Source organism: Natrix helvetica (assembly GCF_964273705.1).
Source record: "Natrix helvetica genome assembly, chromosome: 2".
Lineage (NCBI taxonomy): Eukaryota > Metazoa > Chordata > Lepidosauria > Squamata > Natricidae > Natrix > Natrix helvetica.
Window position 1 is genome coordinate 126,991,476 of NC_138552.1, and position 72,089 is coordinate 127,063,564.

General features: G+C 38.7%; 2 protein-coding genes across 2 annotated transcripts; one reads left to right on the forward strand and one right to left on the reverse strand.

Annotated features, from left to right (window-relative positions):
* Window positions 1–395: 395 nt before the first annotated feature.
* On the forward strand, window positions 396–17,170 carry LOC309388196 (uncharacterized protein). Its single transcript, XM_081945308.1, has 9 exons — window positions 396–898; window positions 1,196–1,235; window positions 7,189–8,718; window positions 10,508–10,567; window positions 11,133–11,233; window positions 12,914–13,002; window positions 13,347–13,492; window positions 13,604–13,756; window positions 16,514–17,170. The coding sequence occupies exons 1-9, from the start codon at window positions 788–790 to the stop codon at window positions 16,846–16,848; spliced, it is 2,565 nt and encodes an 854-aa protein (XP_081801434.1). The 5' UTR covers window positions 396–787; the 3' UTR covers window positions 16,849–17,170.
* A 25,891-nt stretch (window positions 17,171–43,061) lies between these two features.
* Window positions 43,062–50,268, reverse strand: TMEM17 (transmembrane protein 17). The gene is made up of 4 exons (XM_081944276.1): window positions 50,058–50,268; window positions 48,995–49,098; window positions 48,597–48,710; window positions 43,062–46,281 (listed from the first exon to the last, which is right to left on the reverse strand). The coding sequence occupies exons 1-4, from the start codon at window positions 50,164–50,166 to the stop codon at window positions 45,928–45,930; spliced, it is 681 nt and encodes a 226-aa protein (XP_081800402.1). The 5' UTR covers window positions 50,167–50,268; the 3' UTR covers window positions 43,062–45,927.
* Between the last annotated feature and the right edge of the window lie 21,821 nt (window positions 50,269–72,089).

A 72,089-nucleotide genomic window follows, 5' to 3' on the forward strand; every position in this document is an offset into this window, starting at 1 on the left:
TGCAAAACAACTTTTGTTTGTATGAGTTGTATGTATCATATTAAAAATTCAAATGGACAAATTCACTGCCACTTGACACAATTGTTTGATGGGATTTTAATATTGATTAAACATAAGATGACAAAAACTTCGATTTCATGGATTCCTAAGACAGTATTGGGCCATCCCCCAGGTGTACTTGGACCATGCTTTGAGAAACACTGCTTTCAAGTTATGTATGTGAATATTCTGAACTTTATTATTTATTGAGCAAACTTTACTAAGCATATGGTTTTCATCTTTGAGAAGACACGCAGAGAATCTAGTTCTGTTGTAAATCTTTTTCCTAAACTTAATCACCATTAATGGATTATATTCCAAATCACACTGGAGTTCCTTATGCTCACTAACCTATTAGTTGGGCCTAATTAACCATTAAAACCATAAAACTCCTGAGTAAATCTGCAAACACTTCTCCGTTTCAAGACCTTCCCCAGTAAAGAGGCCTTTACTTGTTAATTGGGGCTATTTGGCACCTTTAAATCTGATGAGATAATAGGGGACATCTGAGCAGAGGACATGCTCAAAGAGAAAGACATGCTCAAAAAGAACAGTCTTTAAAGTTTCCTTTTTCTACCTAGAGCAAGAGGCTAGGAAAGAAACGAAGTTAAGTGCTCTAAATTTAAGAAGCAGAATATTTCATGAATGCTCTAGAAGGGAAACTGCATGAGTTTATATATGTACTCGTGCATTCATTCTATCATATATAGCATCTATCTTCAATGAAGGTGCTTGGCAAATTATTGCAATGCTTTTTCTTCTGTTATTTTTTGCTTTTTTGTTGGGAAATAGTGCTACCACTCAAGTTCCAAGGGTTTTACAGACTCCAAATGCTGATGGAGTAAAAGACAAGGAACTGGTAAGTAGAGCTATTGCACTAAATGTAAGAACAAAGCACATTTTTGTATGAATTTATGATGAACATGCCAAATATCTAGGAGACCCTTATCTCAAGTATCACTACAGGCTAAGTAAATGCATCAGTTTGTTGGCAAACTTGGTCTAACCTGACTTTGAACTTTGCAGTCAGAATGAGTTGAAATATTGCTGTGACTGGAATCAAGGAAGAATGTTTAGATCTTGTCTATATTATACAAGCCCCTGAATGCATGCCTAGATAAGAATATGATTTAATTCTGGGGTTTTATTTACACAGACGAAGGTTTCTCTTGAAGTACCCCAGCAAGTCCAACCAGGTAAGCTTTAACATCTCTATCAATAAAGAATAAAGTGGTTGTTTTTATGTTAATTTTATGTGAATTAGCTTAAACTTGAAGTTCAACTCAAAAGTTTAAGAAAAAAACCTATGAACTCGAGCAAAGCTGTTCCTAAACTACTTGGATTCAGATAGCAGGATCAACTATTTCTTCTGATTTGTGCTAGAGTAGTTCTTTCCTAAGCAAATCATCAGCTTGGCCTCTTTTGAAATAAGTATACTATACTTGCAGGAGAATTACAGGAGGAGCTTCCAATCCAAATATATAGGGAAGAAGGAGGGTCTATGTTCTGTATTTATCACCATTCACCTGAACCTCCAGCACAGCAATGCTGTCAGAACAATTATTTCACCCAATCTTTCCAAAATCTCATGCTGCTTTCATGTTACAAAGCCATTCGCCCTTATCCTACAATCTCTGGCCCTTCTTTCTGAATGTTATGGTCTTTGGGTTTTTCAAATTGTACTAATTCCTCACCAGTTTCCTATATTCATTTTCCTTAAACGGATTAGAAGAAAATATAGAACAGTGATGGCTAATCCTTTCGGTGCCGAGTGCCGAAAGCACATGCACAGGTGCCTGCACGCCCATAATGCAATGCAAGTGTGCACCCCCCACATGCCGCACCCCATGCGCATGCATGCATGACCCCACCACATGCACCCCACCCCCACATGACCCCCAAACAACCCCCATGCATGCAGGCACAAATCCCATGTGCACTCCCCCTCACATATTAGTATACTTCACCCCCCTGCACATGCACTGCAGAGACTCAAAAATCAGTAGGCCAGTGGGAGGCACACATGCATGTGTGGTGGAACTGAGCTGGGGCGATGGCTCACATGCCCACAGAGAGGGCTCTGCATGCCACCTGTGACACGCTTGCCATAGGTTGACCATTATGGATATAGAATAACTGAGTTGGAAGAGATCTTGGAGGTCTTGTAGTCCAACCCCCTGCTTAGGCAGGAAATCCTACACCACTTCAGACAAATGGATTCTGTAGAATAAGCCAAGGAGATCTAACTTGGCAGGACACTTAGGCAAATGATAGGAACTGTGGATATGGAATCAGTATCCTGAAGAACTGACATAATAAAAGCCTGTCAAAATGAATCTGCATGCTTTGTAACTGAGGCAGGCTCTTTTTGTAGATGGCTTTATTTTCAACAGTTGTTCTTGAAGTTTTGGAATTACTCGTATGTATATCTCGGCCATGGTGAGTTAAGCAATATTGTGACCTCCCTCTCGAGGTGCCTGGAGGCTGGTAAGAGCCGAATGAGGAACAAGAGATTGAAACTGCACCAGATGGAATGGTTCTGGGTTTCGTATTCTTTTGTTCATAGAGAATTGCCATCTTTGGTCTTGGATGGGGTTGCCCCTAGACACAACTGGTACAACTTGCAACTCCTGCTCATTGAGGTAGCAATCAAAGGAAGGCTATTGCACAACAGCAGATTATGCATCAGTTGTGCTCCTTCCTGGTCCAACAGTTCCTGCTCACAGTCACCCATATCCTAGTCACCTTTCATTTTGGTTATTGTAGTACTCTCTACATGGAGCTGTCCTTGAAAAATATCCAAAAGCTTTAGTTGATTAAAAATGTAATGGCCCACATGGTTTTGTGTAAGTTTAGATTTGCGATGAGTCACCCCTCTTATGGGAGTTTCATTAGTTGCAAATTTGTTTTCGGATCCAATTCAAGGTGCTGGTTATCATCTTTAAAGCCCTACACAGCTTCGGGCCAGGTTACATGAATTGCTGTCTCTTCCAAATTACGTGTATCTACCTGACCCACCAGATTGGGAGGCAGGGGATGGTATGTTTTCCCTCCATTTAGATGGTCCATCTAGTGGGACAAAAACAAAGGGCCTTTTCCGTGATGGCTTCCTCCCTATGGAACATCATCCATGCACAGGTAAGATTTGGCCCCTACCTGAATACTCTTTTCAAAGGTCCTGAAGACAGAGCTTTGTCAACAGACCAAGGGATCCCAAGCTGATTCACAGCCCATCAAGTGTTTTGTTTGAATATTGTCCCTAGAAAGGGTAATGTCCGGTGCAAAGAACCAGGTTCACACATGAAGGTTTAAAGCCTATGCACAGGAATCTTCTCAACTAGGTCACCACCTGGTTAGAATTAGATAAGGGTCAATAGTATTTAAGGGGAGTTGGACTTAGTTTGCTTGTTGGCTACATACGGATTCTAGGCCGATCCAACTTTTCACTCCGCCCCCAGGTTCTGCCATTCTTCTCTTACAGGTGGGAATGTACTGAGTTTTATATTTGGGGTTTTTTGTAAGTTATCTGGAGTTGGACAGCTTAAAAAGATAAGAGTCAGTCGGGTGGCTATATAACTCTCTTTAATAATAAATAATAAATTTAACCTAGAAATATCAATTGCCTGTTTTGACAACATTCATTTTTGTGTTGTCACAGCAGTATTGCTTAAAGAAACTAGGACTCAAAATGTAAACCATAATTTTTTTTGTTTATGTGGCACATTAGTCAATATTAACATGCTAATATACACTTGTCAAAAATACTCATGCAACAATAATAAAATGAACATTATACACCTCCAGATGCTTCCCCCCCCAAAAAAACACATATCTGCAATAATATTGAAAAAACAAAATAATTATATAGTATAGTGTAGAATCAAAAGCAAAAAGGCAGACACAGATACACAACACAACACAAATACACATACTGTATATACAAATATAGGTAGAATTATCTGTATATTAAAACATTTGGTTGCTTATAAATTGATTTTAGTAGTTTGGGAGTCCCAATGTGGATGCCAAAGATTAGAAAGGCTTTATTATCATAGCAAACTTTAATTACACAGGCATTTCTTCAGTGGGGTGGAAAGAGTAAAATTCATCAGTTTTTGGCAATCCTAGCAGTAATCTGTAGATTTTCATAACTTCTTTACCTATAAGTGTATTCTGTAACTAGGATGTGTTCCTCTGATTCATGTTACCTAGCACCTCTAATATCATATTTATTCACAAGTATACCTCTGGGTACAGAAAAGTAAAATGGCAGGAAGTTGTAACTCAGTTCTTGAGCTGGAAATGTGTTCCTCTGTCCAGGAGAAAGGTTACAGTGAATCTTGCAAAGCCCATCATTGGCTGAGGGCGCTATTTATATTTATTCTGATAGAATAGAATAGAATTCTTTATTGGACAAGTGTGATTGGACACACAAGGAATTTGTCTTTGGTACATATACTTTCAGTGTACATAAGAAGAATAAAATACATTCATCAAGAATCATAAGATACAACATAGTGATACAACACAGTCAAGGCTACTAAGAAGCTATCAAATTGTATGTCAGGCCTGACATTGTACTAGGAGACAAATAAAAACAATATAAATTGAAAGATGTGAGCAACATGGTTATAGTCATAAGTGAGAAGAGATAGATACTAGGAAGAAAGAGAAGAATAATAGTAATACAGTCTTAGTAATAATAGTAACGTAACATTATCAACCCTAATCAAGTCTCGCAATGCCACAGGAGAAATGGAATTTTCAAGTCAAATTATAAATTCCAGTTTGGAATTATCATAATCACTTTATTATGAACCACCTGTGGACAAGTAGCAAATTGACACAATTGGATTGTCTTACTTTGGTTGCACATTCTCTATCTCCCCTGACAGGAAGGAATAAAATGATTAGCTCTCAGAGATTTGAACCAGAAGGGCTGAGAAGTTCCCCCCAAAATGTTCTATTTCATGAAACAATGAGCAGAGAAATTGGCTTGAATCTTGCTACCAATCATAGAAAAAAATTGCGGAGTTATAAAATTGCAGTTTTTCTTGTATGAAAATGACTTACTTCTCTCTTTGGAGAGACATAAAAAGTGAGCTGATATAGGTCAGCTGTGTAGAACTGTGCCAGTTTTCAGTGATGCCAAATCTGCTACTGAATGGAAAATTGGAATTGCACTCATCCTTGATGATGAAGCCACTCTAATGTTGGATAATGTTGGAACTATTGTAAAAAGCTTTGTGGAAGCAGCCAATCATCTAAAACTCATTTCATCTCTAATACTGCCAAAAAATAATCTGAAAGCATTGCATTCCAGCATCCCAGGATTTTAATTACCAAGAATCCTCTAGAATTGATATTCCTCATATTTAGCTTCCAAAATGACACATGAATCAAACAAGTTTAGGTCAGAAGTGAAAAGGAGTTTCCTTTGGAATTTAGTTACCAAACCCAAACCATATCTTAACCTTAGCAAAACCACAGCTGCTCCTTTAGTTACAGAATTAGAAAGTTCCCATTTTATTTCTTTAAGGTTGGAAAGCCCTTGTTTTTTCCTAGCTGATGGACAAGAACCTCAACTTTCTCATGACACAACCGGATCAGCTCTTCTGCTTGCTATTCCCAATCTAGAAGATGGCATCTTGGCATCAATGACATACATGTAGTACATGTATACATGTATACATATGTTGTATTATTCAGCTGCTTATTATAATTCTTTACTGGTCTTCAAATGCTTAGCACTCACCTAAAAGCAATAGGAATGAAAAAGGTAGAACAGAATTAGCCCAGGGCTCTGTCTATACTGCACATTGTCAGTAAATTTATGTTTAGAATAGAAAGTCCAGGCACAATGTGAAGCCACTGCAGTTATGTGAAATCAATTCAGTGCACAAAGGTGATTCAATTGATGCCACTTAAAAAGATAAGGTGATTGAATTGAGGGCAGTTCCATGGTACTATATTTAAGAGTTAAGGATAATCAAACCAGTAGTGGCCCATCCTCTTGAGAGTTGGTAAAACAGAGAACTGTGTTGCTTGCAGAAGTATTGGCTTCAAGAATGGACACACTGATCCACAAAGACAATCCAGTTCAAATTCAAGGATATGATTGAGTTGAGGTTAATGGTGCAGATGTGGCTCAGATTGGGGGCCTCCCCTCTAATTTGAGACTAACCAAGGGATTAAGCCCCAATGAACACAGTTGGAAAATACATTTGACTAAATACATACAGCATTGCTGTGGTGTTGAAATAGGTTAGGCTGGAAATGAACCTTCTTCTTGTTTGTTTGAAATATTTGTCCTACTAGTTTTCAGTAACAGAATTTTCTATTGATGTCTGTCTGTATACCTTCTGAGGATTCATTCTTTCCATATTTCCTACATTTTGATTATTGATGTACTGCTGTGTTGTGCCTAGTATCTAGCTGCATTGTAGTTTAAGACACAGGGATTGTCACCTTTCTGCCACCGAGTTTAAAACATTGCTTTACCATTATTCCTTCCAAAATGTTGCTGGCAAAGTTGAAAAAATTAGGTAGATTTCAGCTTTTTATAACCACTCTTTGCAAATAGCCCCCAAATTGAGAAGAATCCAACAGTTACGGGGCAATTCACAAAGAAAATGGAAAAAATAAGAGATTGTAAAGTATTAGTCTAGCCCTTTTTCTACCAGTTTGTATCCTCTTAAAAACTGCCTGGATAACTTGTTCTATCTAAAAGAAGTTGTCAGATCATTATTTTCCAGATAACATGCACCTTTTTCACCCTGAGTTTAAAGGTTGTGTCTTGTCTTAAATGTTATGGTTGTGCCTGACGTTTGCCTTATTTTTAACAAGGGAACTTCTACTCAAATGAAGAAAGGGGTGGGGTGTATATACAATCACTTTAGGTTCCTAGAGGAAAGCCAAAGCATTTTATCTAAATGTCAATGAGAGTCTGACTAATTTATTTCTCTAGTTCTAACAATCATGGGGAAATAATATTTGCAAAATGAAATGAGATAAATTCAATAACCGTTGTCAAGGTTGCTACTCCTAGGTGTGAAATATTCCAACAATACTAGCCTATATCTACTAGTATAAACCAGACTTGATCAATAAAACGATGGTAATATTATGTCTTTATGTTTCCTACCACAGAACTGGGAATTCCTTGGTTGTCGGTGTATCTTCCTGTAAAAGGTTGCCATGTTATTTTGAAAGATAAAACTGGGACTTTTTCTCCTCCATCATTAAACAGGTCTGAAACCAATAACTGGTGCAACTGGACCATATGGGCTGGTCCTCACAAGCATATCCTGATTTACATAGAAGGGTTTGAAGGAAAGTCAAACTGTAATGACAATCAGGATAGGATCTTATTCCAAGGAGTTTTGTCAAGTATTGAAAACAAAGTAGTTTATGCTTGCAGAAACCACGGTACTCTGATTTTTGCTACTCAAGCAGTAGCAGTCTATGTAGTATTTTTGTCAGAAGTTTCTTCTCAGAACCAAAGTCATAATAAGCACTTTAAAGGACGGTATTATATATTTGAAGATTATGTAAATTCTACAAGTGGTGAAAAATCAGTTTTGAAATCTAACAGCAGTTGTGGACCTAAGTCATATGTATTGCATACAAGACACAGTTTGAACTCTACAGCGACTACCCCAACGCTTGGCAAAGAGAATTGGCTGTCTGAGACAAATGAAAAGACTATTACAACAGGGACAAAAACATTTTTAAAACCAGCTGTTGGCAAGCATATGCATGTTTCTCTCTTGAAATCAACAAAAACAGTTACCTTGAATCCATTTGATTTGAAGAGAAGGCAAGTTACAAAACCATCTGTTGACAATGGTAGGACTTTGAACGAAAGCCCTACACTAGTATCAGAATCAAATGATGCAGAGAATGAGGAAGAAGCTTTTGCACATAGGCCAGATGTTTATTCAACTTCTCCACCCATGACTCATAATCCTCAAATGATGACAACATCATTGGAAGCAACAAAAAATCATGCAGCTACGACTGATTTTGATGGTCCTCAGAGTGATGGTTCTACAACCACACGATGGATGACAACACACGTGAGAAGTACTGAAGGGGAAATCACGAATGCTATTACTTTTCTGTTGGAAGAACAGAGAATTCCAGTCCAATCGCTTAAAAGTATCCCACCAAAGATGCAGAAACAAATGCTGCTTCCTAATTCTGAGGTTTCCAAGAAAAAGGAAGATCTAACGGAACCTCCACAACACTTGGGACAGACCAAATTATATAAACAAGAGAAGATGGACAATCAAGTGTCTACTGCGGAGAATGGCAACACTGCTGTGCAAATAACTGTATCTGAAGGAATTAAGGCAAGCCCCCTCAAGTCTACCATGGAAACCAAGTCCCATCATACCCTGATTTTAGCCTCTACTGATAGGCACCCTACTCCTTCTTTGAAGTTATTTAACGATTACTTGATGAGTACTTCCACAACTGTGAATCCCAAAGTGATGCCTTCAAATTGGCTGATGAGAACTCAGATAAACACAGCTTTTACTACACAATACAAGAAGTCAGTAAACAGGAATAGAGAGCATTTGCAAAAGAAGTGGACCAAAACAACTCTTTTGCATTCCCCTTCTGGTTGGTTGCCAACCAGTAGCATTCTCTTGAAAGGAAGAAATAAATCCTATGGTAAGTCCTGTTTTTTAAACTGTTTAACTCCATGCTGGATCTGATAAACGCCTTGTGCAGCTGAACTCTCTTGGAAGAGAGAGATACAGAAATAATACCAGAACAACTTTGAGTTGTTTATTTAAGAAAACATTGCTTAATTACACTGAAGTTGGAATTCTCCAATCACAATAAATGTGGTACATGTTTTGGAAAAATATATTTTAAAAAGTATTATCAAGAAAACTGAGCTGCTTCATAGAAGAATTAGGGGTGACATGATAGCAGTATTCCAGTACCACAAAGAAGAGGGGGTCAAATTATTCTCCAAAGCACCAGAGGGCAGGACAAGAAACAATGGTTGGAAATTAATCGTGGGTGGCCCATCACTGGATGTTTTTAAGAAGAGTCTAGACCAGTGGTGGGATTCAACTTTTTTTACTACCGGTACTGTGGGCGTAGCTTGGTGGGTATGGCTTGGTGGGCGTGGATGGGGAAGGATATTGCAAAATCCGCATTTCCTCCCTGATCAGCTGGGACTCGGGAGGCAGAGAATAGATGGGAGTGGGGCCAGCCAGAGTTGGTATTTACCGGTTCTCCGAGCTACTCAAAAGTTCCGCTACCAGTTCTCCAGAACCTGCTGAATACCACCTCTGGTCTAGACAGTCACTTATCTGAAATAGTATGAGGTTCTCCTGCTTAAGCAGGGGGCTGGACTAGAAGACCTTCAAGGTCCCTTCCAGCTCATTCATTCTAACCCAGCAATTTGTTAAGGCTGACTAATGATTACAAAAGGGAGATATCAAGAGCCTTGAAAGAAACATTGGTCTGGCTCTTCTTAAGAGGCCTGGATCCTAGAATACAGATAATCCTCGATTTATGACCACAATTGAGCCCAACATTTTTGTTGCTAAGTGTGACATTTGTTAAGTGAATTTTGCCCCTTTTTATGACCTTTCTTGCCACAGTTGTTAAGGGAATCATTACAGTTGTTAAATAAGGAATATGGTTCTTTAGTGAATGTGGCTTCTTCATTGACTTTCCTTGTCAGAAGTTCGCAAAAGTTGATTACATGACCCCAGGACACTGCAACTGTCATAAGTACGAGTCAGTTGCCAAGCATTTGAAATTTGATCAAGTGACCATGGGGATGCTACAACAGTCATAAGTGTGAAAAACGGTCATAAGTCACTTTTTTCATTGCTGTTGTAATTTCAAACAGTCACTAAATGAACTGTTGTAAGTCGAGGACTACCTGTACTGGACAAATATTTTTCTATCTCCAACTTCCCCTTTCTGGAAACCACTAAAGCAACGGGTGACTACTGCAAAGAGTCATTATTAAAGCTGTAGTCAGATTTCAATCCTGGGGATGGATCTGAATCTACATTAGTTGCCTCCATGAATGATCTGCGGTGGGACTTGGATGGGAACAGTGGTCCATTTATCTTAGCTACTGGAGTGATCAGACATTGTTTGAGTTGAGGTAACATCAGTCCAGTTTGTCTTTCATCAGCCATGGAGACTTAATTAAACATTTTGGCTAGTTGCCAAGTTAGTCCAGCTTATTTCACAGGGTAGTTGGTGTGAGGGAAAATATAAAGAGGAACTATTATGCACGCCATTTAGAGTTCTCAGGAAAGAGTTGGGATATGAATGAATAAATTTGCCACAAGGTTCTTGCTAACTAAGATTTTTGATAGAATTGGAATTATTTCTGAGTGGCAAATTACTGTATTTTAAGATGCTGGGGAAAAACAATCCTGTCCAAATGCTAGATTGATATCTTGTTATTGATCTTCTTCCATAGAGACAGATCCCGGATTCAATGAAAATTATTTTGCATTGAACTCTCAGCACAATCCTGGAGGTGAGGAATCTATGTCTTTTCTCTCTCTCCAATTCCCTTCGCTTCTCTTCTCTCTCTCCCACTCCCTCCCTCTCTCCTTACTATGTCTTCTTAAACTTTGCTTTCTCCTTTGTACAATGCTCTTAAATGGCTTAGCAATTGGCTTGTTATTAGCAAAAGCTACTTATCTTTAAAGTAAATTAGTCTGAATAGGAGATTCTGATTTTTGTAAAAAAAAATGGCAAAAAAAATTGGCATTTAAAACATTTATTATCTCAAAGTAGGTCTATACAAAAATAGCCTCTGTTAGATGGGATCAGCTTTTCTGTCAGCTGTAACATTAAATTAGTAGGTAAAAAAGTCTTCCTTATTAAATATCGGAGCAGCCATAAGCAACGTTACTTTAGTCTCTTACTCTTACTATCTCCTAGAGTACCTATGCCACATATGGCTAGAATATCCCATCCTCTGTGTAGAAAAGCTCTACTAGGCTGCTTCTTTATAGGCCTTTTTTTAAAAAAATGGTGTACAACATACATGCATTATCTGTCTTATTGTGTTTTGGCAAATTTGGTTTCTTCCACAGATCTTCTATTTGAAACAGTTTTTGAAATAGAACAGAAAGGACAACCCCTGTCTGTTAGAAGCACTCTGGAAAAAGCTTTCATTGATTCCATTAAGCACCAGGTAAGAAAATTCATGATGCAGAATTTATTTTAAAACTGGATTTGGGAGACTGTGTGTGTATATATATGTATGAATACACACACACACTATATATATATATATATATATATATATATATATATATATATATATATATATATATATATATATATATATATATATATATATATATATATATATATATATATATATATATATATATATATATATATATATATATATATATTCGTAGATTTTCACGGGTGTAGGTACGCTGGTTTTGTTGTATTCGGGTCTTTTCCCGTGTAAGGTTGAGATTGTCTTTGCAACGTTTCCGCAGGATCTCACCTGCTATCTTCAAGCGTGGGCTTAAAATGGGAACGGAGGTGCCGTCTTTCTGTAAGTCTTGGTGGGAGGGGATGGGGTGCGGGCTTTGTTTCAGTAAGTGGAATGATTGGTTGTGTGGTTGTATCATGATTGGTAGATTGGTGCTGATTGGTGCAGGCTGTGTGTGCATTGTTGTTTTGTATTGTAATGGCTTGGGTGGTGGGTGGTGTTCGTTTGTTGGCTAGGGCTGGTTTCCAGATGTTTGGTAGGCGGGAGGTATCATCACGTTTGTTCATGCTGTGGGGGTGTTTCTCTATTTCAATGGCTTCCATGATTATTCTCTTGTGGAGGTGTTCTGTTTTGGAGATTAACCTGGCTCCTTCAAAGTTGATTTCATGTCCTGTAACCTGGAATCCAGCTAGAAAACCAAGGAGTCTACAAAATACCATGCAAAATCTGCCCAGCAATATACATAGGACAAACAAACAGGAGGATAAATGCACGCATCACAGAACACAAGAACGCAGTAAGAAAAAAAGAAAAAACTTCTTCCCTTTTCCAGCACCTTAAAGCTACAGGACATGAAATCAACTTTGAAGGAGCCAGGTTAATCTCCAAAACAGAACACCTCCACAAGAGAATAATCATGGAAGCCATCGAAATAGAGAAACACCCCCACAGCATGAACAAACGTGATGATACCTCCCGCCTACCAAACATCTGGAAACCAGCCCTAGCCAACAAACGAACACCACCCACCACCCAAGCCGTTACAATACAAAACAACAATGCACACACAGCCTGCACCAATCAGCACCAATCTACCAATCATGATACAACCACACAACCAATCATTCCACTTACTGAAACAAAGCCCGCACCCCATCCCCTCCCACCAAGACTTACAGAAAGACGGCAGCTCCGTTCCCATTTTAAGCTCACGCTTGAAGATAGCAGGTGAGATCCTGCAGAAACGTTGCAAAGACAATCTCAACCTTACACGGGAAAAGACCCGAATACAACAAAACCAGCATATATACATACACATACACATACACATACACACACACACACACACACACACTTGCTTCATTTGAAGGTGAGGAGAAAAGCATTTGGTCTTGGCAAATCAAGGGGATGTTAGTAACAAAAATTCAGTTGGTGGGCTGGATGGTCAAGTTTCATATCTAATGAAATAATGGAAGACAAAGATAACATTTAGAATAATTAAGGGCACTTTGTAGTCTTCAGTTTGTATCCTACTGGCTAGATAAAAAGATGCTGACATCTCTTAAAAGATGATGCTCCAGGGACACTATGTTTATTGTTTAAAAAACATTTTAAAAGAATTAAACTCTTTGGTTTTTTTTCCAGGTACAAGAAAGAATGAAACTCTTCTCTAACAAAATCAAAGAATTCAAATTAAAGGAAATTATGCGAAAAGAAGAAACTGAAATGCACAGGTATGACAACTGAACATAGGTTGCCCTGTGGTGTTAGCAAACATGTCCTTCATATACCTCAAAATCAAGTGTTATTTTCTGTCAGTTGTATTTTTGTGTGGGAGGAGGAATTTGCAACAATATTCTTTTAGGTTTTTGTTGATTGTTTCCCTCCTATCTGAAATAAAATTAAAATCTGCTCTTTATTATTCTCTTATAATTCTTAAAGTAGAACACTTTATATGCAATTTTCGTCTTTCAGATTTGATTTTTTCAATACTGCTGGTAGAGTACTGCTCTAAGATTTAGGGGAGTGATAGCTAACTTTTTGGTTGAAAATAAGATGCTTCCATGTTTCTATGTAGACACAATGGCTCAAACCTCATAGTCACATTCTGGTTGCATTTAACATCGGAAGAAAAGAACATATCTCACTCACTGCATTTTCAACTGGAAGATCTTAAAGGTGTATTTGTGGGAGCTGGTAAGGTCCAAACTGTTTTGGTGAGAGGTAGGTGCGCAATTATTTTATCAGTTAGGGAATATCAAATAAAATAGCAAGTCCTGTCTTTGGAAGCTTAATTGCCTATTAATGGAAAACTGCTTTGTCCATGCATGATAGATGTGAATGAATGCAACTCTGAAATTGATTTATGTGGCAATGAGGCCATTTGTCTCAACGAATATGGAACATACTCCTGCCAGTGTAAAGAAGATTACGAGGACCGTTCTCTGACAAAATCGGGCACTCTCTGTGTTCACAATCCACGATCAGGTGGGTCCTTACGATACTCTATCCCCACCTCTTTGGGGGATTTGGACACTAAAAGGTTCTATCAGATGCTCGGTGATGGTTTGCTGTTTATTTGCTAAGGGATAAAAGAATTGCCCTTAGCATGCTGCTTTAAAAACAAAATAACAAAACAAAACATGTTAGAGTTTGCAGCAATCCAACCAGCACACAAGTAAATAATTCAGCAGGATTCATTTATATAAGAAACTTCTTTATATACCAGTGATGGCAAACCTATGGCACGTGGAGCCATTTGTCAGGGCACGCGAGGCGCTGCCCTGTCAGCTGGCCAACCAGTGGCGTAGCGTAGGGGGTGCAGGGGGGGCCGGCCGCACCGGGCGCAACATCTGGGGGGGCGCCCTGACTCGCCCTGCGCCGCCCTTTGCCGGACTGTGGCCGTCTCTTTCCTCCTGAGGAGGAGCTCGAAGGGCAGCGGGAAAAGGCTCGACTGAAGGGAAGCAGGTGCCGCGGGGGTGGGAGGCGCACCGGGGGCTTCGGGAAGGCGCCGGCTTCCTGGGGCGCTCCAGGAGGAGCCGAAGGAGAGCGGCGCTGCGCTGCGCTCCGTCTGCCCGCCGCTGCAACGCCACTGCGTCCTCCCGCTCCGCCTGGAGCGCCCCGGGAAGCCGGCGCCTTCCCGAAGCCCCCGGTGCGCCTCCCACCCCCGCGGCACCTGCTTCCCTTCAGTCGAGCCTTTTCCCGCTGCCCTTCGAGCTCCTCCTCGGGAGGAAGGCAGGAGGCCAGCATGGAGAGCCTCACTTGACTGATGCCGACCCAGGGGCAGCTGCAGTCGGGCCGCCCTCGCTTTAGTGGGCACAAATTACTTTCCTTGCCCCAGGTGCTGACAACCCACGCTACGCCACTGTGGCCAACGCACATGCACGCGCTGGCCAGCTGAGTTCACTGTTTTTAAAAGCCATTTTTCGCCCTCCCCAGGCTCCAGAGGCTTTATAGGAGCCTGGAGAGGACGAAAAGGACCTCCTGCCCCCTCCGGAGGCCCTCCGGAGGCTTCAGGGAGCATCCAGAGGCTTCCCTGAAGCCTTCGGAGTGCTCAAAACGACCCTCCGAGCAAACCGGAAATGACATATATATATGTATTGCACAAAAGCAAAAACATCATGTGATACAGCTGCATTCATTCGAGTTCATAGTGAATGTGAGGCTATTAGCAGGAGCCTAAGGTGATGCAATCTGTTGATTCTTCCCTTTCTTCATGTGGCTGCCCATCCCAAGGAAACGCTCAGACTGTGAAATATGTTTCTGTCTGATAATACTTCTCATGATTCACCCTGTGATTCAGTCCTTTTATGCAAAAGACTTTGCTAGCATGGGCTTCACAAGGTAGAGACAAGCCACAAGCTGCACCGCCTGCTTGCCACGGACGCCTCTTTGGATTTGAAATTCCCTTCTCAGCACAAAAGTTTATGGGGGCAGCAGTTGGTTTTTCTGAGAAAAAAGTGCACTTTATAGGAAAGTTAAACAGCAAGCAAGTCAGGAAGAGAGTTTATCTTGACAACATTGCTATGCATTGGCAGTTCAACTTGGCAACTTCCCGTGGCAGCTTCTGAGGCTGGTGGAGGAAGATTAGGCCATTGTAGTCCCAATGAAACTCCAGAGAGGCTTTGATGTAGTTATACTTCGGCTCATATCATCTGAGAATGTAATGATGAAGCCGGACATGCTTTTTAAAGCACTCCTTCCTTGCTGTAGTGTAACACTTTTGAAATTTGACAAACGTGTGTGTGTGTGCGCTCATGCACCAATATTATATATGTGCATGCTAATTCAGCTGTCAGTGTAATGTTCCATTCCTGTTTCAGGTTGGCTTTCCTTATGTGTAGGGTATCAAACCTTATTGAGGCCTTTTATAGTTTCTCTTCCTGGATGAACGAATCAAAATATTTTAATGATAGTTACAAAATTGCTCCAGATAGTTTACTAACAAATGGTGGACAGTAAAGCAATTGTTTTCACTGAAAAATTTTCAATGAAAATGTTCCAGCTGTGAACTGTACCACAAAAAGCTGCTTGTTCTTTAGAAACTGTTGTTGTTTTAGTTGCAAAATCATGTCTGACCCTTCGCAAACCCATGAACAATGTTCCTCCAGGCCTTCCTGTCCTCTATCATCCTCTGGAGTCCATTTAAGCACACGCCTATTGCTTCGGTGACTCTATCCATCCACCTCATTCTCCGTCGTCCCCTTCTTCTTTTGCCTTCAAACTTTCCCAGCATGAGGCTCTTCTCCAGGGAGTTCTTCCTTCTCATTAGGTGGCCAAAGTATTTGAGTTTCATCTTCACAATCTGGCCTTCTAAACAGCAGTCAGGGTTGATCTCCTCTAGGACTGACCGGTTTGATCGCCTTGCAGTCCAAGGGACTCGCAGGAGTCTCCTCCAGCACCATAGTTCAAAGGCCTCAATTCTTTGGCGCTCAGCCTTTCTTATGGTCCAACTTTCACAGCCATACATTGCTGTTAGAACTTACAGTGGAGGAAATAAATTGGACAGCTATAGTGAATGTAGCAAACTGATGTTATCTGACTTAACTATAAATCTGCTTTGTCTGACATTACTCGAAGATGCTTGGCCTCATGCTGAAAGGCGTGAGACCTAAACAGAGAAGATTCAGATGCTTGGCGTTCTAGAATTCCTAACCTGTGCTTTAATCTGTTGGCCAACATATTTGTATGGGGGAGCCATTTCCATGATTGAGTTGAACAAAACAGTCTTTTTTTCATCTGCAGGTTTGGACTTCTTCTACAGCTACACCGAGTTTATTGTCGGAATCACTATTTTTTGCATCACTCTGCTCATTGTAGTGATCACTGTGCTGTGTACTATCATAAAGAAAAGATGCATTAGAAGAGAGATGCGGTTCCGAGAGACTGTTTCACCTGGGACGCCAGCAGAGCCCCAGCTGCAACCAACAACTTTTGATCCTAATAACATCCGTCAACTCCTTACTCTGGACCCTGCCCAGCTAAAGGTCAGAGCCAAACCACCAGAACTGCCCCTGCAATTGAGGGCTGGCCCCAGTGAAACATACAGAGTATCTCTTGAGCAGTCCGAACGTTTGTGAAAAAGAAAAAGGGGGGAAATGCAATATAAATTGCAATGAAACCCCCCCTTCCTCCCTATTTCATATTAAACTTTTCTTTGTTGTGGTTAAGCAGATGCAACTTTTTGTTTTTTGATTGATCTGACGTAAATTGTTACACCTTTCTCCCTGTATCCATTTCTTCTTAAGTTTAACGGAAATATAATGCTGGGGGGAAAAATATCTTTAGGTTTTTGAATACTAAATTGTCTGTCTGTCTTCATACGATAGATAGAAATGAATGTAATTACTGAATGTAACTACTGTTTTATTAACAATTGTTAATAAAATTTGCATCTTGCTCTTCACGCAACTCTGCACTATGATTAATATTTTGGAAACTTGCATAAGGATGGGAAAGAGTTCTTTACAGATTAACTAGATGCAAATCAAACTACTATGGCTCATAGAAAAAATATGGTCGATTATCACATATGAAAGCAGACTGTGTTTCACCAGAAGTATCTGATAGGAAGCATAAGGTACGATGTGGTTATCAGCATTTTGCTATGGCCTCAGTATTATATCTCACTGAGGAGAGCTGTGCATTTTTTAAACCCTGGTTATAATTTCATGTGCTGGCTTTAGTGAATATTGCAAAATAAATCAGAAGACACCATTCTTGCTGACATCCCTGAAACAACTGATTTGTTCTTTAATAGTTAAATTGTTGGCTTGATCAGCTCAGATGCCTATATTTCTTCGTGTAGATGGCTGCATTATTTTCACTGGCCACTGTTCCACCGAGCCAAGTGCAAGCAGGTCATGTACAACTCATTCAGACAGCTGCTTTGTGAGCTACACTTTGCTCTGCCTTGATAGACAACATCTTCTATTTCCCCTCAATAATGACGCTGGCAAGTGGAACTGCCCTGGGCATTTTAATGAGGTCCAGGTCAAAAGCTGTGATTGGTTGATGCCTTTCCTCTCCCAGCAGCATCACTCCACCTCCCCTGAATTGAAAAACCCATCACAGATCCCTCTCCTACGCACTGCGGTGAGCCTTTTTGGGATGATGAGAAACTGGAAGTCTAAAAGCTGGCATTCTTCCTCCACCAGAAGCTATTATGACCATGCTGACAGTTTAATAATCGTGTTGAAAACAAAATAAATGCCCTGTGCCCATCTTTCAAGTTGCCCTAATGGCAGTACATCAGCCCAGAAGTGCTGTCATTTCAACTCATTCTGAACTCACATCCTGTGTTATTTCAGGAGAGGAGCAGACATGTGCCCAAAATTGACAAATCAGAGGTACAGTATGAGGGAGACACCGGCCGAGTGCTGTCCTCTTTCACTGTCTCCTCAAGACCCCCCCCCCTCTTTTTCTTTTTTTTTTGCCTGATGGCTTTGAAGATTGACATCCACCACTGCTTTTAAAGGCAACAGTAGTGGAGAGTACTTTGTTGATAATCATGCTGTTACTGCTCCTCTTATTCCTGTTTCTAAAAAGATCTTTAAAATGGGAAGGAAGAAATCTCCAGTGCTTTCTCACAAGGGCAGAGTTAAGGAAGGAACCCATGCAAAACCTGACTTTGGAAAACGTCAGGCATGCGTTATGCAGACAGATGTCTGGAGAATCCAGCTGTCATGTCATTCCACCAGCATGAACCACAATGGTCATGGAGAGCAGTGCCCAGCCATCAGGGGGCAGGGAGAAGAAGCACCAAAACTCACGCCTGCAGCAAAGCTTGTGCCAGAAGACAAATGGAAAGCATTGTTCTAACATTGGATCCATTAAGTACAAGGTTAGGCAGCCTCAGCTATAGACAGGAGATGAGGACAGGTCCTTAAAGAACAAGTACTCTGGCATGTTCAAGATTGATGTCTATTGGGGAATATATATGGATCAGTCCACAGAACTGGTGTGTGTGTGTGTGTTTCAGAGCTAATCTACTCTCCAATTAGAGCTAATTAGTGACTGCTAGAGGCTCCTATACACAGGGCTGCTTCAAATCTTTCACCTTTGCTTTCATACACTTCCTAGTAGAATTTTCTATTTGTTTAAATTGATTTGCTGTCTTCAACAAAATCTCAAACAGCATAGTCCGTAAATAAAAGAATAAATACTTTTTCTGTTCCCTGGCCGAGTTCTTTATCTTTTTGCTGGGATCATGAGAACTAGAAATGTGTACTTTAAAACTACTATCTACTGCATTGTTGCTTAATTAAGCCACAGAGGCACACAGTCATTTGCTTAACACTTAGATGGCATCAGTTTAATGATGCTGTTAAGGCCTAGTGAACAGGGAGAGTGCATCATCTAAAATGGTATAAAATTGTTAATATGGATACTACATTGAAAACAGCAAGCACTTCACTTTCTGAAGGGTCATTTAAATTGTCGGTTTCCAAAAGAAAAGTGTGGGTTACAGCACGCTTATAGCACTGCTCTTATTTTCTGTTTGTTCCTTTTTAAGCTTGGCTTCTGTTATCTTCATCCCCATCATTTCAGTTCATTGAACTCAGTTTTTTTCAGAGTAAGCAAGTCCAAGTGCAAGATCCCAAGGTTTTGTCTTGAACAGGTTTTAAAAGAGCTTAATTTTCAGGGCAAGCTTTGTCCACAAGAGGGCAGTGTCACCTGCAGAATGAAACTTTCAGCTTTATTACAAGTTGTACTAGTGCTGTATAAAGCATGCATTTCAGGTAACTCTGCGTTAAATATCCTCAGGTCTCCTATTCTGCATTCTTAAAGTGAATATTTTTATACTCTGGAGCAAGCTAAGACATCAAAGGAAGTGATAGTCTAGACCTAATCTCTGCTTAGGGTGTCTGCTCGCCTAAAAATAAATCTTCATTAAGGGGAGGGTACTCTGTGAGTTAGAACCCGATTCTGATTTTATTTACGTTTGTGTAGCTATTTATTCCCTTTCAATATCTTTTAAAAAAAAACAAAAACAATAGATGAAAATAATACAGGTGATTCTAAATATCCCTAAGAACTTCAACACTGGCTTCACACCCCATGCCATGCCAGAATTAAATAGTATTCTCTGATAGAGGTATTCTGTCAAAATATTCTGGGACTTTTTTCTGTACATAATAAAGAATGCATATTTTTTAATACCCCCTTTTCTCTATTTTCCACTGATTTTTTATATCAAAACTCTCTGGAATATGTTTGAACTTTGTTGTTCTATATGGGGATTGCGATAATTTCTTCAGGCCCTTGTGGTTTGAAACAAATACAGGTATAGTCCTCAACTTACAACCACAATTGAGCCCAACATTTCTGTTGCTAAGCAAGGTAGTTATGGATAAAACTGATCCATAGCACACAATTGATTCACTTAACAACTGGAGCATTTGTTTAATGACCACCACAAAAAAAGGTTGCAAAGTCAGATCAGTCAAATGAATGACCTGTTATTAAACAGGTTAAAACCATCACGACTTGCAACCATAATGTGCAGACTCCATTATGGTCATATGTCAAGGATTATCTGGGGAAATTTTTTGAATGGGCATTGTAGAAAGAACAATTTAAATGGAGAATAGAGAATCTACTCTCCAAGTTCTGGGAAAAGAGACAGAACACTGGAATTTATCCAATTAGTCTATTCTTTTAAATATTCCATATATGAATACAGGTATAATGATATATCTATGTTGGATTTTGAAATTAACAATAAGCTAACTTTCAGAATCTTTATGCAAAAACAAATACTTTTAAAATATGTGTTAAGATTCCACAATTATGAACTTCAATAGAGATAGCAACTTATAAATCTTTCCATTAACCTAGGGTGAATAATCATGGAAAATCAACATTTCCTGCCATTTCTGGCCATTAGCAAATCTAATTGAAAATGTATAATGAAAGTTAAAGGGGGTTAAAAATAAAAGGAAAAAAAATCTCCTTTTTTGTCAGGTAATGTCAGGCATATAAATCTGAGATACTATATTGGAGACAAGTGGAAAAAAGGCTTAAGGACTTCTATTTTTACTTCAGGTTGGAATCAAAATATTTATTATTACATGTTTAAGGGAGAGTTACAAGGCTGCCCATATTCCCACTTGGATATATTTAGATTCATCCTACTTTAGTGAATAAATGATTCACTTGAACAAAGCGTTCTGAAGGTACTTCCATCTCCCTAATATTGTCACCCTTCGCAGTTACACTAATTAAAATAATACCATTTAATCTGCTCTTTTCTTTGGACTTTACTGATTACTTTAAAAAAACACCACAGTTGCTATAATAGGGGAAGGTTAACAAGCCACCACAACTGTATTTCTCTCACTCAGTGCAAAAGTCATGCTCAAAAGACTGGCAAAATTCTGGTGGCAAAGGCTAAGAAGTCAGAAAGCAGGCATGCTCACACAACTGGAAAAAATTCCCACAGAGTTCCCACACAGAAGGCTGAACCTTACTTTTTGCAGTTTCTGCTCTACCACAATCAAGCTAGAAGTATAATGGTTCAAGTGCCTGCCAGTGACAGTGGGGTGGGATCACAAGGACAGACTGTCTGAGGACAGACATCCATTTTTCATGTGGAAATGTTTTTGGAGCAGAACTGAAGCCTATCCAAGCACACACCATCCATCAAGAGCTGTGGTGGCACAGTGGTTAGAATGCAATACGGCAGGCTACTTCACAGTGGTTAGAATGCAATACGGCAGGCTACTTCACAGTGGTTAGAATGCAATACTGCAGGCTACTTCTGCTGACTGCCGGCTGCTAACTGCCAGCAGTTTGGCATTTTCGATCTCACTGGCTCAAGGTTGACTCAGCCTTCCATCCTTCCAAGGTGGCTAAAATGAGGATCCAGATTGTTGGGGGCAATGTATTGACTCTGTAAACCCCTGAGAGAGTGCTGTAAAGCACTATAAAGTAGTATATAAATACTATATATCTAAATGCTATTGCTATCACAGATAGAGGGAGCCATCACATGAGACCTGCCTCACCTTTCTGCCATAAGAATCAGGCAAAGGAGTTCATCCTTTAACTGATAAATTGCTCGATTATTATTTCTGGTCAAGTTTTCTTTAAACTAGCATACAATGTTCCAGTTCAAACTTCTTATTCAGATAACCACCACCAACCAAAATAACTCCTCTCATAGGCATCAAGAGTCCCCCTGTTTATGCCTTCTAGTGTCCAGGAAATTATCGTGCAAAAATCACAGGCTCTTATGCATCCTCTTATGTCCTCCATTGACCTGTAAGAGTTGATAATGTACATAATCTACAGAAATTGAATTAATGCAGGGGACGTAACATGGCGCACTGCAGATGGGTAGGATTACAACTCCTATTAGCTATGAACTGAAAGGCACCATATAAAGCCAGTTAGCTGCCAGGACTAAGTTCAAGCCGTACTTTACTGGGATATGAAGCTCTAAACAGCTTAATATTTGAATATGTTCCTGCCTGGGTATTAAACTCCAATGGGTGGGTTCCTCATTTTTCAGGGATATATGCTATGCAGCCATCAAGAAAAGACATTCTCCATACTAATATCCCAATTGTGATATTATTTCAAATTTTCAGAAATTAAATATATGTTTCATTGTAAATTAAATAACCCATGACCCTTCAAGATATTTACTTATCACTCACACATCCTACCTACCTCTCACCATACTTCCCTCACACCCTCATGCACCTGTTTGCATCCATCCTAACCAACCTGCACCACATCCCCACAAATGTTCCCCAACCATTGCCATACCTTCCTTGCACCCTCACACCTGCATTTGCACATCTGAGTACCCCTGTGCAACCGTAATTCCACTTGTGCCCTTTCATGCACCCTCCCTGACTCCCTGGTAAGGACATCTCTTGTGCACCATCCCTTACCTGTGCAATGCCTCCCCCACATCCCTATACATCCCCTCGCTCCCCTCACCGGCAGAATTCTTGTGGGAATCATCTTTGTGCAAAGCTGGCTGGGAACATTGACAAGGAAGATCACAGTTGACTGTGGCAGAGTGGTACTACAGCCATGAGGCACTGAAGCAGACACAACTTTGTCATGTTTCAAGGAAGTCAGATGTAAAAAACCATGTGAGGTCCTTGCTTAATGTGATTTGCTGGCATGGCTATCACTAAGTGGCATCATCATGTGACATCATACATTATGACCACATCACTCAGTGACAGAAATTCTGGTCCCGATTACCATAATAAACCAAGGACAATCTGTAGTCCTTACCACAGTCTTTTCAATTTTGGCAACTTTAAGATGGGTGAACTTGCTGGCTAAGGAATTCTGGGAGTTGAAGTCTATATACATATCTTAATTTGCCAAAATGGAAAAACATGGAAGTTATCTGATTGGGAATGGTTATACTGGGGAGAACTTGGTGCAGTCATTTTATCATTTGACCCTCTTATTATCCATCAGCCCGAATATATCAAGGCCTATGGTTGGTCCAGGCAGAAATGTTTACTATGAATCTTCAGATAGGAGAAATCTTTAGTCGGGATGAATACCCTCCTCCCCACAAGGATTTTTCTTCAGAATTCTATTTTTTTTACTCTTTGGTTTGGTTTGTTATTGCTTAAAGGAGATTCTCTATTGCTCCTTGAAATATAACCCTGGCATTTTATCTACATTTTTCTCACTTTCTTTACCACTTAATTAGCCCTTTTAATGGTGCCATTGCACTAAAGGAAATTTTAGATGAGTTATTTACAGTTTCTCTGAATTTACAAGAGAAACCTAGGATTATAATCTTTTACTAGCACACTTACATGCATTTCTTACCCCAGGACAAACAGGACGGGCTGCCAGGGGCCCCTGAGATAAATGAGAAAAGAGAGAGCGGTAAATCCCCACGTTTTCTTCTCCAGCAATGTGCCCGCGCAAAGAGGCACCGCATTGTGTGACACTGTTATTTTCTCAGGCACTCACTTGCAATGGTGCTGAATAAAAGCGCTTCAGGGCTGCTGTCAGCTGAGTCTCCAGCTGCTTTCCAAGAAATGGCTGTTGATCGTCTGGGAACAAAACATACCACCAAACGTCACCAGCGTATTTATTTTAAAACCCTCTGAGTGCTGTTAATTACCATGCTGTGGAATGCGAAAGGAGCAGAGGAGAGACGCAAAACAAGAACTTGCCTAGGGCAACCTCTCACGCAGCTCCTTCCCCCCCCCTCAGAGGCCATTTAAAGAGAATTTTGCATGGCAAGTTGTCCATGGGCACTCACAGGCCACCAGGTGACCCCCGAGGATTTTCTAGGGATCGACTGAAAGCTGCCTTTTAAAGGGGGGATGGAAATAGTTGCATCGCTTTATATAAAAATAATAATCCTCGATCTTGCTGTTGAGCTTTTCTGTTTGTGACCTGTTTCTCATCTGTGGATGTTTACATCCCCTATATTTCCTTGGAGAGAGTAGTGAAAACCATGGAGCCTTATCCATTCCCAGTGCTATTTTTGGAGGAATAAGGCTAACATATCTATGCAGTCAGGTTCCTGTTCTAATGCAGCCAGGTGCTTTGCAATGATTAAGGAACCAATAAGGGAGAACTGATGATGTTACCTAGTTTGGGTAATGAAACATCTGCAGGAAAACAACCAAACTTAAGAGAGCACCAAGGAGCCCTTTATTAAGGATTCCATCCAGAGCCATTTTCTGCACTTGAGCCCATCACCAACCATCCAGACTCCAGATACCTGCATGTGGCAATGCCTGATCAAAATGTTTGGCTATAATTTGTCAACTTTGTATTCCTGGAAAAAGGAGCAGAAGGGACATTGCTGAAATGACCTTGATTCCCAAGTGCTTGTCAAGCATTTCAAGGTGTTTGACTTTCTGAGAACAAATTGCAAGGCAGAACAAGCCAGCAGATGACAGCAGAGAATAAAGATGCAGCGATTCAACATTAAGCATTTTATATATTTAAAGAGCTTTTTACAGCCAACATTGTTGTTAGTAGACATAAAGCATACATGATGCATGATTGCCATACTTGCATACTTTAAGGATCTCTGTACCAATCACGGCACCCAGAAATACGGAGGTGGGTATATTTTAAAATGGCTTTAGAATAGGGTTTGTTTTCATGGGAGCTTAGCGGTTAAGTCCATGAAAAGACTCTGCAGATTTGCACTAATTTTTGTGTTTGACCTAACATTCTTTTTTGATGCTTGGATTTTTATAATTGATGAGTATGCCTGATACCCAAGGGCCATGTGCATTCCCCATATTTCTTCCAGATTGTAAATTTGAATATGATGGGATATTATTAAATGTGCAGGAATGTATTTTTTTTTAAAAAATAAAGTGGAAGTACATTTATATTCAATATTATCCAGTTTTTAATCTGATCCTGACAGTGTGGCCTCGAGTGTGCCATTCAAAAGTCAGGCACAACCTCTCCCCCACCCCCCATCTGAAAAAGACTATGCTCCTCTCATTTAAAAGTTAAAAGACTTTAACTGAAATTTGAAACAAAGGTCCAGTGTGACCCTTGCTCTTTTGCCCAAGTGTGCAAGCTTGCATCTAAGAAAAGAAACAGAAAAATGCAAACAGTGTGCATCTTGTGTAGCAGTGGGGATATGTTAACCGTACTTTGAGGCTCAACATTTCGTTCTTTTGGAATCAATGCAGTCCTTGACAGATGGGTTATTGCAGCTAAAGAAACAGAATCAAGCTCTGACAGAGAGGAATGCTGGCAAGAAATGAGGTTTTAATCCCTGGCCTTGTCACGTGAGCAGATTTAAGCTTATTACTCTTGCCCTATGACAGGCTGCGTAAGTCACTGTTTTGTTGATGTCTAACAAAGCATCTGTTTGTTTTTGGACACACACATCAGTATTTCCACTCCTTATTTAGCTGTATTGTGTTCCTTTTGGATGAAGTTTGCTTTTTCTTTTGCCTTTATGGGCAAACCATGGGTTTACACCCTTTGTGGTTTCAGTTTTGCACATCAATTAAAGTATTGTTTTCAAAGTAGTATAAAATCATACTACTTACATCCAGAATCTGATAGGTCTGGATAACTATTCCCCTGCCATTTATTCACTCAAATAATCCACTTGTATAAATGACATTGCTTTTTAACCTTCCATACAAGTTGCCTAACTATGTGCAACATAATCTAATGTCCAAATTGCTCCGTCTTTATAAGATTTCCTGTCAAAAAACAATTCTGTACATAAAATAAAATGAGCAACTTCACAAACCATTTCTAAATTCTGTAAGGCTTCCATCCATATCAGTGAGCAGAGGACTGCAGACCAAGGCCCTTCATCCTGGGAATGTGCAGGGCCAGAGAGATCTTGGGAAGAGATAAATGGCTTCATGCAATGCAATGACCTTTTTGCCTTCGCATCTGAAAGACTGCCCTTGCAACTGCAGATAATTCCCCAAGGGTAACTTTTAAATGGGGAATGGGAAAGATGGGCAAGAGAACATTTGTTTCCTGAAGCCCATCTTTGAAATATTGCACGTCACTACAGCTGGTTCGGATGGTCAAGAAGAAGGTCAGAAGAGAAATTCAAAAGTAGATTAAAAAGCAGCAAATATAAAAGACAGTCCATCATCTATCTATATATTACAAAATTCTTGTGTCTCTTTGTAACCTTCAATTGGGTGAAATGGTGCAACGCCCCAGCGGTCAGCCATGGTCACGTGATCCTCATTTTCAATACTCCCTGAGAGTTTCCCTTGAGTCACTGGGAAAGCCAGCAGGAACACGTTTGGTGTTCTCCCTGCGGGCTTTCCACAAGCAAAAAACTACACCTAATCCAAACTACTGAAAAGTACAGTAGAATTGCAGAACTGAACTATTTTTGTGAGAATATGGGGTGGAAAGTAAAATAAATCTAGCAGATTGGGAAATAAAAGGAAAAGACCGCTATCAGTATATCATAAATCAGGAGTCCCCAACCCCCAGACTGCAGACTGGCATCCATTTGCAACCGACCAGGAACCAGGCTGTGCAAGTGAGCAAAGCCCCATCTACACATGTGCCACATCCCTGGTCCACAGAAAAACTGCCCTCCATGGAACCAGTCCCTGGCACCCAAAAAGTTGGGGGCCACTATCATAAATGATTGTACAGAAGTAAAGGCTGATGGCCTACTGCTAAGGAAGGATACATTGAGTTAGAGAAGGCAAACCATTACCCATTTCCTCTGGTAAAGCTTTGGACAGATATTTAAAGTCTTTGGTTTGAAACATCGTATAATGTCCACTCAAAGCAGGAAAACACCATTGTGTGGTGGTGGCACAGTGGTTAGAATGCAGTACTGCAGGCTACTTCAGCTGACTGTTGGTTGCCAGCAATTTGGCAGTTCAAGTCTCACCAAGCTCAAGGTTGACTCATCCTTCCGAGGGTCAGTAAAAAATCAGTCTAAGTGCTATTGCTATTGTATGCCAGTCATAGCTGCTTTTTGCAAGATGGGTGGCTGTACAAATTTAATAGCTAATTACCTAAATAAAACAAAATATTGCTCCTGAATGGGGAAAACATAACATTTTCTTAATTATAGGCAGTCCCTCTGTTAAGAATGGATTCCATTCCCTCTGTCTTTAACCCAAATTTGTGTTTAAGTTGGAACTTGTACTTATAAACAGGCTGTATATTACCAAAAAGGGGGGGGGGACATTGTTTTCTTTTCTGGAGCCAACAAAGCACTGCCTTTTGTTTAGGAGCTCAATTCAGCATATACAATGCTTCCTCAACCCAGAATTAATCTGTGGAGTAAATTGCGAAACAGTAAATAACCCCCAAGCCATCCAGAGAGTGACTTTTGTGTGACTGGGCTGGATTGGATTAGACCCGTGATGGCGAACCTATGGCACGCATGCCACTGGTAGCACAAGGAGCCATTTCTCAGGAAACGCGAGGCGTTGCCCTGTCCAGCTCCAGCACGTGATTTTCGGCTTTGATTTTCAGCTGTTTTTCATCCTCTGGAGGCTTCAGGGAAGCCTCCTGAGGCCTGGGGAGGGCGAAGAAAAGCCCAACACACAAACCAAAAATTCAGGAACGGACTTCCGCAAACCAGAAGTCCGTTCCCGAATTTCTGGTTTGTGTGTTGGGTTTTTTTTTCGCCCTCCCCAGGCCTCAGGAGGCTTCCCTGAAGCCTGGGTAGGGTGATAAATGGCTCAACAGGGCCCATTGGAAGTTCGGGAATGAACTTCTGGGTTGCCCGTTGGGCCGTTTTTCTCCCTCCGGAGGCCCAACGCACCTCCGGTAAGTCTGGAGGCTTCAGTGAGCCCTGCGTTCATGCGTGCAGGGTGGTGTTGGTGTTGTGTGTGCATGTGCGGGGGAGGGCATTGCATTATAGGTGTGGGCACACATGTGCACAACCCTCCCCATACTCCCCCCGCTTTTGGCAAGCCTTGACAAAAAGGTTAGCCATCACTGGATTAGACCATAAATCTTCCTGGACCCAGTCCAACATCTTACCTCCACTACATTATCTATCTGTTTGCTTCATATTGATATTATATACTTACAGGTTCCTTTTTTTTTTCAAATTAAATTTTCTCAAAGAAACTGCCAACATATAAAGAACTATAAATAACTTCAAAATCAACATATAGTAAAATATATGTATTTACTGTATGCTCAACAAAATACAACAAATCTAATAAATTAGACACAATGCACAATCTAATATATTTGTGTTAAACCCTTTGTGCTGGATGTCAAAGCTCAAAGGTATTCCCTGGCTAATATTTACATAGGAACTGAGATATGTGAGAGAAGGGCATGCTTTGGGGGGCTTTGGACGAGCACTCAGCTCCTCTAGGATTGTGAGAAACTGTGAGAAGCAGGCAGAGAAGGAGTTCAGTGGGAATTCCCAAGAAGCCAAATTCAGCTATGGGAGCTGTTTGAAGGAAATTTATTATTTGGCCTGTTAGAAGTCTGCCTGTAAATTTACTTTGACAGATTTGAAGATCATGCTTTTAGCCCAACTAGCAGTAAAGCCCCTAAATCCATGTCTTTCTAGCTTTCTGCATTTGCCAGTTATGTGGGACTTGAAAAATAAATATTTTGGAAATGTATATTCTATTTATTTATACATTTTGTATTGCTTGTTTTAGGGATGCGGTAGTTCAGTGGCTAAGACACTGAGCTTGTCAATCAGAAAGGTCGGCAGTTCAGTGGTTCGAATTCCTAGCGCTGCGTAATAGAGTGAACTCCCTTTACTTGTCCCAGCTTCTGCCAATCTAGCAAGTAGAAAAATAGGAACCACCTTTGGTGGGAAGGTAATAGTGTTCTGTGCACCTTCGGCATTTAGTCATGCCGGCCACATGACCATGGAGACGTCTTCGGACAGTGCTGGCTCTTCAGCTTTGAAACGGAGATGGGCACCTCCCCCTAGAGTCAAGAACGACTAGCACATATGTGCGAGGGGAACCCTTACCTTTACCTATTGCTTGTTTTCCTCAATTTTGGCCAGAATAGTGTCTCCTTCAAATGGTAAAATATAGGATGGCAAGTGATGAGTTAAACTTGAAACCCAGGGATCATTTCTGGAGAGAAAGCTCCGTTGAGTCCAGAGAATTTTTCTTCTCAGTAAACCAGCAAAGATGTAGGCTGAAGCACAACAGCTTATTTAGTTGTCTCTTCCCTTCCGCTCATGGGGTCTCTGAATAAATTGGCATGCAGAGGATCAGAGTGGAATAATAATAATCAGTAGAACATTGGCCTCTCTTTAAGATACTGTTTTCTTGTAGTGGAAAAATGTATTCCAGAAATATTTCTTGGGTAACTAGTACTGATTATAAACTGTCAGAGAATGCAGAATCCCAAGTGATTAGCCTTTAATTATTATGCCACAAATTATTTTCGGGTTGCTACTTTTGAAGGCAACTATTATTATGTGATGCTTGCAGAACCGTCTCTGAATTTCAGTCATAAGGGCAATTGCTTAATTACAGATTTTAGGTCTAACAAGTACTGCTGGGGGAGGATTCTGAATCGCTTGGGTGAGAACTGAATAGCTGGAGCAGAGCCTGGAAACTAAACAAAAACAAACCTTCTGAATCACACTATTAGTGTACATCCAGTGATGGCAAACTATGGCACGTGTGTCCATTGCCACACACCAGGCATTCACCAATACTCGACAACAACTATTCCTGAAAACATACTCCCTCCTCACACGGCCTCTGAAAGGCGTATGAGCGGCTAAGCTCTTGCATGTCCTCTGGACCTTCCAAAAATGACACGAGAATGCAGCATGCTTTTGTGTGGTTTTCCGAGACTGCAGAGGAAGAACATTCGTTGATACTACTTGAAGCACAGAGGCCTTCAGTCTGAACTGGAAGCGCTGCAGGGGCCTGTCAACAGGAAAAAAAAACCACTTCCTGGAGGTAAGTGGTGCACAGAAGACCCTGGAAAGCACTGGGCCGTGGGGGGAATCCTGCCATTCCCAAAGGCTCAGGTACCTTGGCAGAAATTGTGCGAGGTGGCCTTTATTAGTGGCACTGGGGTTGAAGTGGAGGTTCAGGCCCCTGCTTTATGTCCAGCCTCGACACTGCCAAGTGCCATTGTGTCAGATGGTCTAGATGGGAGAGGGATACAGAATTGTCTCTCTCTTGTTCAGGTATGTGTGTGACACGCCAGCAGAGCCAAGTTAGGCTTTTTGGGGGGAAAATTGATATGTTGAACCAAAAAGGTTTGCCATCACTGATTAAATCCATCCAGATCTACAAATTCACATGGGAGTTATGGAAACTCAAATCACTTGTGATTCATCGTCATTTTTCTGATCACTGCTTTTAAGTGCCAGCTTGCCATTGTCCTCTGCCAGGAAAGCGTCAAAGTCACTTTGGGTCAGAGAAATGATTTGAAGAAATAGTAATCAAGGGGGCAAAAGCAGTTGTGAAGAAAAACGCACCCATTCCCTATGAAAATGAGGTTGCTATCTGGGAAGTAAGCACCCCTTGCAAGGCTAATCAGATACTATTTCTTTAAGGCAACATACGCAGCTAAATCTTTCAAAGAACCATGCCATTTTCCCACCTGAGTTTTTCTACCATTCTCTGCTTGGATGCAGCTGGACTTTAGACTTTTTCATCTTGGAATGGAAAGAGTTGGGCAAGCCACTGCTAATGAGCCACCTGCACTTGTAGCATTCTTTGGACAAGGGGTGGCAGCGTTGTCAAACTGATCATATAGCAGCATTTGTCCTTACAGGTCCTTTGATTCAGGAACAGCAAACACTTATGATCTTCTTTGAGACAGCAATTTTGGCATGCATAGGATGCTCTGGGGTCTTCAACTCACAGCACTTTAAATGTCTATTAAGAGAATAATGATTTAGGAAGGCAAATAGATGAGGTTCAATTCAGGGACTTTCAATTCTCACTATCTGAACTTTATTTTAAATGGTACACATAGAAAACTTTAAAAGCTCATGGGAATATTGAAAAGCATTAAATGCATTAAAATGCAGACAACTTTCCTCCCCCCCTCATCTGTTCTGTAATTATCTATTAAGAAATAGATCCTTCTTGAGCGATTAATTTACATTATTACAAAAATAAATAGTTTTTATTTACATTTTTTCTCCACTATTTTATTACATCTTATAGAGCAAAAACCCAACATAAACTAACAATCAAGAGAAATAATAAAAAGGAAAAAAGAGAATAAGGAAGAAAGCATGAAAAAGGATAAACAAAAAGAAAGGAAAACACAAATATTTACCAAGAATCTTTTCGACCTCTTCCATTAATATAATGCTTACTTTTGACTCTTAGTTTAAAACTATAATAAAATGCCCATTTTCTCCCCAAGAAAGAGGGAAATAACTTTTTTTTTAAAAAAATACATTTTTAAAAAATCATACAACTTATCCAAATATTCATATCACCAAACTAACCTCGGCTGGTCAAACAAGTTAAGCTTTGTTTATCCTGACCTGGCTAATATTGATTGTGAGTAGAAACTGTCACCATTAAATACATGTTAAGAAAACAAGAAAATTTTGACAGAACTCAGTTGCCTCTAGTTAGTAAGGATAGTTGAAAATAATATCCTTCAGCTTCATTCTAAGAGTTACACAAGATGCTTATTTGCCATAAGTGGATTGTCATGCATAGGATATCAATGGAATCAGGAGACGTGTACAAGAACATTCTTCAAAATTTCCTTTTTCATGATGAAAAATGCAAACAGTCCAATGAAAACAGAGCACGCGGGAAAAGATGCCAGCTGTCAGTGAAGGGAGGATGGAGTAATTTGAGGAGGGACTGGATCTCTCGACTGCAGGAAGCTGTAGTGCATGTTTTGGCAAAGCCCCATTTATAGCACATTGGCTGGGTTTGAAAAGCTAAATAGGATCAGACATGCTTTGATGGGAAACCTTCAAAAAAGTCCCAGGACTGCTGGCTAAACACGGAAGTTGAAAATTAATCCCAGCACTAGGGAACAGCAAAATGCTGTTGCACTGTTGACAAGAATATAACATAGACATACTGTACATGTGATCACCAGGAATCAAGCCTGAGTTGAGGAAATCTTAAGCTTTTCACTTCTGAAGAAATTCATGGGAGCAATCATGGTACTTTCTTTAGTGTTAGCTAAAGCCCAAGCTAAAAAAAGATTCTTTTTTAGGACCCAGAGGCAATAAACACACCAATGAGTAAGTATTTTTGTTAACATTACCAGGCAGGTTTAAAGAGAAAAACAAAAGTATACCATACTAAGCGAGAGGATAACAAATATATGTTTTGCTATCAAGAGCCCAGTGGAATGATAATGGAGAAACCCCAAGATAGGTAATGCACACTGCACCTGGCACCAGGCCTGTTTCAAAGCTCCAAATTCAAGAGGCAAGATCGGGGTCTTTAATCCGTATCTTGCACCAGATCTTGTGCCAAGAGGCTGGTTGTTTACACCTGGTGACAAAACTTCATGGCCTTGTTTACATGATTGCATGACCTGATCTTAGCAAGATGATATATACCTGTTCATCATGCAAACTGACTGCACCTAGAATGTAGACAAAGACTCTGGTAAATGTTCAGATAAGCAGGTACACCACCTTAAATATTCTTGGGTTCCTCCCTAATATACTACAGCTGTGTTAAAAAAAAATCCTTATCATTATCTGTCAACAGGAGTGAGAAATAAATAAATTTATACACTATCATAACTTAGAGAACTCTAGACCACTTATTAATATGAAGGAAAATATGTCTCTACCTGCCTTGAAATACAATGATCTTCTGCAATGTCAAGCACGATTTTAACATGAGCTAGTTGGTCCATGTTAATTGGCAGTCTTGCTACGTAATCATTCTGGGGCATCTTCACCTCATCCCTCATGGTATCATTCATGACTCCAGTTTCTCTGTAAAATGTAGCACTATCCACAGATGCTCACTAACTAATGCATATTTTTTTAAAAAGAACAGAACAATGTTGCCTGTTTCACTGACTTCATTTGGCATCCCACAGACCAAACCTTAAAAGGTTACAGAGTGCAGCCGGATAGGAAACAGAGCATCTGATTGAATTTGCATAGCACTGAACACCGAATAAAGAAATAAGAACTTATGATATTCAAAACACAAGTGAAAGAATTCAGGAGGGAACCTGGAAGCAGCTCTTGTGCAGCATCTCTGAGGTCCTAATTTCTGAGCAATCAGTAAGCCAAACATTCTCCCACCCACCCTTGAATATAATTGGTGAGAAAATAAACTTTCTCTATGCTCTGCTGTTCCTTGTGATTGTGCCAAGAGGTCAGCAAAGGAAGAGGTTCGTAAAGCTAAGGCTGAATCACGTACATCCTCTGGTTTATATGAGCCACGGCCACTCCCAAATTCTGTGCTAATGATAGCCTGGACTTCAGTGAACCAAATTCTGCTTGAAGGGACAGGAAAGTTCTGGAATATCAGGTATGGTTTTTGTGATAACATTTACACAATGCAAATTAAACTGAAGAGACATGCAAAGATCAGTCCTGATATTTTAGCGAGTACTTTAGTAGAACAAAATGCAAGAGACTTTAAGGCCCAGTGCACAGGATTTGTAACCCAGCAAGAAAAAAAGTCTCTGGCAGTGGTGAAATTCAATTTTTTTTTACTACTGGTTCTGTGGGTGTGGCTTGGTGAGTGTGGCAGGGGAAGGATACTGCAAAATCTCCATTCCCACCCCACTCTGGAGCCAGCCAGAGGTGGTATTTGCCGGTTCTCCAAACTACTCAAAATTTCTGCTACTGGTTCTCCAGAACCTGTCAGAACCTGCTGAATTTCACCCCTGGTCTCTGGTGAGAGGAACTGAGGAAAAATCTTTGGCTGGAAGTTTACACTAGTTCCTGTCACACCAGGTTAGTGCAGAACTGGCCACAGTCTGGATCTGCATGTTTAAAAAACAAAAACAAACAATTCAGAAATTATTGTAAACAAAAAATGAGAGTTGATAATGTAGGATTGCATCAAATGACACGTGAGACTCCACTCGTTTTATTGTGTTTAATTATAAATTTCTAACCTCCTTTTCTGATCTGGATTCCCAAAGTAAAGATATTCCATCTGACAGAAGCATACAAATAAGGGGAAAATTCATTTCATTTTACGTCCTACTTTGCAAGAATGTTTTCAATTGCAACATTTAAGTAGTTTTTTTTTCTGATAGTTTTATTTCATTTTGTTTTATTTGGAAAAAGATTCACATGAGGAACAATGTTGTTGATTAGTAAAGAAAACTGTATTAATGGCAATATCTAATTTGCATAATTCTTTTTTTTTTAAAAAACTATTAAATTGGATATTTAACTTCTCCCCAATATATCTATATGCCCTTTTAAATTTCTCCTGAAACGCTGGGATTTATCTTCCATTTTATATGCACCCATTACCTGTGTTTTCCAGCTTTACTTCAAAACTGCTTTTTTCCACCAGCTTGAGCTGCTTAAGATCTTCAAAGCAAACTGTGTCCAGCATTTTATTCAATTATAGTAGTTTTTAATTGCTGGGCCTGTAGAGCCCTCTCTTCTCCAATGGCTGTTGCTGCCGTGCAAAACACCCCATCCTGGGCTGCCGAGCTATTCTCTTCCTTGCTGATTGGCAATTGCTATTTTTTATACCATCTTGTGGTTGTTCTAGCAATGGTTTGTTAAAACAATGAATAAAACCTTAGAATGTTCCTTGGACCTCTCCCCTTCCTTCCCCTGCCCATAGTGCTACAAAACTCCTTTAATTTTTTTCCACATCTTTATGCTGCAGCATAAGAACGTTGCTGCTTTATTTCTATGAAGCTGAACTATTAATTTTTCCTTTCTATAAAGTTTCCATGGATCTACTGCGGAACATAGGAGCAAAAGAATGACCTGCCCTTTTTACTTTGGTTATTGTAGTAGCAAAGCAGTTATGGAACCATGGCAGAAAAAAAGAAAGAGTTTGCATTAGTGTCAAAGTAGTTTCCGTATGTGAGAAGGAGTGGTGAAGACATCCATATGTTCAACTATCTCAGAAAGAAAAGGAAAAATATACATTCTGGTGGAAAGCAGCCAATCCCTAAAGGAGATGTTAGACATTACTGTAGTCAGTCAGTCCACAAGGAGCTAGCCAACAAGGTTTACATTCTTTGCATGGATGAGAAGGGCAGGGTGCAGGAAAGCGACCAGTAAGATCTTGTTTCATAGTTCAGATTGAACATTGCCCTAGTCCTATTGTCAACGCACAACACACTGGACTGGAATTTCTGAAATTGATTTCAGAAATGGGTGGGATAGAATGAGAGGCAGAGAAACAACTTGGACAGTCCAGAATTGCCCATTGTCTGAGATACATAGTCATAACCTGAGTGAGTGTAAGTTAAGCCACACTCAACTCAGCCCCATTATTTCTTTGCAGAAGTTCACCACTAAAAATGCCCTTGTCTCTTCAATATAAAAAAGGGTCCAGTCACTCATCAATTCTTTCTCTTTGAATGCCAGATAGATTTCAACTGAAGATGTTGCCGTTGGCATTTGCTTTTCTCAATAAGCATGATAGTGATTCTACATCTTTAGAAACAGCATTTTAAAAACAGGTCCCTATATCCTTTTTCATACCACATTCTTGTGGAAATGATATTTTCTGCTATGGCATGCAGTTGGGGGAGCCCAGAACACTTACTAAGTATGTTATACTTTAAAAAAACGTCTTAGTTCTTTAAAAAAAGTTTTTTGTCATGAGTGGAGATGCCCCACCCTGCATCTGCATGACTGACAGTTCTTTTGTTGACCCACATAACCTGGGTAATATTTATGCATGACTGGATAATACTGCCTTAAGCAGAAACATTCAGATCATGCCTCAACTGCTCAGAGCTGTTTCCATGCAGTTCACAACATGTACCATTGTGCTCCAAAAGTAGGTAAGGATGAGGAGGAAATAGATATGATCACTGTCTAAACAAAGCAGTTGCGATAAAAGTTCATGCTGACTCAGACGTGTATTCCATTTGGATTACTAACCAACCAGAAAATACCAAAATCTTTTGGGCTGTTTCTTTCTTCTTGGGAAATTTGCCAGAAAAGCAGATTAAGTTTATGGGGAAGTATGAGAGAGTCACTGAATCTGTTTTTGGAAGGAGGCATGATGGATTCTAAATCACAACTTATCTTTTCTCAGCTTTGTCCATTCAGAGGCATTGGACTATATGCTACCATGTTTCTCCGAAAATAAGACAGAGTCTTATTTTCTTTTGACCCCGCCGAAATAAGCGCTTCACTTTATTTTCGGGGAGGTATTATTACTTTTGAGGTGCAGGAGGAGGCAAGCGTGGTCACCTCATGGCTTCTGCTGCATTGCAATATTTTCAGGGAGGGTTTATTTTGGGGGGGGAGGGCTTATTTTAGCACATGCACTCAAAAGCCTGATTGGCCTTATTATCTGGGGAGGTCTTATTTTCAGGGAAACAGGGCACCTGTTACACAAGGTAATGTAGCCATTGGTGTGCAAATCCCATGCAAAACAGACAGCACACTCCCTACATCTATGTTGACATCCAACCAACAGATGTGAAGTTGGTTTTTCCCAAAGAACAAAGAATGGATAAAGAGGGTCTCAGAGAACCACACTATGCCTGGGGAAATCTATGGACATGAGCATCTTTTATCTCCTCTGAATAGTTAGTCTTGTGAGATGCTGTCTGGAGAAAGCAGATCTAGGGATTGAAATACTTACAATCTTTTTAAAAGACTACTGCAGCATTCGACACATAGGGCAGGCAGAAATGTAAGAGGAAGACAAAGCTATTTGTCCCAACTGCATTCAAGTTACATTGGTAACTCATTTGTACTTCATTCCAGTTTAGAGTGTTAGTGTTGTAACCTTTATAGCACATTTTAAGCTTTTTCAGGAGGAAGACTACACTTCCTCCTGGATTGTGGATTGTTTAATCAGTCTGATTAAAGAATTAATCAGTTCATGCTGTATACTAATTCTTCATTTACTCAGAGTTAACTACACTAATAATTACTAGATTATAGTTTGGCTTTTGGAGCAGGACCCAGACTTTTGGAGAGTCGGTTCACACCTATTTTAAACCTACCAGTGGCTTAGAGAGAGATGATTTTATTTATTTATTAATTAAATGCATATGTTATCAATGTCAAATGATTCTGGGCAGATTGTAGTACAATATCATAAAGCATTATATAAAACATTCATGCTAGATTAGCTGGGGTTTTTTGTAAGCTATTTAATGTTAAGTCTAGGTAGGATATAAATAATCAGATCATTGCATTTATAAACTGAGGCTACTGAGGTCATATAGGAGGAATGAGTGACCTTTCTACTGATTGATTCAAGGTGTGATTTCTTAAGAGGTCTTCCCTCTCTTGCATTTTTTCTTTGTTAAACTATGCCCTAGATTCAAACTAGGGATCTCAAGTCCACTACCAGCCTTCTATTAACCAACAATAGTATCAGTATCAGTAATCAAAAACAGCCTCAGCATATTGGCACCATAATCATATGGTAAAATTAAAAAGCAGACGACATGCCTATTAGAGTCACAGGTTTTTTTTAATGCATGCATGTATTCATAAAAAAACAATCAAAATTTCTTCAGTCGGTTACCTTGTTGCCTGCTGTTGACTCCTGACTCAAGTAGTCTCTATACAAAGAAATCCTTGGGCGCATAATTCCCCTGATAATTGTGATTCATTATGTTCCTAATTAGTTTTCAGAGACCAGTTATCCATGTCTTTATTTGGATTATTGCAGCAGCTTAAGTTCCCCACCTGAATGTTTAGTTCACACTGACTGCAACATCTCTGCCACAAATGCAAACATACATTATTTTTTATTTTTTATCTAGTATGACACTCAAAGCAATATTCAGGACGTTCCTTAGCAGATTGCTCCTAGATTCTGGACAGATCAGGTTTAATTTCTTTCAGTAGGATCATTCCATAAAGCCTGTGTGTGTTCAAACATTGCACTAAATGAGAATGTGGTTTTTTTTGGTTTTGTTTAACAATAGCTCTTATGTGATCTCACTCAGCAAAGCATACTTTAAGCATCATAACTCCTTCAGTAGAGTGGGGTGCTTAGATCTGGCCTGCAGGGCCACTCTGGAAACAACAAAGGGCCAGGCATTGGTGCTTTTGCCAGCAAAAATGGAGCTCAGGGGGGGCCACACCCATTTTCACTGGCAGAGCACTGCAGGAGGCTATCCCAGCCAAAAACAAAGCCTGGGGGGGGGCACCTGGACCACCATAGGTGCCCCAGATATAAGTGACCTCGAGATGGCCATGCCTACCCTAGCCACACCCCTGATCACACACCCCTGCCCCCCCCAAGGTCAAATACAACCCCAACGCAGCCCTCAATGAAATCGAGTTTGACACCCCTGCTCTAAAATGATAGAGAACATCCCAGGAACTAGCTCACTCTCTCTTGTAAATGTTTACTTTGTGACGGACCAGGTCCCACCAGGGCAGTCCTTTTTGAACAGGCGAGTGTCACATAGTAGTCGATTTATAAAAGTGCTCTCAAAATTCTAAAAGTTTCCTTCACTCCGAATGATTGCCTACCCCTACTTTATTGTTTACTGTATTGTGTAGCAGAATAACAGAGTTGGGAGGGACCTTGGAGGTCTTCTAGTCCAACCGCCTGCTCAAGCAGGAGACCCTATACATTCCAGACAAGTATCTGCCCAGTTGTCCAGTCTCTTCTTAAAAGCCTCCAGCAATGGAGATTTTGTTCAGGTATGAAGCCTGCCTTTTATTTTCCACCAATAAGCCATGTGCAAATGAATCATGGTTTGGCAGTGTGAACCAGGTCAGTGCCTTGAGTAATGGTTATTAATTATACTTTATTTCCACAACTATTTACAAAGAGATAATAGGGCAGGTCAATTCTATTTGGTTATAGTTTATAAAATAATCCTATACATGATTTACTCTGAAGGAAATCTTGGTGAATTCAGTGGGACAGCCTTGTTTGAATATTTCACTTTACAATTCCTGTATTGATTTACTTTGGGTGATGAGTTCCAATAACTATCAAATTAAATTATTCCTCCAGCAAATTTCACAGAATCCCTTTACAATTTTCTCCTTCTCTTACCCCTTTCCTTCCCTCCCCCCTCCCCTCCTTTTTCTTCTTCTTTCCCTGGCTCTGTTTTCAATCTTGGCTTATCACTATCATATTTCATGCCTGATGCATCTGGAGGGAAAATTCAATATCGAAGAACAGAGTAATCCAGGGCTTTCCTTCATTTCTGTCCTTTATATCCTAGGGCTGTCCCATCTGAATGGCTGGTTTCGATTGTGTTGCATTTGGCAATTGCTAGTTGCTACCAGCCTGTCTAATCCTTTTTGTGGCTCCTTATCACTTATTCTTGGCCTCCCTCCCCCACCCGCTTTAATTTTGTCCGTTTTGCCTTCACAAGTTACTAGTGTGTATTTTTGCCTCCTTTAAGAGGCTTGATGCTTTCCTTCACGGTCTTTCATTCAGGTTTCTGGTCAGAAACACAAAGACATGACCAGAGGTTAGCATCACATCTTGACAGTTAGCATTGCATTTTTCTCATCAACAAGAGAGAAAATCACCATTTTCCAATAAAAGGCTATGCCCCTTGAAGATTGCCATTATTGATAAGACAGACTAGAAAATGAACCTCTAAATTGGTCATACTGAATGAATCACTATCTTCTGAAACTTTTCTTCCATAATGCTAATCTCACCCCCTTCCATCCCCATTCCCCATGTTAATCTCCTGAGTTAAACTGACTTGAATCTCATAAGAACAGTGTAGAACAAAATGAATAAATTCCCCAGGGGGGAAAGAACTAACCACAACATTATCTATTTAAGATAATAGAAGAACTGAAAGAGCATTGTTGGCATCCTTGCATGAAATGTAGTAATGTTTGAAATACAACACTCTCAGGAAGCTGAAATGTGGCAATGCAATGCAAATGTATCATAGGTATGCTGATTGCATAAAATCAGAGGATTCTCATTATGTACAGGTGAAACTCAAAAAATTAGAATATCGTGCAAAAGTTCATTTATTTCAATAATGCAACTTAAAAGGTGAAACTAATATATGAGATAGACTCATTACATGCAAAGCAAGAGAGTTCAAGCCGTGATTTGTCATAATTGTGATGATTATGGCTTACAGCTCATGAAAACCCCAAATCCACCATCTCAGAAAATTAGAATATTACATGCAATCAATAAAACTAGGATTGTACATAGAACAATATCGGACCTCTGAAAAGTATAAGCACACATATGTACTCAGTACTTGGTTTGGGCCCCTTTTGCAGCAATTACTGCCTCAGTGCGGCGTGGCATGGAAGCTATCCTGTGGCACTGCTGAGGTGTTATGGAAGACCAGGATGCTTCAGAGCGGCCTTCAGCTCTTCTGCGTTGTTCGGTCTCATGTCTCTCATCTTTCCTCTATGGGGTTCAGGTCAGGCGAGTTTGCTGGCCAATCAAGCACAGTAATCCCACGGTCATTGAACCAGGTTTTGGTGCTTTTGGCAGTGTGGGCAGGTGCCAGGTCCTGCTGGAAAATGAAGTCAGCATCCCCATAAAGCTTGTCTGCGGAAGGAAGCATGAAGTGCTCCAAAATATCCTGGTAGACGGCTGCGTTGACCCTGGACTTAATGAAGCACAGTGGATCAACACCAGCAGATGACATGGCTCCCCAAATCAACACAGACTGTGGAAATTTCACACTGGACTTCAAGCATCTTGCAGTGTGTGCCTCTCCATTCTTCCTCCATACTCTGGGTCCTTGGTTTCCAAATGAGATGCAAAAGTTGCTCTCATCAGAAAAAAGGACTTTGGGCCACTGAGCAACAGACCAGGTCTGTTTTTCTTTAGCCCAAGTAAGACACTTCTGACATTGTTTGTTGTTCAGGAGCAGCTTGACAACAGTTGAAGCCCATGTCCAGGATCCATCTGTGTGTGGTGGCTCTTGATGCACTGACTCCAGTCTCAGCCCACTCCTTGTGAAAGTCCCCAACATTTTTGAATGGCCTTTTCCTGACAATCCTCTCCAGGCTGCGGTCATCCCTGCTGCTTGTGCACCTTTTTCTTCCACACTTTTCCCTTCCACATAACTTTCTATTAATGTGCTTTGATACAGCACTTTGGGAACATCCAACTTCTTTTGCAATTACCTTTTCAGGCTTTCCCTCCTTATGGAGGGTGTCAATGATAGTTTTCTGCACAACTGTCAGGTCAGCAGTCTTTCCCATGATTGTGATTCTTACTGAACCAGACTGAGAGATCATTTAAAGGCTCAGGAACCCTTTGCAGGTGTTATGGCTTAATTAACTGATTAGAGTGGGATATTTTGAGCCTAAAATATTGCACCTTTTCACAATATTCTAATTTTCTGAGATTGTGGATTTGAGGTTTTCATGAGCTGTAAGCCATAATCATCACAATTATGACAAATCACGGCTTGAACTATCTTGCTTTGCATGAAATGAGTCTATCTCATATATTAGTTTCACCTTTTAAGTTGCATTACTGAAATAAATGAACTTTTGCACGATATTCTAATTTTTCGAGTTTCACCTGTAAATGTTCCTTGGGAAAAGAGATTCAAAATAGATGCCAGCTTTGTTTTACTGGATTTGTAAATTAACTTAAAACAATGCTTAGATGATAGAATTTGACTTCACAGACTAAATCTAGAGTAATGATGCAGAATCTAAGGTAATGATGCAGAATATCTTCCTCAAAAGCATGATTTTGGGAGGTTATAGCAGTGGTAGGATTCAGGCAGTTTGCATCACTTCAGGAGAACCTGTTAACTTTCTGAGCAGTTTGGTGAACTGGTTGTTAGAAGACCTCATTAGGGCAGAGAACCAGTTGTTAAATTATTTGAATCTCACTATTGCTATAGAGGCTGAGCGAGAATGAGATGGAGCATGCTTTTGTATAGTTTTCTCTGAACATTCAGAGAATTCTCTGAAGCCACTTCAAGAACAAAGACCTTGTGTGACCTGGAGCAGTTATGGGCACCCAGCATGCAGCAGAACCTGGAGGACACTGGATTATGGGAGCAATCCTTTGGGAAATGATGCGAGGTGGCCTTTTGAGCAGCAGCACTGATGACAGCTTTGAAGTTGAGGCACAGCTTCTATTTCAGGCCTACCTGTCTACTTCAGTCCCAGCTTCACTGCTGTCATTGAGTGCTACTATTCAAGGTGACTTAGATTGGAGGGAGAGGAGATAGAAGATTGTTTCTCTTTTGTTCCGTGTGTGTGCGCGTGTGTGTACACCAGCAGAGTCAAGTTAGGCATTTTTCAAGTTTTTTACACACTGAAACAAAAGTGTGTCAAAACACCATCAACTAGAATCTGCACATCCTAAGTGTTTATCCTAAGGGAGAATGGTTTTTAATTTTGTTTTTTTTTAATAGAAAAATGTATTTTATTGGAATTTGATTGTTGAATGATATATATTTTACTAGTGTCAACTGAAGAGTTTTGATTTGGTGGTATATAATTTTATAACAACAATTACAACTATAATTGCACTTTTTGAACAACCAGCAAATTATCCAGTAAAAGAAATCTTTGTATCTATCATACCTGCCCATTCTAATAAGCTTTTGTTGTGTCCTTTGGCATTTAAAACTTTTGACTTCTGATTTGGTAAATTCTTGAACTATTGTTTTGCTCATTCTATTTGTTGGAGGTTTAATAAATGGATATATGGTATACTATATGTGGTAATTATTCAAAAGAACCAAGATGTTTTCACTAGACTCTCCTACAGATCTTGGGCAGATTTAGAACATCATTATCAGTCTTCATTTGAACAAGTTTGAGAACTCGAACTGTTACTTTGAATTTGAGACAACTCTTTCTGTTCTCAGCATAAGAAATTACTAAAGTTCTTTTAATGCCAGAATAGGGCTGAACAAGAGATCTGAAACAGGAGTTTTACAATATGCATGTGTGCGAACAATGCATTCATTTTTAAGACTTAGAGCAGCCAAATCATTTGCAAATTTCAAAATTTTCCCATTGTTGCAACAAAAACTGAGCTCCGTTTTCGCTGGCAGAGAGTTGCAGGAGGCTGTCTCAGCCGATAACAGAGCTCGGGAGCTCGTTTCACTGGCAAAGAACTTGGGCCACCACAGGAGCCCCCAAAATGAGTGACATGGAGCTGACCACGCCTACTCTGGCCACACCCACCACATTCCCCCAAGGTCAAACACAATCCTAATGTGGCCCTCAATGAAATCGAGTTTGACACGCCTGCTCTAGAGAGTGCAGTCTCTCTTAACCTATAAAAGCTTCATTACAATTCCTTAAGCATTACTCATACACGCACACATACATCCACACCCACACATGGATATAGGCATATACTCAGTTGCTGTTACAGAACTGGCCAAGTGATGCATGGGGTTGTGGAAGACAGGAGTGCTTGGCATACATTGATGGCAACATGCCCAAATAAAGATTTTCTCACAGAAACCCCTATAGCACTGCCTTTTATCATTTGCCAGCATTTCATCATACGTCACCTCAGCTGTCCTTTTCTTGGAAATAGGTTAGTAAGTCAAACATGACTTGCTGCATGGCAGCTAACTTTTTTATCTCTGGTTGCTGTCATCCGGTTCTTGCCTGGTTTCAAAGTTAACATCCTTATCTTAGCTAGTTTGCTTGCTTAGCCACATATCTCCGTAGGGTCAAAATTTGGGCATTCTACCTCATTTGCTTCTCCCAGAATTCTAATTTTTGTAACGAAGTGGAATGTGAATGTTTTTTAACTTTTTAAGTAGTTATTATGTTCATTTTGCAAAACATTTCTTTTAAATACTTTGCACTCTATTAGAAAATAGTAGCGCTATTAGTCCTTGTATATGGATCATAACACTATGTACAGTATATGAATAGATCTTGGCTTCACTTTATATAAATTGCTTAAAACTAGTCTATTTTAAATTATACGGAAGGGATGATACTTTCCCCCTTTCTGGAAAATAAACACTGGGAGATATTTTGTTTTAATTTTTGTAGCATCTTTCAGTGATGCTACAGTGTTTTTAAAAGGTTAAAACTAGAATATACTAAAAGAATGTTTTTTAAAAATTTATTGTTTACAAAAGAATACCATAGAATCTTTTAAAAACGTATCTCAAAATAAAAACAATTTTGTTGAAAAAACTTTAGCCACTAGGGCGAGGATTTCTATAACATGTCAGATTTTTTCCTGGAAACTTTATTTGAATTTATAAATAAAACATGTTTTAAGTTTTAGAGTAATCTGGTTAGAATTAGATGCTTTATATTTTGCCTGAATGGTCATATTTTGACATATTAAAAGTGTTATTATCGTATTTCTGCTAAATTTTGTAACAAACATATTTTCATCATTGGCAATCCTCCTAATAAGCTAGCAAGTTTGAGTCAGCAAAGAAAGTGAGAATTTGTCTGCTTTCCCCCCCTTTTTTTTCTTATTCCCTCCACAACTCAGGGAGGTGTGTGTTTATTTTTAAAAAGAGGGTGCTAATTTGAGAAAAATTGTAAAAACATATTTTTGCTTTAAGCCATATTTTTGGTTTATCTGGTCCTATTTAAATTATTTTAAGGTCATAAAGGCTTTCATATTTTTAACAGTTTTAGGTTATAGAAATCCTCACCCTATTAATCACTTTTCAGGTGTCCATAAAGGATTGTGAAATCTGAAAGCTTATTCAAACAATGTTTTTTTCTCCACTGAAAAATGTCTGGATATGAATACATTGTTGTGGTCTGCTGACGGTCTGTGGAGCTAGCAGCAGAGTCGGACAACGAGGAGGTTGGGGAGGAACATGCTGGAAGACTCTCTGTCCGGCAGCCAGCCCACCATAGAGAGCACTCCTAGAGCGGCCGATGCTGGAACACTCAGCCCCGAGTTTTGGATTTGGAAGTTATGCGCGGAGCGGAACGGGGCGGCGGCGGGCGGTGGTGGGCAGCAGCAGCCAGCGGCGGTGGCCTGGGAGAGCTGCGCAAGTGCTTGGTGAAGCTGCAGGCGGAACAGGCGCTCGCGCAACCCACTTCTCCAGCCGGGCAGAGCTCCATGCACTGACCTAGGGGGTATCCCGAATGTGCAAAGCCGCGGGAGCTGGAGGGCGGGCAGAGCGCCACATGGCTTGGCACCTTAGGGATTACCCCCTAGGTCAGTGAATGGCGCTCTTCCCGGCTGGAGAGGGGATTTGCCGGGCGGCTGCTCATGAGCATGGTTACCTCATGGCTGCTTCGCCGCTGAGGCTGTGCCTGGCTCTTCGGGAGCCAGTTCACAAGGGAGCAGCCGCCCGGCAGCCCCAAAACAATAAGCCCTCCCTGATAATAAACCCAAGGGCATATTTCCTGGGGCAAAAGAAAATAAGCCCCTGGCGTATTTTCGGGGAAACACGGTATATGCAGAAATGAGCAGAAGACTAATCCCCTCAAGAATCGCACTTACAAAAGATGAATCACTGTACTACCCAATGACAATATTTTCTAACACTTTCCACTGCATCTGAATCAGTCCACAGTGAATACCTTGTTGATATCACTCCATTATGTTTGCGCTATGCAGAACTAAGTGAATTTCTAAATCAAATCCTCTAAAACTCCTATAGTTAAGGCAACAAGCAGAGGAGCTTCACTGGTGGGATTGCTCTTCTTACCATCAGGTTCTCACTGCAGATTTCCAAACACCACTTGTTGAATGAAGTTCTCCCACTTGTTGTCCCATAATCCCTGCAGCTTCCAGTCTCCTTGCCTGGAAAGCTAAGTTATCAGAGGGAAGATGAGCATCTAACCGGTCAAACTCATGAAGATGGAAACGAGTTGCCAGTTGGTTCACCATTCTTTTGAGAGCAAGGAATGCAGTAACAACTTGGAAGACAAGAAATACTACAAAAATGATATTGACTGCTCGTTCCAAAGGTTGAATCCTTAGCCCTTCATTTAAAAGTAGGAAAAGAATTAGGGGCACTTGCAAAAGGAGACTCAGGAGCCAAAACCCAGCTAGTTCAGGAACCTATAAAGGAGAAAAAAAGGAATCAAAATATTATATAACTCAATCAAGATAATTCAAAGAGCAGAGTGGTACAGAAAATTGAACTTTACCAGTATCCAAGATATAAACATAGAAGGATACAAATTCAGAGTTATAGTACAAGAATCCAATTTTGTATTTTTTTTTCTCTGTGGAAAAGGTCCTTTTCAATTGTTGTGGTTATGACTGCAAAGACAATTCTGTCAGTGAAATGAAGCACACTTTTTAGACTTTTCAGGTAGATATCACAGCCAACTATCATTCTCTATATTGTTTCAATGACAGAAGAAAACACAGGACTGAGAACCAGTGAGAGGGTTAACAAGAGATACAAGATGCTTGTTTATTTCATTTCAAGAGGAAATATAGCATCTTAGCTATCAATCACTTTCTTTAAGACCTTGCTCCATTTCAGGGGCTCTGATTTCAAATAACAGGCTCTGATCATGTAGAATCTTGGGAACTAGGAAGATGCAGAATTTAGCAAAAGCTAGGACAAAGAGACTTACAAGAGGCAGAGATAATAAATAGTTCAACATCAATCTTACACAAAAAGGCCAGAATTGAATCCAAACCATAAGCCCTTGACATCAACATACTTAATTACATTCTATGTAACTTGTAAAACCTAGCACAATTCTTTTAATTTACCAGAAAATACTGTACATTCTGCATATGGATAGCATAATTAAAATTAAGCCTTTATTTAATTAAACCTTATGCAGCACAGCACAATTTTAAATTGCTATTGAAACTGTAGGCAGAATGCTAGCCTAATAGAAGATCAACGTGCATTCTCACAAATGTCTGATCAGAACGAAATCACAGTGAGTTCAGTGTAGCTCTCCATCTTAATCTATGTTCTATAACGACAAGTCCAGCATTGTATATAGTCCCTGGAAAGTCTGGGAGTAACCTCAAAGTTGTTAAGAAGTTGTGATTTTTAATGTGGCTGGGGAAAAAATTAAATAGAGGACACTTTATAAATGAAAGTTAATTTTAATTAATGTTAAATGAAAATTAAATCAAATTCCATGATTCTCAGAAAGCCCATCAAACACCAAAACACCAACTGTGGTCCTTATCTGCCCAAATGCTTCATTTTACAGATATTACATACACACACACACACACACACACTTTTGATAATTTTCACTTTAGTTCCATGTTAATTTTTAAACATTACACTTTTACATTACAAATAGTGTTTTGGTATATTATTAACTCTTCGTGTATTTCAGGAATTCAGAGGACTTTGATCGTACTTAAATAAGTCCCACCACAGTTGTGAAATTTTGAACAATAGCAAACCCATATATTGAAAGAGCCAACAGAATTTGTCAAACTTTATTGCAACAGAAAAAATATGAAATAGACATGGGAAATAGACATCTTTTTATGTTTGATATTGCTGTTCTCAAGGAAATCAGCATGATTTCAATGTTTTAAAAAAGGATCAAGAAGAGATGAAGGTCTCCTGATCATAGAATTCATATTGTTGGAAGCCGGATGGTACATAAATTTAATAAACAAACATTTTAAGGGTATCAAAAAGAATATTTATTTATTCATTTATTATCAAATTCATATAATTCCCCATCCTCCCCAAAAGGGACTATGGCAGCAAAGAACAATAAATAAAAAAGCAATATAAAATAGATTAAAACCTGAAAGTCAAAGCAATAAATAAAATAAAAACAAAAATACTAACCTTGGGTGAAGGAAGGATAAAAATGACTCTTCAGCAATTGAGCCACTGGGACAGATCTCCACTTCCCTTGTAGCTCCAGGCTTGGCAGGTCTAGAGGTTCTTACAGAAAATTAAAAGGGATGGGGCCAATCTAATTTCAGGAGGAAGGATGTTCCAAAAGACGGGTGCCACAGCAGAGAAGACATGTCTCCTGCGACCCACAAGATGTAGGTCACTATCCTATGGTACCCGCAGCATATCTTTTGTGTGAGATCTAATGGGGTAGGCTAATGTAATTGGGGAGAGATGGTCCCTTCGGTAACCCAGGCCCCTGCCATGAAGGGTTTAAAGGTTAAAACCACATCTTCAATTTGGACCCAAAAGTAAACTGGCAACCAATGCAGCACACAGAGCAAAGATCTAACATTTGCTGCCCTGGGAATGCACATAACTGCCCATGACTCTGCACCTGACTAAATTAAGAACAAATGAAGACTCAAAGACGGTTCTGAATTCAAACTATAAATTTTCCAATGTTTTGTCTTTTTCAAAGAACTGTATCCATTTGTTTAGAAAGGTGGCTCTTAAGTATGTGAAGGATACCTACCTTCTCCTGCAAATTTCCCATGTATCCAAGGTATAGACGTATAACCTCAATTAAAGATGTTAATATAATGCTTGTCACAAGGATGAATTTGTAGTAATCTGGTAAGACTGAGTACTAGAAATGAGAAAAGAATGGAAAATAAATACTGCGCTTGAACGAATTATTTGGATGTATTTAGTTGTCTTTTTATAAATCATATCTCAGTGAGATTTTCTACATATTCTCTACAAACTTACCTACTTCTCAATCCTTCTGCATCAAACGTACCACTCAAAATAAGATCAGTGAAAATCTTTTTTGCATTATTACAGGGATATGGTAAAAAGCAATAACCAAATACCCTAATAAGAGTAACAAATCTCAAAATAGAAGTGTGTCTATTGCCTTCTAAATCTTACCTTCAGCTGCAACATGGTAACACTGCTTGCCCACCAAAAAGGGAAGAACCAGAAGTTAAAATACAGGGACATCTGTAATGGCAAACTGGAGACGATTTCATTATCTGAAGAGACAGAGAGGAAAACAGTCATGAGGAACCTATGAGGTACAGTATATTCTGCTGGCAGGATCCCTTATTCTCTTCTGACCTAAATGTGTCTATATGTTTGTGCTGATACAGTGGCTTCTAAGGACTGCCACTCCATATGCCATACAGACATATTTTTGAACCTGTGTTAGTCAGCCTTTTGAGTTGAGAGAATCTGGTTTCTCACTGTGCCCCAAATGGTAATAATTTTCTGTTTATAATAATACCTTATTGTCAGTGCACAACGTATGTAAAATGAGCTTGGTTGAGCTTCCTCAGTGCAGCCCCCCCCCAACACAACTCACAATGAAGACAAAAGTCCCTAACCCAATAAATCATTTTAACAAACACCCAGTCCTATTGCACCAGTGTGAACATGTTACACATTGTGCTGCCCTGCATGTCCATCATACTTATGTTATTTCATATTCAGGAGTCTGACAGCCCACAGATTAAAAACTGTTCTTCAGCCTGTTTGTACGCTGGCTATGCTTCTATATCTCCTTCCCGATGGTAGGGAAGAGGTATGATGTACCTCTTCTAGTCTAAATAGTAGACTAGAATAATATGGGCATTATCTTTAGTTCACATCTTGGGCTGCAGTAGAGAGGTTATCTTCTGTTTTGGGTGTTGCAGCTGGTCTTTTTGGCAATAGTGTCATATTAAGAAAACTAAAGGAGCGTTTGAATAGTTTATATACTTTAAAAGACTGGTTTTGGAGGGGGGTGTCATTTTAAACAAGGACTATCCTTGACTTAAATTTTAAATGGTTCTCCAGAGCCCAAACGCTCCGGGAAGACGCGCCAATCACTCTATCGCTGTCCAGGCTCTACCAGGAAGCCTGGCAGTAGCTTCGCAGCGACCACCGCAATAATGGCGACAGTGCCGACACCGCCATCTTTGTAGCTGGCACAACGCCGGGGACACTCCCTCACCAATGTGGTTGGCGTCTCCTCTGTTTTCGGGTACCGTGCGGTTGTTGTCCGTAAAAACAGTTCGGCTGAAGGAACTCAGCCGCCTTCTCACCGGCTCCGGCAACGACATGGAGCAAGGAGAACAACGGCCGCTCGACAGCCGTTGCTAAGGCAACGGGGCCCGGCTGAACTTCTTGACGCAGTATCAGTGCAAGCCCCGTCGCCTGGGGGAATTGCCGCGTGGGCATAGCTTCCGGTTCCGATGCTCTGCCCGACACCGGGCAAGAGGCAGGGTCAACCCTCGGCGTTCCATTCGGGGCTGTCTTAGAGTTTTTTGTTGTTGTTTTTCGCAAAGAAAGGAAGGTTCTGTCTGGTATGCAACATAGGTGAGGCGACTCCCTCCTTGGTTTTGCTTGCCAAAAAAAAAAATCGGGAGTGGGAACGGAAGGAGGAAATCGAAGTCTGGCAAGCAATTCGTTTGGTTCGCTTCATTTGAAAGAAACGTTATGAAGCATAATGCTGACTGCGCTAAGCGACAATGTGATTCTGTGAAACGCTAAGGAGAAGTTGCAATTCTTCTTAGTGAAGCCAAAGAAAAAAGGTGCTTATAAGCAAGGCATTGGAAACGGCACCGTTTGTAGTTAAACGTTCACTGAATCTTTACTACTGAGGGACCGCATTAGAGGAATTGCAACCAAAGTCTCAATCAGGTAATACCTACCTGAGCTTTAGCAGGGCAATGTTTTTTAAACGGTTTGCATTGGCTCAAGCATCTTAAGGCAATTTACAGTGAATTTCCTCGGAATTGTTCACCAATACTTTTAAAACCAGCTGCTGTGAGCATCCTGCCGACGTAGGAACACAGCCTTCAGTCATTCCTGTATTTAACAAATCCCCTTTGAGTTGAGCTTGATTCTGGTGACTTCATGGATTGCCCGTCTGTTTTTCTTGGCAATGAAATAGAAATGATTTGCCATTTGCCTTCTTCCGGGAAGTTTGGCTAGATACAAAATACTGTAAAAACAGACTCAGTGGCATATCAGATAGAGACAGTACTTTGCTCTCTTTGGACCAAGGGATAAACGGAATGAATTTTTCTAGCGTGGGTGCAGCTCCTGTGTGTGCAATTAAGCCTAATGGTTTGGTATATTGCCAGTTAGTGCATTTGTCAGAAAGGAATAGAAGCAGCGTTTTGAGTTGTCTGCATTCATGCCATTGGTGCTAATGCACATTCTGTGTCTATAACATATAATACCTAGCAGCTTGATAAAACTCACTTTGCTTAGCAGCAATTCTAAATAGCTCTGCCACTTTGATATTGGAAATAATATGTAGCCATAATTAATAGCCCGTGATAACGTTATACTATATGATTGTGAATATTATTTCCTTTGCTTTGCTACAATCCTTGAACTTCCCCCAGTTAACTAAATAAATACACATTAAAATAAACAAAAGCATAATAATGCTTAAAATCATATCATGCTAACTAAAGCAGGCTTTGCAAGGCAAGGACATTGCAGAGCAAACTACCTCTGCTGTAGAATGCGCAAAAGCTATCCAGCAGAGGCAGGGACTGTTTCAGGGTTGTTTAGTTTCTTGACTTCAACATCTGTGCAGTGTGAAAAACTGAATATTTATTTGAAATACTTTCCAGTTTGGCAGTATGCATTCTTTGGGTTCATATTTAACTATGTAAACATCAAATATGCTGTAGGGAAATTTTAAAAAATTAAATGCATCTGTCAATTTTTATATAGATAAGAAAGCTTCCTGTTTTTATAATACACTGACTATTTTAAAATTTTATTCTTTATTTTAGAAATTTACAAAATGTAAACAGACTACCAAAATACAGATTGTAACAGTAGCAAAATCAAAGTAATCAACCTAAGAAATCTTTGGCAGTGATGGGCAGTTCAGTAATGTAAAAAATAAATAAAAATTGAAAAATTGAAAATTAAAGAATTAAAAGACACTCCCCTCAAAAAACCCTAATAAAATACATCAAATTAAAAACAAAGAGATCAGAGTTAGACTGAAACTAGAGATCTAACAAATATGTTAAGCCTATAGGTAGCCATTGGCTTACAAAAAAAATCTACATTATAACTCATAATACTATATTATAATTGGGTAAAAAGGGGAAATTGCATAATGATGCCACTCTATTATCTATTATAAAATATAAAATAAATGCTAAAAATATTGGTTTATTCTTTGATCAGTAGAAAATATAGCCATTTCCAAAATGGATAAATTGCAAATTTCCAAAAGTCACTCCTCTAGTCTGGAATAATAACACATTTCCTGTGTTTCAGCATAATTCATTTTGCTAACCCTTGTGCATGATATAACCTTAAATCATATTAAACTTCTTTAATATTGAGGGATTCCCCATAAATCTGCTTGCATACATTATATTGAAATACTTTTCCAAAAAGATACCATAGACACCCCTGATTTAGAAACTAAATTTCAGTTACTGAATTTAACTCATTTATCTCAAGGTTTTCTAGTAACACGCATTGCCTTTAAAAACCTTTAGTTTTATTTTATTAATTTGAGTCACCATTGACTTCTAAAGTTCTCCAACAAATAATAATAATAATTTTGAGATGTTAAAAATAATTAAAGAATAAGACAAGCAGAATTAATAATTAAAATTAACACTCAAAACTGTTAAAAGCAGATTTAAAAGGATGTATTAACTTGTTTTTTTTTAAACTCCTGAATTCTGTCTGAAGTGCCTTTCAAAGAGCCAGGGATGCAACCGGGGTCCTGAAAGACTGCCAAAAAAGTGTGTACCAACTTCCCCTGATGGTATCAAAAAGTGTGACAATTCATATGAAAGAAGGCATTTTCTTAAACTGACTGGATCTAAGCCATATAAAGCTTTAAGCAGAGTACTTTGTTCTTTACCCAGAAATGAATTGGCAGCCAGTGCAGTGCTTTAAGCACAGATATTATATGGTTTCTTTATATTCTTCCTGAGACAAAACTGACTGCCAATTTTTGTACCTTCTGGAGTTTCCAGACTGGACACCATAACAATTCCACATAGAGATTCTTGTAACAATCAGACCTGGAGTTTACCAGCAAATGCATCAATTTAAGATCGTTATTTTCCAGAAAGAGATGTAGTTTTAATATCAAATAAAGGTAATAAAAGTGTTCCTGGTCATTTTCTCATTCTGGGAAACCAAAGACATATTTGGGTCCAGAAATATTTTCAATATGCTAATTTGTTTTTTGAAAGGTACAGTCCCATTTAAAACAAGCAGAGCTATTACTTCTCTGCACTCCTGTCTCTTGATTAGTTTTGTTTTACTATCCCTTATCCAGCCCATTACTAATTGCAGGCAGGCATTTGCATTGCTACTTCATTTCTTAAGAAGTGTCATCAGCATATTTATATCAATCAACTCCAAATCTTCCACAGTGATTTCATGTAAATATTGAAAACATCAAGGAAAAATATTGAGAAAATATTGATGGAGCCTTGAGGGACATCATACAATTCCTGCATTGAGCAGCTTTTTCCAAGCACTTTCATCTGAAATCTTCCTCAAAGATAAGAAGAGCAGTTGCTCTTGTTTCCAATCTTTCAAATGACGCAACAGTATATCAAAAAGTGCTGAGGTATCAAATAGAACCCATAGAATCACATTCTCAGTTTCTAGATAAAGATCATCCATCAGACCAGCCAAGGTAGCCTGAATCCATACCTGTCCTGAACAAAGTTTGAAACGGGATTAAGATAAACTGCTTCCTCCAGAACTTTTGCAGTTGAGTGGGCACTGTTGTCAGCCTCACTAGATAGCAGATGATGTGAGAAAAATAATATTTTATTTATTTTAAGATACAATTGTAAAATTAAAATTAAAATTCATTTCCTATAAGTCCAAGAATCACAGTTCATAATTTTTACTTTTTGTGTTTTGGCTTGGATTAAGTCGGTAAACGGCATGTATCTCCATTCTATTTTAGACTTTGATTCTTAACATTTCTGCTTGATTCAATTTCTATTCAATCTATTGCAGCCAAAGACCAGTACAGATAAAAAACAAATAAAATTTAAGACAGAATTAAAATACATTTGTAAAAGAACCTAACTAATACCTAATAAGTGAGATCCAGAATGCAGCCTATGCGTCAGGCCTCCAAGCCTTTTTTTTTTTTGGACTTCAGGCCTGCCAAACTTTCTACTATTCATTTTCTATTGAGGGAAAATGGGAGGGGGGATTTTACAGAGTTGGGTGATATGTAGCCATAATAACATTCTTTCTAGAAAGCCAAGGTCATCCTTTGTCTCTGCACCTGGCCGGAACTGGATGGGTGGAAGCTGCCAGCATGACAGTGGAAGATTGGACCATGTGATGGATTTGTGGGTATGGGGGCAGAATCTTGAACTTTCAACTGAGTGGAAAAACCTGGAAGCTTTCAGATTCGGGTTTTCCCAGATGTGCCAACATGGCTCTCTTAATAAATTGGAACTTTAAGGAATCCTTTGCCTCGGACTCTGATTTAATTTTGGATGCTATTTGGAACCCTGATACTATGTTAAATTATATTGTAAACACCAAAATTACTTTAAAAATAATAACATCTAAAATTAGAAAAAACTAAAAGAATTTGAGCTATTAATATCAATGAAATAATAGTATCTAAAATTTAAATGAATTATAGTTATAGGGAATGTATTACAGGATGCTGACCCATCAGGGTTTGACATAACCTCTTTGCAACTGCACAAAACCTAGCTACATGTGCTGTGACATCTATCAAGATTTGACATAGGCCAAATCTTGGTGACTAGTCTATCTGCTAATCAGAGGAAGTATGCATCTGTTTCACATGTCTCCATAAAAGGAGCAACAAGAAAGACATTAGTCTTTCTGTTAGTCATTCCATGACATAGTGGCAGAGGTGACGTTAAGTGTCTTCCAAAACCAATTCCTATTCCATAGGCATATAACCAACAATTAGCTCAAAGTTCTTAAAACATTCATAACACAATAATAAGATTTTATAACCTTGGGGAATTGGCAGATGTATTTTGCAATATCCAGGCAACTTGGTTAATCTAAAACAGGGCTGTCAAACTCCCGGCCCATAGGCCAGATGCATCACACACTGGCCATGCCCAGGGGGAAAGGGGGAAACGTGATGCCGCCGTAACAAAGTGAGTTTGACACCCTTAATCTAAAAAAAAATGGCTAAGCAGGATTGGCCCTGAATAGCACTTGGCCAAGAAACAACCAGGAAACGTTAGGGCTTTAAACTACTTTTTTCCACAATTCGTTGCAGGTTGCAAAAAACCAGTATATTTTAAGTTAAAATATTTTTGGCAATAAAAAATATAAATATTTTTGTTACTAACATTTGTGTTCTCCCATAGGCTTTATACTTTAAAAAATGATTTTTAAACATTTTAATAATAATTGTTTTTATATATTAACTATTTTTATAGTCCTGTTTGAACACTGCAAATAATCACTTTTACATTACATAGGCAGCCAAATAAATTTGATAAATAGATCAATACTACTATTATAGGCTGCAATTATTGCTAGGCACGTTTTCCTGGCAGTAGTGTAATAATTCACACACACAAATTTCCTGTAGGAAAAATTGGTAGATATTAAATCTAACACATATTGTACTATGCAGCATATGAAAATTGCAATGTGCAAAAGAAGCCTCATAAAATCATAGAAAGTAACAGGAGGAAAAGAGATTGCATCAGGTGTTCTGAAAATGAAATAATGAATACACTGTTGGGTATAAACCAATCCCTATTTGTAGCAACCACAAGATGACTATTTCTAGAAAAGGACTTCTTTATGGGAAAAAAATTAACCCCCCCCCCCCCAAATATGTGAAGTTTCTTAATATACATAAATGAAGCATTATTTTCAGTTCAGCAAAAATTGGTTTTCTATTTCTAAAATAACTCTGGATGCTGGAACTGAAAAGGAAAAACCAGTCAAAGAACCTTGTTTCATCCCATTTTAACAAATATAACCCCATACTAGTGAATTACTGCATTGCTCTTCCAATTTCATCAGTTTGAAATTATTCTGGTCTGGGTAATATTCTCAAATGTGCCATTTAATTTTTCCTTAAGCATGAAAGCAGCATTGACTCATCCAATTTTCTCCAAAATATTTTTCCCATTTTGAAATATATTTGCACTATCTGCTCTTTTAGGACTTTGGCTGTCACCATATTTTGCCCTTCCAAATATTGCAAAAATAAATTGACCATAATCTTCATTTCTGCCCTCCTTAAAACACTTCATTATATTGTTTGCTTATTTATTGCATGTCCTGGAGTAATAAATACCCTCTCATCTCAATTCAAGCAAACAGCAAATGTACACATGCCTTACATCCTCATTCATGTTTTGTAGAGCTTTCTGGTCATATTTAAAATAATCTGAGCACTTCCTATGATGGGGAACTGCAGAACCTTAGCTGATAGGGAGCTTAGAGTTTGCATTGAAACATTTGTGTAGGCAGAAAGACAAGCAACTCTATAGATGAGAAATAAATTGTCCACAAGATCCACATTAAAAAAGAATAGTGTACAGTACTTTAATTGTTTCAAATACATTGTAGCTAGCCAGAAGCAAATAGGCTTCATCATTTGAACAAAGCACATCTCTAAAATTGCTTTCAAATGAGCCTTAGAGTCCATGTATATTGCAGGCAATGTATTTGGTCTTTTTCCAAGATAAAAACGCAGAGCTGTTTGCTGATGATGGCTATCAGGCCATTTCTTATGCATGTAAATTACTGGGTTTGTATTCTCATCTTTGGTGAATCTGAAATAATTTCAGATTTCCAGCTGGAATATATATTTTTAAAAGCTTTGTCTTACAATGAAATTGCAAAAAAGCAATTGTTGAACTTTTCTGACTAAAAATCAAAGTTTTTGTGACAAATCTTCAACAAAATCAAATGATTTTTCCACTTAAAAAGTTTATTTGGGCAGAATGCATGATTCCCACTTTGGGCATTAATTATTTCAGAAACAGGAAACATCATTTACACACTTTTACAAGATAGTAACTAATAAAATCATTTGTTGGACATAGGCATATAGAATATATAATAAGCTCTCTTGTCCCTCTACATAATGCAATTGCTGTAACATAGCCAGATGTTTTTCTTTTTAAGATTATTGTCCTCCCATACTTACTTAGTCAAGGCCATTAAACTCCACAGGATTTGCTTTGCTTCTAAATAGGATAAGAGCTAGCAAAGTCACTTCATATTTGATGATGCCACCTATTTCAGGAATCAAACATTTTTTTGGGGGGAGGGGAAACACCCAAGCTCAGAAAGCACCAAAGACCCCACAGTCAGTTTATATTTGCTTTACGTTTTGCCTTCAGATAGAAAAATGTGCATGTATCTTATCACGCTGAGAAATCTGCATATGTAATTTAAAAAAAATTCCGTTCAATCATGTCCGTCTCTCAGAGACTGCCTGGACAAGCCCCTGCAGTTTTCTTGGCAATGTTTTTCAGAGTCAAAAATATAGAATTTGAATCAAGGTATTATAGTTCCTTGCTCTTGTTATTTTGTTAAAAAAAATAAGCAATTCCAATAGGCAATCATTATTATGGAGCAAAAAATGTATTTTCTATTTGGACAACCATATAAATACTGTATAAAGTGAAAAGCACTCTTCATCTCAAAGTTGTAAAATCTACAGGGGCATTCTAACCCATTTTATTTCTTAACAGAATCGTTGTTCAAGGTCTCCATCTTGAACTACCTCTGCTGAACTGTTACAAATTCCTGTTACTTCTTTATACTGACTTGCTCAGGGAGCTCCTATCTTGGAGCTGCCTTATATTATTTCTACAGTTTCTACCACTGCCTCTGCTTGCTCTCAGGAAACAATCAACCAACCACAATACTTTGCAACTTCTTCCTCTCAGAAGCAATCTAAAAACAAGTGTTCTGGTAGACAAATCAGTGGTTGAGAAAAACAAGTGTTGATGCATTTGTAGAGGCAAATTAGTGAGTTGGCGATAGCTGTTGAATTGTAGAATGTCATATTACTAAGCACAAACTTGTTACTCTTTCTAACAAAGCATTTTAGCTTATATTTTTGATAAAAGAATGAATCTGAAGACTTCAATTTACCCAATGGAGGAAAGGACCAGGAAGATAAGATTATACTAGCCAGAAACAATCAGCATATTTTTCTAAGGATAGCCTTACAGAATGTGATTTCTGGTTTCACTGTGTGAAGGTGGGAAGTTCAGAGGTGTTTCTGATATGCCTTCAGGATACCTAACTCAGATTAAGACCTACATTTCCCCCCGCCCCCCTTAGGCTTCTCTGAGAAGAGCAGAGAACTTGGCATTGGGCGAGAGGGAAGATCATCTGCCTCAAGCCCATTTCATAGAATCTCAAGAATAGAACAAGAGAAGCTTGATGCAGGAGATGCTTCTACTGCCCTGTCTTGTCATGAAAGGGAAGAGGTACCAAGTGATGTTTTATTCCTCAGGCTTACTGCATAAACTAAAGACACCATCATTTAGCAAACATTGTGAGACCAAATAAAAAGAAGCAGATTTAAAAACAGCATGAGCCCAATGACATTTGCACTTGTAGAAATCCTCAGTAATCTTTAGATTTGTTTGCTTGTTTAACCCATTTCTAGACAGTTTGTCCTGGCAGCTTCTAGTGGTTGATAATTATCATTTTAGAATAAGCCTACACTAAGACTCCTCCAAAATAAAACAACAATTCAGTCAAAATAAATGGCATTTCAAAATAACAGATGGGAACAATTCATCCGCATACTGATTGAAAAGGATATATCACTTTTATGGGAACCTAATAAAGATAAAGATGCAAAAGAGCTTCACTTGCAGCAGTGACAAAGCAACAAGCAGTGTCCCTTAACTTGGTAGGAGTGGTGGAATAGACTCAAGAGTGGTACAAAACATTTTGTACCAGACCCTCCAAACCTCACATTGTTTGAAAGGCTAAAAGTATTTCCTGGAACTGAATCCAGAATTGGCATGATAAATGAGTTGCAGAATATGGACATCCTTCCCTGTAGCCAGAAAGGGCTTAATAGCTGTATTTCTCAATTGTCCTTAAGGGTAGCTCTAGTACATTACAATAAACAATCGGAAGTTACAAAACATGGATCTACAGAGCAAGGCAAGAAAGGAAAAAGTAGGTAGGAAAACAGATCTTTCTGCTAAATGAAGATTTTAAAAAAGCCATTGTGCTATATTTCCAACCTGTTTCTCAACCAACAGATTTATATCCTGAAATATTTCTAAATTACTTGCTTGATCAGATAAAGATAATACAGATTGTATCTACAACTCATCTGGATAGTTCTAACTAACATCATCTTCATTTCTGGATTCCCTTTAAATTTTTTGCTCTCCATTTACCAAATAACTAGTTTTTCCCTAGTTGCCCATTTTGATCAGCAAACAGTGGAATCATTCCACTGGAATGTCATTATCAGCATATTAATGAAGCCAGTTCTAATAACCTTAGGCCTAAACTCTTAAGAGAGTAATATATTCTCTAATGGTTTTGATCAGTTGTTCATCTTTGTGATGATGTTAAGATTCTCCTAAAACTTCTTGGAATTTTTAGGAATTCAGTGCTCCAAACTCCATTAACAATAGCGTAATGTTCTCTGTCCACTTTGGAAATGAATAATGTATTTGTATTCAGAATGGAGCTGTTCTGTTTGTTCTCACAAAATGCACTGTTGTATTGTTCTGTTGTTTCATACCACTTATGACCTGAGTTTTTCCACTTCATTTTATGACTGCATTTCAAATAGCATTTGGTTGTACAAAGTAAAAAAGTACTAACTGTATTTTTATGCTTAAAATCCAATTGGAATATCTTGAGAAGCTTGTGCACTGCAAACACAAGTTTACTATGCAGTTTGTCTGCAATCTTTTTGTCCTCTGAGATGGCATTTTTTATGATCAAAACACTATTAGCATAAAGACAAGTTGTCATTCTTAAAATGAGATTTGATTCACTTGTTTTCACATTTTGGACACCAAAGGGAATGTTTAAAAGAGTTGGCAATCAATGTCTTTATGATGGAAGTATAAGGTAGGTTGAGAAGATAGATATATGATAAGAGCATATCCCACCATTTTCCCATTTTGGTTTAATTCATGTAGTTCTTTATATAGCATTCCAGAGAAAATATGATTTAAAGATGTGAATGCACTATTGAATTATATATCAAATATGTGAAATCATCACTATAGAAATATTACTGATTTACAAAGCATGGGGAGGCAGAAAAAATAATTACATTTTAATATGGAAAGACAACATTTCAAAATTAAGCTGATATACATTTGCTTTCTATTTTTGAATTAGCTCTCTAATAGCGTTATTAAAAGACTGATCAAGGTTTATTTTTTTTAAATGTTATTAAAAGTTTCAAAGAAAACAATAAAAAGATAATACAAACTAAAAATAAAAAGGAAGTTGAGAAAGGTTCTGTCTATCTATATCTGAAAGAAAACCTCACTCACTCCCAAGAAAGCAACTTTCCACCCTCATCATGACAAAAATAATCAATTACATAATCTATTTCCTCTTAATTAAAAAACATAAAACTCTTCATTCTAGAATTCATCTCCTAACAAGAGACAGATCAAATAAATACCATTCTCTCCAATCCAATTATAAGTAAAAAAAAAAACCAAATAGCTGTAAAATATTAACATTAGTTAATATATACAAAGTTCAATATTCCGCATTTCAATTCTTAGCTATAAGCAAAATTCCTTTTAAAAGGCATAAAATGGTCCCCAAATCCTAATGTAAACAAAATAAAAGAAAGGCAAAGTTTAACATACATTAATAGAGACCACTTCCCCTTTACAAATGCAAGTTCCAATACACAACATTTTTCCAATTCCAAATACCAGCAATTCCAGAGAAAACCACCCCAAATTGTATCTTATCTCATTCAAATACGTATAAATTCTATATTTCAACTCTAAATAATAGACAAATACACATTTTAGTGTATTTGGAATGCAAAGCAATCCCAGTATCCTAATACAAACAAAAGACTTGAATTTAATGTAAGAGATAATTTCTCATTTAAAAAGACAAATTCATTTTAAAAAGTCAGATACAAAGCTACTTTAAGTACTATAAAGTTAGGAGACACACAGTAGTTAGTTTACTTTATTGATTAGCCCTTGAGCCATATCAAAGTACACAGTTCCAGACACAAATTGTTACTAAAATCTGATTAAAACAATTTAAAATGGAATTGGAATAAAGTACAGTTTAAAATGAAATTGGAATAAAATGCAGTAATTTAAGATATAGATAAAATATGATAAAAGTATATTACGGTGTCACCCCTACAATCTACCCCAATCAGTCCCACATATGCAGATCTCAACCGAACCATTTTGCTTAAGTACTGTGTTGTGTTAAATGTTATTTTCAGATTTTGGCCCCACATAAGGTAAGTTGTTTTGATATGGGGTTCCCAATGAGTCACCTGTCTCTCACTGTCTTATAAGGGAACAATCAAATAGGATGTGAGCCAGGTCTTCTACCTCTGCTTTTCCGTAAATGCAGAGATGTCCATTGTATCGAGCTGTTCGAATCGTGTAAATATCTTCTTAAGATATTTTGGCAGTTGTAACTTTAAATAGATTCTATTTGAAAAGTGAGACATACAGTAAGTATAAAGGAAAATGCTTAAATATCTTACTGTATTAAGTGTAAGCAAATCCAATATACTACATTTTACTAGGCAAAATATGCCACGCAAAATAACAATATGCTCCATTTTATCCTATTTGATCAAATAGGTCGACTTTGTATTATTTTTTTCCTATAACAAAAATTCTTTCTATAATTCATTTAGATAATTATTAATTCTTGTTATAAATTTCTTCAGTATTTTAGATGGTCTCTTTTTTCATCCAATAAAAAAAGAATTATTCCATCGCTCTCTGGAGTTAAATTTTTATTTCCTTCTTAATTTTAAAAGCCTCATCCAATTTTCTCTTTGTAATTGATGACAAGTTTTTATTTAAAATCTGGTTCATATTTTTCTCAGGTAAATTTTGTTGCATATCTTGTTCTATAACATCTTTTTCTGGGAACAGACTGTTTCCAAAAAAGCACGATAGCTGACATAATTGATTGTAAGTCTGATTGCAGTCCTGGTGGAGTTCCCCAAAGATGTTTCTGAATGCCATTGTAAATTACTTGTCTTATCAAGTGTCTAATATCAAAAACCATTTTTCTTTCCCACAAGCAGGCATCTATTCTTTAAAAGTAGTTGCAAGATCATAATATTCATAATCCAATATTCCAATGTTTTCTGAAAACCTTTTTTTTTTTTTGCTGTTTATTTTAAATTCTTAAGGATCATAAAAGATCTTCATGTTCTTACATTAAGGATTGAAGGCACTCCCCAGGTATTTCCAACTTTGTCATTTGGAAGGTGTCTAACTTCTTTGAAGCAGTTCATGCTGTAGGCAATTTCGAAAGAAGGTTAGCAAGCGAAGAGGATGAACTTAGTGTCCTTTGAAATGGCTCCATTTGCCACTGGAGCAATTATGGCAATTTCTCCTGTCTTCCTGCCCCCCCTCCCCCCGGGCTGCTATTTTGCAATTTCTTTGCATTATATTAACGCAGCACATAATTTTATTTGCACAAACACACACAAACATGCATACATAATGTGCATAAAATGCTAAGAATAGCTGAGGAGTACAAAAGGCAACTCCTGGTTGGCCTAAAAATGCCTCCTGTCACACATTTGCAATAGTACTAATCACTTATTGACAAAGAGATTGGAGGGTAAAAAGGATGAATTCCAATGTTCTTCTGAGTCCTTCATTAAAATCAAAGTTGACTGGACACATAGATGTACTGGTTAAACAGATTAGGTATAGGAAATTGCAGGTATTGGCTCTCTGGTTAGAACCCTTAAGTGGGGACAATCTGAAGATTTTGCATTTGGTTGCACATCCTATATTTTATATGACTCATTTTTCTTTTAACCACTTATTACTGTCACTGATTTAAATTTTCTGATTGGTAAACTGACCTAATTAGCAGATAAATGGATTCAGAGAGGAATTTGTAATGGGTGTGTTGTAAAAGATGGCTTTGTTGTTTTAATGAATTTTAAATGGTAAAATGTTGTTTATTATATCATCAACTAATGATTGCAAAGGTACTAGTATCAAAAGAAGTACATAATCATATAATATATGCCATTTTGTATTAATTCTTCCTGCAATAATTGTACAACTTGCCATTGTATGTTCTATTCTTAAATGAAACACTTTTTATTCAAAAATATTACTACACTAAGTTGTAAAGGCAATTATTGTGCAATTTAAGTTAGGGCATTTATCTGCATACTGTCCCCACGGACCGCGCAACTCATGTCAGCAAAGGGGATGTGACACCAGGAACATAGTTGTGTTTGCCAGGATTTATCTAGCAAAACATGGCATGCATCAAATCCATTAGCCAGTGCCAGCATTTTTCTGTCACTGGCTGTGTTGGAGTCAGAAGCAAAACATATTGTTAGCTGAGTAGCTTCTGCACCCTGTGCTATCAGATCATTGTATCAAGATGCTGATTCACCAGATAACTGTCTATGTGAGACAGAGGGTCTATTATGCTCTGCAACCAACTATAGCCCCCTGTCTTGCTGCTTTAACAAGAGAGAAGATCTCCAAGTGATGAGAAGTTGTATTTTGTTCTCTTATATGGTGCTAAGATACAAATAAATAAAGAACGGGGAAGGGGGAGCTTGTAATGCTCCCTCAAGTAAGAGGTGCATCCAGGGACCAGATTGTAAACAGTCTGTTGCAAAGCAAGGAAATTGTAGACTCAGCACTAATGACTTAGACTTGCTTTAGGTCTATTGAATTGGCTCCCGATTCCACTGCCAAGAATGTGAAGAAAACATTGGTGAACACACACACAGAGACACGCACACACAGGGGGGGGGGGAATAGAAGGAATATGTTTTAAATTGTTTTATATGGATTTAAATAGTTTGATATTTTGGATCTGTCTTCCTTTGTCAAGAGTTCTGTAGGTCATTGTAAAAATTATTCTTAGCATCTGTTGGATAAATTTGGTTAGATTTGCAGAGTTGCAGGTCCCTTGGCACTAAATGGGGCATACTCTCGCTTAATTATCTGAGAGGAGTTTGAGCCTGTTGGTCCTGAAAAAGTAAGTGGACAAGTTTCTTGGGGTTGTGAGTTCTTCCAACTGTTCTTCAGATCCATGCCCCTCATAGTTAGCTAACAACATAGGGGAAATGACATGTTAGATCTAAGCAATGAGGAATGGGGTTTCTTTGTAGGAAGGGACAGTGTCGCCTGCCTTTAAGGAAGCAGTGGTTCATCTTCTCCTGAATATACCACTATGGCATCCAATTGTGTGGACAATTTTCATCTGATTTTCATCCTTCCTGTTTTAGGCAAGTCTGTTGATAAAGTGATAGTAGTTTTAAGGGCCTTGGAAGAAATGGATGAACTAAACCAGAGATGTCAAACTCACATCGTCATGGCATTGTCATATGACATATTGGGACTTCCCCCCCCCCTTCACTAAACTGGGCATGGGCGTGGCCAACGTGTGATGCATCCAGCCCACAGGCCGGGAGTTTGACAGCCCTGAATTAAACCATTTACAATTTAATTTCCAGTTAGGATATAACATCAAGAAGGCTTTGTTCGCACAGGGACATGGCATTCTTCTAAACTGTGAGTTATTTTAGATTCCTCTTTTGTTTAGCAAGAGCAGAACTTGTGAAAAGACAACAAGATCCTCAGTGAAAACTATTTTCCAGGAACATGGTCACAGGAAGCCAATGATAATGAACTATGGTTACACAAAGAGCTCATGTTTCCCTATTCATTGATTCAGTTTCTCGAACATTACTCTAAGTGTCAATATTTGCATCATTTGCAAATTAATGACTCACTATTCTCACATTGCTATTTAGAATTTGTGGTGATAAGTAAGGAAGAAACATACGAATATATAACGTGCCCCCCTTTCCAAAGACTTAAAGACCATTTAGGAACAAGCTTTTAAAAGTGACCTTCTAAATAATTGGATGTAAAGCAGACCAGTCTAATTCTTCAATTTAAGTGACTTCCTCTGAGAGGCTATCATTTACAGGTTTGCTGGTCACAGTAAAAATAAATTTAATAGTTAAAGTACAGTTGTAACTATATGAGTAAAATACAGGAAAAAATATTTTCTTGATAGTTGTGTTTATAAGGAACAGTTGGTTTGGGAAGGTACTAAATCCAATGGTGCATGACAAATTATGAAAGGATGAGTAAAGAAACTCAAATTGTCTATTTGGGGGAAATTACTCAGCAAATTAGACAAGCTGGTACTTGGGTCTATAAAAAAGAGACTGAGGTTTTATGGCAGATAAAATTCTACTTTCCAAACTCTGATCTTTGGATGACCACAATTTTTGAAGCGGAAACTGGCTATTTTTGGATCTTTCCTGAATTTGAGATTTGTCTCTCCAGGTGTTTTTTTTTTTTTTAGAAAAAGATATATCTTCTTACCTACTTTTTTATGCTGATAACTTTATTTATTTATATTCGATTTCTATATCCGCCCATCTCAGTCCAATTTACTTTATGCTATCTTCAGATGAACTGCGGTGCATAGTTTGAATCTAGAGCAGAAGCTGGCTATTGTAACTGAGAACACAGACCAATGCCTTTATAGACCATCAGTGGTCTCCATACTGGAAATCATGGAATAAAAATTTGAATTTATTGTGGGTTTGTAAGTTATAAAAAAGCAGCCAATTGAGTCTTTTACATACAAAGGCACAGGGAGGGTAAAGCCAGTCTAAAACAGGAATTCTTTCTCACAGGGTGCATAAATTCAACAGAATGCATAGAACTCATTTGAATGAGCAAATTTGCAAAGCAGTTCATGTGGGGCATTCCCTTTTATTTATATCCAATAAAAGGGAATGCCTCATATGAGCCATTAAACTGATATAATCGTCTCAGCTATCTTTGAACTGTTATTATATACTATTGCTAGTTATATGTCATCAGAACATGCCTGAGCAGGGGTACTGGGAATGGTATAGTATGTAAACAAGAAGAGGGAGACAGTTTAGGACAGGGGTGTCAAACTCACATTGTCACGGCAGCATCACGTGACGTATCAGGACTTTCCCCCCTTCACTAAAACGGATGTGGGCGTGGCCAGCACGTGACGCATCCGGCCTGTGGGCAGGGAGTTTGACAGCCCTGGTATAGGGCTTTAGTGTGAATGAGACTGGCAACAAGCAACCAAGAATCCCCTATGGTTCCTATTCAACATTCAGGTTAGAGGTTCCCTAGGCATGCTCTGTTATAAAGACTGCAAAACTATGCATGCTTACTTAGGAGAAAGCCTGTCTGGTTGATTAATTAAGCCCATACAGAACAAATGCTACTAAAGGCTATGGCTGGCCAATTATTTGGTTCATTTGTTTAATCTAGAGTTCCCTACAAGATTATTGGTGACTAAATGGAGCTAGAATAGCACTGCATATCAATATAGGAATTGCTGATATGATGAAAAATTATGAGAGTTTGGAGAAATTTATTACATATATATCTATATGTATATTCTCATACATATCATATAATATACAGACACATACAATTTTAAAAAAATTTCTTGAACTGAACAATGAAGAATAATCTGTTAAAGCGGCAAAGAATTGTTTTAGGCTGAAGCTTTATTACAGAAAGCCAAATGTTCATATATGGGAAAGATTTTAAAATAAATGAGACCAGGAAATGTTTACATATTTCTATGTCATATAGTTTTGAATAGGAATCTTATATAATCCTCATAGTTTATTGCAGTTTGAAAGTAAACAGACTGAAACAATGTTGCTCCATGAATTGTTATTCTTTGTGGTTACCACAGAATTAGTTTATTTTTTAAAAAAACAAAGTTAAACTAATTGAATTGTTGCAAAGGCATTTGTTTGTTTGTCTTTCTCGACAAGATTCTTGTTGTAGGAAAAGAAAAATTAAATTCCTGAGTTTCCCCGCAGTTTCCAACTTCAAGAAAAAGCTTGGAAAATTGAATTTCTATTAGCAAATGCTTTGTTTGAGATACCAGCAGATATCTGGAGAATTAGGCATACTAGCAGGAAAATGTACATGCCCACAATATTCTCCTAGCTCATTTTTAAAATTTCTTTTCTTTTGCTTGCTGCTAAAGCAAACTCAAATGCAGTAAAGGTAGTCCTGAATTTATGACTGGTTGCTAAGCAACTGTTCAAAGTTACAACAGATCCCCCCCCCCTGCCCCAAGTACTTGTGACCCAGTTCTGAGAGGACTTGTGGTCATGTGACATTTTGGGCACTCAGCAACCAGCCTACATTTATGGCTGTTTGCACTGTCACGTGATCACGTGATTGTGATTTTTGCCTAAAAGCAATATTTATTTCAGCAAAATGTCCCTTAATGAACAATGGGTTTGCTTAACAGCTGTGGAATTCACTTATTGACAATGGAATGATCAATGAGTCACCACATAAAATGTCATAAAATCAGGTTGCTCACCTGATGATCCCTTTTATGACTCTCACAACTTAACTAGAACTGTGTTGGCTGCATCAAGAGAGGGATAGAATCAAGATCACGTGAAGTGTTAATACCACTTTATAATGTCTTGGTAAGGCCACACTTGGAATACTGCATTCAGTTCTGGTCGCCACGATGTAAAAAAGATGTAGAGACTCTAGAAAGAGTGCAGAGAAGAGCAACAAAGATGATTAGGGGACTGGAGACTAAAACATATGAAGAACGGTTGCAGGAACTGGGTATGTTTAGCTTAAGAGAAAGAAGGACTAGGGGAGACATGATAGCAGTGTTCCAATATCTCAGGGGTTGCCACAAAGAAGAGGGAGTCAAACTATTCTCCAAAGCACCTGAGGGTAGAACAAGAAGCAATGGGTGGAAACTAATCAAGGAGAGAAGCAACTTAGAACTGAGGAGAAATTTCTTGACAGTCAGACAATTAATCAGTGGAACAGCTTGTCTCTAGAAGTTGTGAATGCCCCAACACTGGAAGTCTTTAAGAAGATGTTGGATAGCTATTTGTCTGAAACGGTATAGGGTTTCCTGCCTAGGCAGGGGGTTGGACTAGAAGACCTCCAAGGTCCCTTCCAACTCTACTATTGTATTGTATTGTATTGTATTATAACACTGTAATGGGCAGGGGAAAAGTTAGCAATGGTTAGCAAATATAACAGATATATCTTATGAATGGAGGAAATAGGCCTCTCAACACACGTTACAGAAGAACCCAGGTAATGCATTTGATCTTATAAACTTATGAGTTCTGAGTATACCAACGGCACCTAGTTGACAAGATGGGAAAAGAACGCTGTATTAACTAAAACTTTGATATGTAGACGTTCTCATACTTCAGACCTGACCGTAATAAAATGTTGAAAGTAATCATTGAATGAAACAGATGAAGGCGTTTACTAAAGTGACCAAGCAATTTGATGTCTAAGTAAGCACACCAAGATAGCTGTGTCTCTAATCTCTACAGTTCAACCCATGGTAGTCAGCTCCCACAGCTATAAACAGGGAGTGTCCATAACTGAGATTGCTTAATCTACGGCAGAGGTCTCCAACATTTGTGGCTTGGCAGGCCGGCTGGAGGGGGAGAGGGGAACTAAGCTCCGTGAGAAGCGGGCAGGTGCACATGCGTATGAGTGCCTGCCAGCCTGCCACTTGCACAAGTTGAGCTGAGCGCACAGCCAGCCACTCACATGGCCCAATTTTGAATAGGCCACGGCCCAAAAGTGGGCCGCGGCCTGGGGGTTGGGGATTCCTGATCTATGTGATTTGCTGACAGTAAGAGACAGTAAATTACATAGTACATATAAATTTAATACGTAAGATTGAGCTGCACATTTCTAGAAAGCAGAATACTATGTTCCAGTGATTCTTATGTATGATAGGAAGATCCTTACTAAATTTCTGCATTTAATAAGCTTGGGTTTTTTATATAATTCACATACAACACAATTTTTCAAGAAATTAGCAATAAACTTTATGGAAATAGAGAATTTTAGAGGAGAATGTCATTGGGTTTATTTATTTTTTCTTCTAAAGCAGAAGCATTCCTCACATGTTTTTTTGTTATCAACCAAATAAAATATCATAATCTAAAATATCAAAAGATTTTGACAGTTTTTATAATTACTGACAAAATGTGCTCTGTGTTTATTTTTCTATGGATATTGTCAGCTTTCCCAAGTAGACCAGACAGTAAACATGACCAGATGAGCTAATTCTACTTTATTGTAAGGTTCCATTAACAAAATCTTCCAAGTCTGAAAGTACAGATCTCCCACTGTCTTCTTTACAGCCCAAGAAACTAACTAACTAACTGTGTGTGTGTGTGTGTGTGTGTGTGTGTCTGTCTGTCTGTCTGTGTCTGTCTGTCTGTCTGTCTGTCTGTCTGTCTGTGTCTGTGTGTTTCTGTGTCTGTGTCTGTGTGTCTCTGTGTGCAGGGTAGTACAGCCCTGGGTCATGTGAGGTGGAAATTTTCTTGCTGAAGGGTGAAGATCCTCTAATACTCCAGACAACATTTTGGCTGTTATGGTTGATTCATAATTTAATTCCAAAGAGACCCTGTTTTCTTTGCAGCTCTAATTAAATGTTTAGGCCTATCTAGCTGGCTCATTTGACTCCAATTTGCTATTTTGATGACGGATTAATCACCATATACCCCTGACTTGCTTCAGTGTAATGTACATTGGAGTAGAAAAATATTATTGTATACCAATATTTTTCATTTATACATAAAATTTAGAACTGCTTATCACATATACAGAGCCATTAAATATTTTTCCAACAAATTTTAAAGGCAATCTTTTGAACATAGACAACATTGTCAGCAAAGCTTTCTCCAAATTATTTTTATTTTGTTGAATTTGAGGATTACTATCCTACCTCTTAAATTACCTTTGCCTAAGATAAAAAGGTACAGGTAATCATCAACCTAGGACCACAATTGAGTCCAAAATTTATGTTGCTAAGTGAGATAATTGTTAAGTGAACTTTGCCCCATTTTATGACCTTTCTTGCCACTGTTGTTAAATGAATCAGTTCCATTGTTAACTTAATAACATGGTTGTTAAATGAATATAGCTTCCCCATTGACTTTGCTTGTCAGAAGGTCGCAAAAGGTGTTCACATGATCCTGGGACACTGCAACTGTCATAAATGTGAGTCAGTTACCAAGTGCCCAAATTTTGATCACATGACCATGAAGATGCTACAATATAAAGTATTAAAAACGGTAAGTATAAAAACGGTCATAAGTCACTTTCTCAGTGCCATTATAACTTCTAACAGTCACTAAATGAACTGTTGTAACTTGAGGATTACCCGTAAAGGAATCTTGTTCCTGATACTGACGATAGAGAAGCTACCTCCACTTCATTTGAGGAGAACAAATGTAGGGCGACAGGGAAAGTTTTGTCTTGCATACACAAGTCTTTGTACCAACTCTTGGCCATAGTAATCTCTATGTAAGACAGCCAGCTTCCATTAGCTAATGATAGGGCAACCCCTTGCTACTGGCAGTCCTGAGATGATTATTTTTAACAGGACCAAATATATTTAGTAGCATGTCAAAATAATTATCCCTAGGAAGCCAATTTAATGTATAGGGAAGTATGGTGCTGAAGCAGCAGCTGATTGGAGCCGTATCTGTGGTTCTTTGAAGTGATAATTCCGTAAGACAGCAGAGCCATGATGGCGAACCTATGGCACACGTGGCACACGTGGCACACGTGGCATGTGGAGCCCTCTCTGCAGGCACGCGAGCCGTCACCCAGTTCAGCTCCACCACAATTGTTTTGAATTTTCTATTCTAAGGAACACAAGGTGCCAATTATGGTGCCAATTCTTTCTGCTCCTGCTGTTCTCTATGTCTCAAATGACTCTACGTCTCTATGACTAAATTTGAGAATGTATATAGTCAAATAATATTGACTATAGCCTATTGATAAAACATCCATTAAACTCTGCCTTCCACTAGAATTAGTACTTGGACAGGCAGATAATAAATATCTTGAAACTCTTGTTGAAACTGATATCACTCCGGCACTGATTTGTTGATAAATAAGCCTTTCAGAACTGTGGCTGAAGTCTTTATAACAGAAACATCTGTATATGAGCCAGCACATGAAGAACAACTTCATTCAAACTGAGACACAGAATACAATCAACCACTGAGTATATTAATTGTGTTCAATGACTAACACAATACAGTGAAGCTGCTGTAGGCCTTTCAAGCAGATGTCTCTTCCAAATTATTAGAATGTATATGTCTGCCTAGAGATACTGTCTATTCACTATAGAAATAAAGTTCCTTCCCAAAAGTAACTGAAAAGCTCTTTACTATTATGTACACAAACTTTGCAGATTAAATAGGGGGACATTGTTTGTTTTGTATTATGAGGGAAAGGATAATGAACTTAAATCTTAAGTCCCCGTCCCTTAAATATGCTATTCAGGTCTACTTATACTTTTGAAAGTTTCTGTTCCACATAGAAATGTTCACACCCTCAAGAAGAAGAGGCTAGTATTTTGCGTGTTTAAATAAAAACAGAAACTTTCCAAGATCTTAATTCTGCAATGAATATCCTATATGTTTGCAGTCATGAGTACTGTATATACAAAATAAATATAGCCTTCTTCTTTTCCTACTGTGCATGAATTTTAATATTCCTAAATTATTATCCATAAAAAACTACATTTTCATTTCAGATTTCCCCCCTGAAATTAAAATGCAATTTTTATTAGATTCTGAAAACAAAGAGACTGAAATATGAAACTCAACATGGACTCTGTGGTAGATAATTAAACTTTCTAATAAACTTTAAAAAGGCAGGAACATATTATTATTTAAAACAAAACATAATATGCAAAGGAATGCTTTACATATGCT

Bases quoted from the DNA above. Each gene is read 5' to 3' on its own strand.
- LOC309388196 (XM_081945308.1), top strand. From the start codon at position 788: ATGCTTTTTCTTCTGTTATTTTTTGCTTTTTTGTTGGGAAATAGTGCT. The intron at 13,003-13,346 runs GTATGACAACTG...GTTTCTATGTAG, and splicing joins GAAGAAACTGAAATGCACAG to ACACAATGGCTCAAACCTCA. The intron at 13,757-16,513 runs GTGGGTCCTTAC...TTTCATCTGCAG, and splicing joins TGTTCACAATCCACGATCAG to GTTTGGACTTCTTCTACAGC.
- TMEM17 (XM_081944276.1), bottom strand. From the start codon at position 50,166: ATGTCGTTGCCGGAGCCGGTGAGAAGGCGGCTGAGTTCCTTCAGCCGA. The intron at 49,099-50,057 runs GTGAGGGAGTGT...CTGTCTCTTCAG, and splicing joins AGGAGACGCCAACCACATTG to ATAATGAAATCGTCTCCAGT. The intron at 46,282-48,596 runs GTAGGTATCCTT...TCTCCTTTATAG, and splicing joins TGGGAAATTTGCAGGAGAAG to GTTCCTGAACTAGCTGGGTT.